A 72,089-nucleotide genomic window follows, 5' to 3' on the forward strand; every position below is an offset into this window, starting at 1 on the left:
ATGCGTCGAAGAAAAGACACAAGTTTATGTCATAAACTGGTATTAAATTTAACAAAGAATGGAATGAAACATGTTGAATTAATCATGAAGTTTTAAAGTAGAAACTATTTAATAGTATTTTATTTTCAATTGTAGACGAGCAATCTTTAAAACTTAATAAAATGCTTGTTTCAATGTTACAATGAACAATCGATTGTATTTCATATTTATATTTTTGCACATTCCAAAGTATAAATTCTTAATTTAAAATGTTAACTTTTATATTTTTAACTACATTTTGGTAGTGTATATATAAAAAAAGTAGACTTTCTAGACGTATTTTATTTTAGTTGGCTAAACATTTCTCATTTTTGTTAGTTTAGTGTAAGTAAAAGTATGAAAATAGTAAAAACTGAAATAAAAATAAATTTTAAAAATGTTTATGTAACTAATACAAATGCACAACTAAACTTTAACCAAAATTATTATAAAGAATAAAAATAAAATGTAATTATGATTTGTGTGATATGACGTTTTATGTTTATTAACATACAAAAATTATATATTTTTAGTTTGTTTTCTTTCTTTTTTATTTATTTTTTAAACTAAACTCATTTTATTTTATCTAGCTGCCAAAGCAATATTTCTCATTTTCATTTAGTTTAAGTTAAAATATGAAAATAACCTCAACTGAAATATAAATTAATAATAAAAAAACTATATAGACTTATAAAAAAACAATAATTAATAAAAACACACAACAAAAGTTATTAAAAGTTGAACTAAATTAAAATAAAACGAAAAATCTGATTGAAAATATCAACAAAAAATAAAATGATGACTGAAGTACAAAAACTGAATTAACTGAAATAAAAAGTAAAATAAAATAAAATTTATTAAAATGCAAAAAAAAAAAAATAATTAAATAGCAAACATAATAAAATGACACTGACTCAATTATTTGTGCATTTGTGTGAGCTTGGCCTCTGATTACAATGTGACTTCATCAGGAAAAGTGCAGCTTGAACATTCTTGTGCTCTTCAGACAAGTCTGGAATGACATGAGGGTGGGTAAATAATTTTCTGTGGTATTTTCGGGAGTCTTCTCCCTCCAAACATATGAGGAGGAGAGCTATTAATAGCATATTACTGGGAAACTCCCAAAGCAAACACAAGGAGAATATCTGGAGAGCCGGAGAGATCTGCTGTTCACCACACACACAGTGACTCATCAGATGCCTTCAGCCTCGCTTAGTTTACACACACACACACACACACACACACACACACACACACACAGATGCAGGTAAACACCCCTGGCTCAGGTAAACCTGTTGACTCACAGCCAGAAAGGAGATATTAGAGAGCTGTTTTGTTTAATAGCTCCTGCATTTTTCAGCAGTCGGCGTTGAGTTACTGCTGGCAGATCGTCTGGCCGAGGAAAGCTGGATAATTATTCTCACGGCTGTAAGTACAAATTGCCCAGAATGACTCTGGCGCTGGTCGCAAACATATGCACGTATCATAAGTGTGAAATCACAAAAACATTTCATTAGCATCATGTTCAGAGCCTGAGATCCAAGACCAACACTGGATGATTCAGGGACTCTGAGAGACAATATTTAACATGTAATAACTTAACCATTAAAAAAAGAAGAAGAAGAAAAGCCTGACTTATGAAATAACGGTCATAAAACAAATTATTCAAAGACTCAAACAGAGCAAAACTATGCTTTATTTTTTTTATTTTTTTTTGTAGATGCTGATATTTATATTGAAAGACGATCAAATAAACATTCTTTAAAAGTCTGATAATCGTATTTGACACACTAAATCATAATTAATATGTACTAAGTGATCATTTTGAGACAAGTCAAAATTCTGAGAAAGTAAAAACTATGAGATATTCAAAATTATGAAAAGTATTAATTATGAGAAGATAAGTAATTATCATAATAATGCAAACCTAGTCATAATTTCCAGATAAAAAGTCATAGTTATTATTAGAATTATTTATTATTTATTTATTGTTGTTTTTTTTTATGGAAGAGTTTATTGTAACTTTAGACAAATGTGACCCTGGAGCACAAAACCAGTCATAAGGGTCAATTTATGGAAATTAAGTTTTCTAAATCATCTAAAGCTGAATAAATGATCTCTCCAGTGATGTGTGGTTTGTCATGATCGGACAATATCTGTCTGAGATACAACTATTAGAAAACCTGGAATCTGAGGGAGTGAAAAACATCTAAATATTGAGAAAATCATCTTTAAAGTTGTTCAAATGAATTCTTAGCAATGTATATAACTAATCAAAAATTAAGTGTTGATATATTTACGGTAGGAAATGTACAAAATATCACAATCTCTCGACAATCCATCAGACGACGGAAGGCATGTGATTTTGATTCCGTTCGTTAGCTGTGTTTGTTATCTAGAGCAGTTGTTTAGTTCCCGAAGGTTGTGTGATCGACTTTAACTTTGCAACAAAAGAGCCTGAAAGGTTAAAGGTGAGTTTGACGGCTCTATAAAGTCTCCAGACAAAAGCTGTGCATTGTGAGCAGTTGTCCTCTAATTGTTTTATTGTGCTCTGGAATGAAGATAATTCACATCTAGAGCAGCTGTTCTCTTTCACATCGAGTGGCGTCAGTAACATTTAACATAAAAATACCATCACAAAAAACATTGTTTTTGACACAAACTGTTGATATTTTATAACCAGTGTTTGTTGTATTTTTGTTCATAGACGTGTTCATACTCTACAAAACTTTAAAGTTGTAAATATAACATTTATTGGTGTATGTTTTACAAGAAAAAAAATAAATTTTTTCAAAATTTCACATTTAATTCTACATTACTTGCTTTTTCTTTCTTTCTTTTCAAAATTTTGCCTCATGTAATGTTTGTACATTTCCTTTTCATACAATTTTTGCCACAAATGTAGTTTTTCCTCAATTTTAGATGATTAAACTGTGTTTTTTCACTTGTTTGCACACTTAAATTGTCAGATTCTTGTTTTATTATACTGACGTTTAAAATTCTGGTAGAGTATAATGAGATTATTTTTAGATCAATACATATTAAATGTCTGTACTAATCCAGACTGAATAAATAATAAACATGGTCGATCAGTAAATGTTTCCTTTTAAAACTAAAGTGCATTAAAGCTCAAGTATTTCAGAGTCATTTACAGAATATAGTATCATAGTTTTTTTGTAAATTAGATATTGTTTTAATATTTTCAGCTTTCAGTTATGGTACTTTTGTGGTTTTTATTTATTTATTTATTTTAATTATTATTTTTTTTATTATTATTATTTTTTTTTTACTTCAGAATGAACTAAAAGGTAATAAGTTGCATTGGAAAAACTATTTATTTCATTTTTTTTATTATTATTATTATTATTTATTTATATATTTATTCTCATAGTATTTGGTTTAGTTTAATTTTTACTCAAATAAAATGTAAAACGACTGCTTTTATCTGTACTTTTACTCCAGAAATTGATCTGTTCAGTTTTTCTCCAGGTGTTTGTGTTCACAGTGAGACTATTAACTACATCATTTGGCTATGATCTTTTGTGTTTATGTGTGTGTGTGTGTGTGTGTGTGTGTGTCAGACTGATGTAGGTGTGTGTGTGTGTGTGTGTGTGTGTGTGTGTGTGTGTGTGTGTGTGTGTGTGTGTGTGTGTGTGTGTGTGTCAGACTGATGTAGGCGTGTGTGTGTGTGTGTGTGTGTGTGTGTGTGTGTCAGACTGATGTAGGTGTGTGTGTGTGTGTGTGTGTGTGTGTGTGTGCTTGGACTCTAGCGTGGTGTCAAGACTGGGCCTGTCTCCTCCTGACAGTGTTGACCAATAATGTGCAGATTAAATATTGATGGTGGCAGATACATGTTTAGTAGCTGGACTAAAGCCGTACACCAGATCTGATCCGATCTGCTCCGGCTGGAATAATGAGCAGCTGTTGAGAGAGGAGCGATGCAGAGCGATTCACAGAGAATTAACCCCGTAAACACACTTCAGCAGAGATACTAAACATGCATGAATATGAGTTAGAACCGAAAGAGTAGGTCACCCAAACATGAACATTTGCTGAAAATGTCCTCACTTTCAGATCGTCAGAGATCAGGATGAGTTTGTTTCTTCATCAGGTTTGTAGAAATGTAGCACTGCATCAATGTCTCATCAATGGATGCTCTGCAGTGAATGGGTGCCGTCAGAATGAGAGTCTGATAAAAACATCACAATAATCCACAGCACTCCAGTCCATCAGTGAACATCTGGAGAAGACAAAACCTGAAACACATCCGAGGACGGTCCTCTCTGGTGGTCCACTGTTGAAACTCAGCGGGGAGTTCGACACCTTTCATGTTCACACAATACACTCAAAAGTGTCTTTTTAATGGAGGTTGATGGGTCAAAACACACACACACACACATACACACACACACACACACACACCCCACTGTGCATCTGAGCTTTTAAACTCTTCAGGCTTCAAAGCATCACACTTTTATCTTGATACTTTTAAACTCAATTGCTATTGAATGCTAGGAACTTGGGTGATGCACTTAAAAAAATGCTATATTAAATGTGCAATATTGCAGTAGAAAGCTTAAAATAGCATTTTCTTGTGAAAAAAAATTAAAAAGTAGTCCAATAATCTTTGTTTCATTGTCAAACGTATGTCAAAGCCAAAATGTCATAATTTGTGTGAAGAAAAATAACCAATTGTTTTGTTAATACAGAAATGGTTTTATTTACTTTTTTCAAAAACAATGATTTTGTCATATTATCATATTTTTAGTTTGTTTGTTTGTTTTTAATAAACATTTTATTACGGATTTTGATTTTCATATGCTAAGATTTAAAGTTTGTGTCAAGAGAAAAAACAATGAAATCTTGAGTGAAATACAGAAATTAAATCGATAAAATATGGAAAAGTTATATTATATTATACCTTTTTTTTATATATATATGATCTTATATTACATTATATCCAACATATATTTTTAAGTGTATTATTAAAATTTCCTTTCCTTTGATCAAAAAGCTAAACTATTGCATAATGCTGTTATTCTAGAATCCAACTGACAAGTGTTTTGTAATTCAGTGCTTGTTTGTGAGGGTTTAGGATGATTAAAGTGGGAAAAGCTGGAAATCAGCTGGATTTCAAACCTGTAAATCCAGTTCTGACTCTCTGAGTTCAGAATAACAAAGGAGCGAACAATGGCTAGCAATTAGTGCTGCATCGTTAGGATCAGAACATGACAGAACAAGTCAGACTGGAAATACAGCAGAATTAAGATCCTCTACATCACAGATGTGCGTCAGGAGACTGAGTGAACAAACACATTCAAGTGTGTCAGTGAGAGACTGAGGTCAGAGCCCCGACCTTTGACCTGCATCTGCTGAAACACAAACACTTCATTCAGGAAGAGATGCACATTCAAGTGCGAAATTTCAGTCAGTTTGAGGTCAATGATAACTGACCATTTCCCTGGACATTGAGAACAGAGCCCTGCATTTCAGCCTCAACTTATTTACACCTCTAGTGCCGGGCTTCGGGCCAATATTCATGTCATATCTCTTTGATACACAATTACAGTTTTTGAGAGAGAGAGAGAGAGAGAGAGAGAGAGAGAGAGAGAGAGTACCATGTTTTTTTTTATTGAAATTATAATAGACTTTAGTTTAGTTTAGTTTAGTTTAGTTTAGTTTAGTTTAGTTTTCAGTTTAGTTTAGTTTAGTTTAGTTTAGTTTAGTTTTCAGTTTAGTTTAGTTTAGTTTAGTTTAGTTTAGTTTAGTTTTCGAATTAGTTTTCAGTTAAGTTCACTTTTCAGTTTAGTTTAGTTTAGTTTTTAGTTTTGTTTATGATTTAGTTTTCAGTTTAGTTTACTTTTAGTTTAGTTTAGTTTAGATTAGTTTATTTTTTAGTTTAGTTTACGTTTCAGTTTAGTTTAGTTTAGTTTAGTTTAGTTTAGTTTTCAGTTCAGTTTAGTTTAGTTTAGTTTAGTTTAGTTTAGTTTAGTTTAGTTTTCAGTTTAGTTTACTTTTAGTTTAGTTTAGTTTAGATTAGTTTATTTTTCAGTTTAGTTTACGTTTCAGTTTAGTTTAGTTTTTAGTTTAGTTTAGTTTAGTTTAGTTTAGTTTAGTTTAGTTTTCAGTTTAGTTTAGTTTAGTTTAGTTTAGTTTAGTTTAGTTTAGTTTTTAGTTTAGTTTATGATTTAGTTTTCAGTTTAGTTTACTTTTAGTTTAGTTTAGTTTAGTTTAGATTAGTTTATTTTTCAGTTTAGTTTACATTTCAGTTTAGTTTAGTTTAGTTTTTAGTTTAGTTTAGTTTAGTTTAGTTTAGTTTAGTTTAGTTTAGTTCAGTTTTCAGTTAAGTTTAGTTTAGTTTAATTTAGTTTAGTTTTTAGTTTAGTTTATGATTTAGTTTTCAGTTTAGTTTACTTTTAGTTTAGTTTAGTTTAGTTTAGTTTATTTTTCAGTTTAGTTTACGTTTCAGTTTAGTTTAGTTTTTAGTTTAGTTTAGTTTAGTTTAGTTTAGTTTAGTTTAGTTTTCAGTTTAGTTTAGTTTAGTTTAGTTTTCAGTTTAGTTTAGTTTAGTTTTCGATTTAGTTTTCAGTTGTTTACTTTTCAGTTAAGTTTACTTTTCAGTTTAGTTTAGTTTTTAGTTTAGTTCATGATTTAGTTTTCAGTTTAGTTTACTATTAGTTTAGTTTAGTTTAGATTAGTTTATTTTTCAGTTTAGTTTACGTTTCAGTTTAGTTTAGTTTTTAGTTTAGTTTAGTTTAGTTTAGTTTAGTTTAGTTTAGTTTTCAGTTTAGTTTAGTTTAGTTTAGTTTAGTTTAGTTTAGTTTTTAGTTTAGTTTATGATTTAGTTTTCAGTTTAGTTTACTTTTAGTTTAGTTTAGTTTAGTTTAGATTAGTTTATTTTTCAGTTTAGTTTACATTTCAGTTTAGTTTAGTTTAGTTTTTAGTTTAGTTTAGTTTAGTTTAGTTTAGTTTAGTTTAGTTTAGTTTAGTTCAGTTTTCAGTTAAGTTTAGTTTAGTTTAGTTTAATTTAGTTTAGTTTTTAGTTTAGTTTATGATTTAGTTTTCAGTTTAGTTTACTTTTAGTTTAGTTTAGTTTAGTTTAGTTTAGTTTATTTTTCAGTTTAGTTTACGTTTCAGTTTAGTTTAGTTTAGTTTAGTTTAGTTTAGTTTTCAGTTTAGTTTAGTTTAGTTTAGTTTTCAGTTTAGTTTAGTTTAGTTTTCGATTTAGTTTTCAGTTGTTTACTTTTCAGTTAAGTTTACTTTTCAGTTTAGTTTAGTTTTTAGTTTAGTTCATGATTTAGTTTTCAGTTTAGTTTACTATTAGTTTAGTTTAGTTTAGATTAGTTTATTTTTCAGTTTAGTTTAGTTTAGTTTAGTTCAGTTCAGTTCAGTTCAGTTCAGTTCAGTTCAGTTTAGTTCAGTTCAGTTCAGTTTAGTTTAGTGTAGTTTAGTTCTCAGTTTAGTTTAGTTTAGTTTAGTTTAGATTAGTTTATTTTTCAGTTTAGTTTAGTTTAGTTTAGTTTAGTTTAGTTTAGTTTAGTTTCGTTTAGTTTAGTTCAGTTCAGTTCAGTTGAGTTGAGTTGAGTTTAGTTCAGTTCAGTTTAGTTTAGTGTAGCTTAGTTCTCAGTTTAGTTTACTATTAGTTTAGTTTAGTTTAGATTAGTTTATTTTTCAGTTTAGTTTAGTTTAGTTTAGTTTAGTTTAGTTTAGTTCAGTTCAGTTCAGTTCAGTTCAGTTCAGTTGAGTTGAGTTTAGTTCAGTTCAGTTTAGTTTAGTGTAGTTTAGTTCTCAGTTTAGTTTACTATTAGTTTAGTTTAGTTTAGATTAGTTTATTTTTCAGTTTAGTTTAGTTTAGTTTAGTTCAGTTCAGTTCAGTTTAGTTTAGTTTAGTTTAGTTAATCATGTTTAATGATTAATGATTGAATTCTGCATTGCTCTGCACTGTGATGTGTTTTAGGGTTGCAGTGCATCAATCCAGACAAAAAGCATCATGTCATTGAGTATTTCTGACATGTTCATAATGTGCTGCTTTGGACTGAACCGATTTGGTGCAGAACACCTGAGACCGGTGTAATCAGTGCTGGTCTGCACGTAATCTCAGAGTGTGTGAAACGGCGTGTGTTTTCCAGACAGTCTCTGCTCTTCTGTCTGGCGCTCTGTTACTTGCACAGATCAGGTGTCATTGCTTTAATAAGAGAGACGGACAGATCTCCAGCCGCTATCTGTCTGTCTGTGTGCTGGTGGCCGCGGTCACAGACCCACATGACCCTCCTCTCGCCCGCTTCAATAATTCACACGCTTCACCTGAGATGACTGACAGCCGCGTGTTTGTCCCGGTCTGATCCGCTCATGACGGCTGTGTTTATGTGTGACCGGCTCAGAGAGGACAGGGTTATTTTACAGTTATTTAAATACTTTTATAATTTTGAATTAACATTTTAGTTTTATATTTCAAATCTTTTTTATATTTTTGATTTAATTTTATACATTTTCTCAAGTGCTTTTATTTATTTATTTTTTTTATTAATCAGGTTTATTTTTTTCTTTATTGATTTTTGTGCTTCAGCTAAAACTTAATTTAGTAATTTGCCAAGGCAACATTTCTTGTTTCATTTTTAGTAAATTTGTTATGTGTCTTTTGAAGTTAAATTTATTTTATTTCAGTTTTATGTGTGTGTATGTGTGTGTGTGTGTGAACAATTATAACCCTGATAGTTAGATCATATGCATCATTTTATAAATCTCAAGTTCTGTTTCTGTTATTTATGTGACTGTTTTTGTTGTGATCAAATTTATCTGTGCTATTCTTTCTAGTAATTAAATGTATGTTAATATTTAATAAAGTAAAGTCAATTGAATGAAACAAGAATATCCATGTGTTTTCTGAACAAAAATGTGAGTGGTGTGTGTAACATTAAAAAAACTCATTTGCATAATTAATATACATTAATATGTTTTTAAAAATGCAATGATGTAAAATGCATGATTAATATTCATAATGTGATAATTGAAACATGCTTCACACATCTACGGCATCTTTTAATAAGCAAACACACCAGATATGTGTGTGTGTGTGTGTGTGTGTGTGTGTGTGTGTGTGTGTGTGTGTGTGATTCTATTTCTGTGATATCTTCACTGAAATCCCTCTTTCACACACAGATCCCAGTGTTTCCACGCTTTCACCGATGATGAGAGTCTAAAGAGAGTCACAGACCGCACAAGGCTGATCTCAGGTCAGTGTGTCTCCTGATGTGCTCGTGCAGTTGCTATGGAGCTCATCCAATTAGAAGAGCCGAAAAACCCTTGACTGGTCTCCAGGCAGGATTCATGTGCTCAGTGTTTTGGTAGGAACTGAGGAACTGTGAGTGAGTGAGTGTGTGTGTGTGTGTGTGTGTGTGTGTGTGTGCGTGTGTGAACCTTTGGTATGATGGGAACCGAAGAACGTGTGTCACAACCACATTAAAACTTCTTGTTTTGTTTTAATGTTGTTCTTTTTTTTTTTTTTTTTTTTTTTTTTTTTGCTGTGCATAAATTTTTTTATGCATTTTATTTCATTGCATTGCATTGGTGTTTTATATTTTATTTTTATTTTTATTTTTATTTTATTTATTTTTTTTTATTATTGCATTGCATTGTTTTGTATTTAACTTTTTATTTTATTTTATTGTTTATTTGCATTTGTATTTTTTTGTTTTTGTATTTTATTTTATAGCATTGCGTTGTTGTTTTTTTGTTTTTATATTTTATTTGAGTTTTATTGTATTTTATTGCATTGTATTGCTTTATTTGTTATAATTTAATTTATTTTTATATTATTTCACTTTTGTATTGTTGTTTTATTTAATATCACTGCATTGTGTTGTATTTTTACACATTTTATTTTATTTTCATTTATTTCATTGCATGTTTTATTTTTTATTTGCAATGTAAAGCCAATAAAGGACGTTGTATCAAATTCATTGAATCCTGACACAGGGTCAAAGGGTTCACAAGCTGTAGAGGAAGTGGAGCATGTGACTGTGCAGCCGAGTGTGTGAGTTCTCTTCTCTCTCTCTCTGTGGTTTCTGATGCAATCATGAATGATGTGTATAGCCTTATCTGACAGCACGACCTGCAAAGAAACCGTGTTTACATATGCTGTCATCCCCCGTCACGCTGGACCAATGATGGAGCTGTTGCCATCACAACAGACGGCTTTATTTCAGTCTGTGGCCTGCTATTGCCATAGAAACAGAGTTAGTTCAGTGAAAAAAGGCCCATGAATGATTCAACATAGTTCCAGCTCAATACTATAAAGGCATGCATACTAATGATGGCTATCTAATGGGTCACACCCGGCATATTACATCAAATCCAGCATTCATGATCCTCCACATCTGTGATATTTCTTATTCATGCTGCTTTATGTTTACATCAACGAATTGGAAGAATCGGCTAAAAACACATCGCTTCCATCTTTATTAGAACCTCTATCTCTAATACACTCTATTCTAATTCTATTCTTAAAAAGCAACCAAAAAAATAAATAAACAAATACTAGCTTCTCTAATCTTTTTGCATTCAATTATACAATTGAGAAAAGCAAGAAAAAAAGGCATCTAACACTAGCTTGATCAATTGTTTTCTATTTCTATCTGTTATTATTTTATTTATTATATAATAAAAACCTTGCTACGTGTACTGCGTTAAGCTAACTGAGACGTGTTATAGCACTTGTGTTTTATCATGGTTGTTTTTGATTGTTTCTCTTGTCCTCATTTGTAAGTCACTTTGGATAAAAGCGTCTGCTAAATGACTAAATGTAAATATTTCAAAGTCTGTTTCTAAATGTGGTTAATTTTGTTAACCACAATGCACTACATTTAATTTTAATTAATTATTTTAACAAAATATGTAGAGGTGTGCACTAACATTATTTGTAGTTTTGTTTTATTTTGTTATTTTTGTATTTTATCGCATTGAATTTCTATTTTATTTTTGCGTTTTTATTCGATTTTTCTATTAATTAGTTTTTGTAGCATTTTATTTTAACACATTTTAAAAAGCATTGCATTGAATTGAATTTTTGCACGTTTCAATGCATTCAATTGCATTTTATTTAATTAATTAAATTGTATTATATTATTTCATGTAGATGTTATTTATAAAAAAAATCTCATTTTTTCTTTTTTTTATGTTCACATTTTAGTTTCTTGCATTTTTTATGGTCTATTATTTGATTTGATTACATTTTAAAATGCATTTTTTTCTTTTCTTTATTTAAACAATAGTGTATGCATGTAATTTACATGTGCGCGCACACACACACACACACACACATATATATATATATATAGATAGATAGATAGATAGATAGATAGATAGATAGATAGATAGATATATATATAGATATGAACTGATATTTAAAACAACAAACTGAATTTTCAAAAAACATATATTCTGTGTGGAGTATTTCAAGATTTTAAATGTGGTCAACTTTGTTGTCCAGTTTTGTTTTAATCTTGGGAAACTTCCTCTTCTATTATCTGTGTTTGATTTGGCTGCTTCAGTCGTGTGTAAAAGCATCATTAAAGATGTAAATGTCTCTGCGTCTCTGGTGATGGTAACCTCTGATCGTTTAAAGCTCATCAGGATCTGATGTAAACACCGAGTGATTGATCAAACACCGCAGCTGATGTAGAGGAGTCCGTCTGTGTTTGTTCAGCTGTCTGCCGCTGTGCTGCTATTTCATCTGATGCTTATGAATTTATGATTGTGAAGAGCCTGATAAGAGTCTGTGACAGATGCACGATCGGTGGCTCCACTGAGACGATCACATGCTCTTATAGCACTTCTACAGTCGCAGTGATACATGAGTGTAATGTCCCTGATGAATGATGACAGATTAGTGCTGAATGAGTCGATCAGCAGTGGTTTAGACCAGAAGATTCGGAGATGTGAGGATGGACTTTCATTTGAGCTGAGAAACATTCTGGAAATCACCTGGAACGTCCTGACGTGTGACTGTGTGTGTGTGTGTGTGTGTGTGTGTGTGTGTGTGTGTGTGTGTGTGTTCTATAGAGATCTGTATCTGTGTCCTGGGCATGAACTTGATCACAGCCTGATGTTTTGGCACGACTTCAGCAAACTCCATGTGAACTCTGGAGTCAAACCCTCTGGTTCAGGAGGAAAGAACAGGAGTAAGATTTCACTATGTGTGTGTGTGTGTGTGTGTGTGTGTGTGTGTGTGTGTGGGTGTGTGTGTGTGTGTGTGTGTGTGTGTGTGTGTGTGTGTGTGTGTGTGTGTGTGTGGAGGACTGCAGTAAAAGAGGTAATGTCATATGGTTCTTGCACAAGTTGTATTTTAGTTCTTTAAATAGCATCTCTGAGTTTGTCGAGTGTAACGATGAGTTCTGCTTAGTCATGAATGCTTAGTTAATGAGACCACAGCCCATAAAATATATAAAACATTTATTATTCATTTATCTAATTTATATGAGAACGATGCAAGCATAAATTATAAATAAATAGATACAGTACTGCTCTAACTTACCATCGCATACGTTTAAGAAAGTTTTATGGAAAATATATATTTTTTACATTTATTTGTTTGCTATGCATTGCTTTTTTAAATTTTATTGCATTTTAATGCACTGCTTGAGTTTAATTTTTATATATATGTATTTATTTATTTTTGTTATTTTATTTTCTATTGGTTTTGTATTTTATTGCATTACTTTACATTTACTGATTTATTTAATGTTGTACTTTTATGTGAATTTATTGACACTCGTCACACAAATGTAGGCCTGCATTTAAGATTTATATATGTATGCATTTATTTCTATTTGTTAATATAATTTGTCTTTTTAAAATCTACGATTAAACACATAAAAGCTTTTTTTTTTTTTTACTGTTGCTTCCAGCTAAAATATACATCCATAATCCATCATTTAAACGCTGCTTGATCTGTGCAGATTTCTCTCCTGATTCAGACCAGAACACTTGTTCACTGGAGGAAGTGTTATAATGATTATAGACTCTATGTGTTGGAGTTAAAATCATCTTAATGCTGGATGTGTTTCAGCTTTTGTCTTCTCCAGATGTTCACTGATGGACTGGAGTGCTGTGGATTATTGGGATGTTTTTATCAGACTCTCATTCTGACGGCACCCATTCACTGCAGAGCATCCACTGCAGAGACACTGATGCAATGCTACATTTATATCTTGGACAGACCAAGATCCTTAGCTTTAAAAAACAATCTCAAAAAGACGTGCACTTGATTTATTTCTGCTCTCCTGTAGACTTCACCACGGCTCTGATGAATCTCTGAACACAGTCACGTCTCGGGCCCCGAGGGCCTCAGCGAGCTCGAGAGCGTGCAGTAATTCATCTGTCAGCCTCTGAAGACACGTGATGATCAGAGATTCCTGCAGCAATCGTCCAAACGGCGACAGAAAGAGAGAGCAGCGCCGCGGGAAAGAGCTGAACTTCAGTCAGTGATAAACAGAAGAAGCAGAAGAGCGCTTCAGACGGGATTCCCACAGAGAGAGAGAGTGTGTGTGTGTGTGTGTGTGTGTGTGTGTGTGTGTGTAAGTGTGTGTGTGTGTAAGTGTGTGTGTGTGTGTGCGTGTGTGTGTGTGTGTGTGTGTGTGTATATGTGTGTGTGTGTGTGTGTGCTGCTCGCTCTCACATCTGAGTCAGTGGCTAAATTTGGCATGAGATAACGAATGGAGTTTACGCAAACGCTCTCACACACACACACACACACACACACTCGCGGTCGCGGTGTGGTATCGGCTCTGCGTGCTGCTGTAGTTAACCCCATCACTGCTGATCAGCTGACAGAGACTGGAGACGGCTCTGGTGAAGAGCATGTGCAGTGATACGAGCGGTTTATCAACACTCTGTTCATTCTGAAATTACTTTATCATATTTATTATGGATTTTATTGCTTTAAAATATTACTTATATACAATAATAATGATAATTATTTACCAATTTTTTATTATATAAAATAAATTAACTAAATAATAACATGCAGTATCAAATTATAATATATGTATAATTTATATGCTTTATTATTTTAGAAGCATGTATATGTATAATATACTATTATTTATATTAACATTATTTTTATTTTTCATTTATTTTAGATATAATTTCCTTTTAAATTATATACAATTATTAATAATTTTATTTGTATAATTTTTTTTGAAAATTAATATAATTAATTTTGAATGATATACATTATTGTATTTAAAAAAAATATATATATATATATATATATATATATATATATATATATAAAGAATATTACTATATTATTATTATTATATGTAATTTATTTGAAAATTACATATAAAATTTATTCATATTTTTCATAATTTATTTCAGTTTTTGAAAATGTATATAATTATATTTAAAAATCATATAAATATTTTTTTACACTACATATATATATGTGTGTGTGTGTGTATTATTAAATCATATATTTTTTATTACAAAAATATATACAACTATTATTACTTTTACATATATATATATTAGTGTACGACAACTATTAGCCTCATCGCAGTGTTTTATTTCTCCTGAGGTTTTGACAGAGTCTGGTTTTACCTCCAGCACAAATATCAATCATAACTAACCGTTTAACCCCAACAGAATGAAAAGAGACGTATGAAGTTTGAGAATCCAGAGCGAATGACTTTCCTGAGTCAGGAAGAGCAGATCTCTGGAGGATTTCAGAAGGCATTGTTCGAGAGTCTCACAGGAAACACATCCCCTTTACACCGCAAATCTGCTAAACACACACTGCATACATACACACACACACACACACACTGCATACACACTGCATACACACACACACACACACACTGCATACATACACACACACACACACAAACACACATCCAATGAAAAGTGCATCTGCTGTTGTCTCTCACAGATTAGTTTAGATCTGTTTAAACGCTGCTTGATCTGTGCAGATTTCTCTCCTGATTCAGACCAGAACACTTTTTCACTGGAGGAAGTGTTATTCTGGATTATAGACTCTATGTGTTTGAGTTAAAATCATCTTAATGCTGGATGTGTTTCAGGTTTTGTCTTCTCCAGATGTTCACTGATGGACTGGAGTGCTGTGGATTATTGTGATGTTTTTATCAGACTCTCATTCTGACGGCACCCATTCACTGCAGAGCATCCATTGATGAGACACTGAACCTGATGAAGAAACAAACTCATCCTGATCTCTGATTATCTGAGACTGAGCACATTTTCAGCACATTGTCATTTTAGGATGAACTGTTGCTTTAATGGCGAGTAAAAACACTGTCCTCCGGCTGCTGTGTGAGTTTGTATTTGGTCTGTTCAAACACAGCTGATGCAGTGGTGTGTCCCGGACGCTTCGGGGCAGCTGGTGGGTGTTGTATCTCCACCCTCGGGGGGTTTGGACTGATCAATACACCCTCGGACAGCTGGGTCACATTCCCTCACACCGCAGCGATTACAGCAGCGCACAGACTCACTGCCAAATGAATACTTCATGAGACTTCAGCATGTGCTCAGAAAGAGAGTTTGCTCAGTGTTTGTTATCAGAATCACGATTACATTGGTCAGGCCAGATAGAAAACCAAACAAACCTGCCTTAACAACCACCAAAACAAACACTCGTCTGGTTTACACAGGCCAAACCACGCCAACGCTCAAATACATATAAAGTTACCTTTACCTGCGCTCCCATGAGTGACGTGTTTTAGCAACAAAACAACTCTGGCGTCACATGTCTGGATTACACACACTACATCACAATCTGATTGTTGGTACGTGCACGAAATATTGACATTGCATGTAAAGTTCCCATGCATTTGGATTAGACCGTTTATGTAATGCATATTTGTCAGTCACACATAAATCAAACAGAAACTCATTTCTCTAATAGTACTAGTAAACTGATTTCATTTTTTTATATATATATATATAGCCAGGTTTATATTTCAGATTGTTTCAATTGCATATAGTTTAACTAATTAAATATTGCTTGTTTCATAGCTAGTCGTATCTTAACCATGTTTCCTTTTCACACTGATTCTAAGCTGTTTCTATCAAATAAATGTTAATAGTTAATTATTAGTAGTATTTACTTATCCATTAATCAATTTGGAGAGCAGAAATCTGACCTGTTTAGTTAATATAACTGAAAAATATAAATACTCTGTAATCCAATAATTATTAATTATATCTAATATAAATTATAAATTGATAAAAAAACATTAATATTTATAGTTATAAATTAATAAATAGAGAAACCTTAAGTTTAATTAAGGATGAGGACATTTTCAGCAATTTTTCATTTTTTTTTTTTTTTCGGGTGAACTGTTCCTTTAAGATTCATTAACTCTTTCAGTCGTTTTTTAACAAACACTTTACAAGAGTGGGTTTTACTGATGTATTTTATGTCATAGAATAAACTTTTGAACCAGTAATTGAATCAAAAACCATTGCAACTTGTTTCACAGTTTCAGTCTACAGATTTACATCATATATTAGAGTTATTTTCATACTGATGAGAAAGAAATCATTATCTATTTCCTACAACAGATAAATGAGAAAACCTTCCTCGTGTCTTTTCACATGACACTTTCAAAGACACGCAGCAGTACTTTACAAGCATCGTTACACTTGTCTTGTGATGGGAAAATAAATGCTATGAAAATATCGTCAGAACATCTACAAGAAAAAACTCTGGTGCATTTCCGCCATTGCAAAGCTGCCGTTTCAACTCTATTACTGTGTATGAGTAGAGTAGAAACCCCCTGTTATGAAGTTGGTTTTCTAAGTAAATCAGCTTGTGGGGTTAGTTCATTCCGGTGTCGTAAAATCACCCAGCCTTTCTGTTGGCCTGAAACATCATGTGATGAATTCACAGCAGAGAAACCACAAACACTACAGCTGGGGGAATTTCCCATCCACGTGTGTGAATACAGCACAGCAGGGCGGGACCAAAACAAACGCTCTGATTGGCCGCGAGTCACATGATTGACAGTCTTAAAGGCACAGGCGCAGAATCATCCTGAATGATAATACACAGTATGCCAGGAGTGCATTAATTCTCAGTAAATCTGAAGTGTTCCATGCAACTATTTGTGCTATTCATCTTTCTAAGATATATTGAGTTTATAGTCTCCACGTTTGATTATGAATTCGGTCAGTAAAGTAATTAAACGGGCCATTTGTGAAAAACGCATGACAATAGCGCTGCACACAAAAGCACAGCAGGACGGTGATCCTGAACACATTCTACAGTTAAATGACCTCAGTTTGTATTTTAACACCGTTTCTCTAAAATAACACCTTCGTGGCAGGTGTTAAATTAAGCAATACTCCGATTCATGAGTAAATTAACTTGTTAATGCTTACTGATGTCTTGTTGAATTCTTCAGTATTGAATTTTGCATTCAAATATTTTTGTATTACAGTAGTATATAATTGATCTCAAGTTTAAAATCCTTTACACTCAAATTAATTTTTCATGTACTTAATTAATTTATTATTATTATTGTTAAGTACCAGCTCAAGCAAGCTAGCAATGAATAAATAAAACATTTATTTATTTATTTATTTATTTATTTATTTATTTATTTATTTATTTATTTATTTATTTATTTATTCATTCATTCTCTCATTCATTCATTCATTTATCAATCAGAAATAGTTCAAATTATCCTATCATCGTGATACACTTGTGCTTGATTTAATCCTAAATTAAACCTATTTTGGCCAAGTTGGGTCTAAAACCATCACGTCATTATAGCCTCTTAATGTAAATGCTCCTGTCCCTTTAAGAGAGAGAGCGAGAGAGCGCGCGCGAAAGAGAGCGTGTGTGTGTGTGTATGTGTGTGTGTGTGTGTGTGTGTATGTGTGTGTGTGTGTGTGTGACATTTCGAGCGCCGTGTGTGTGTGTGTGTGTGCGTGTGCGTGACGTCAGCACGGGGGGAGGGGGGGCGGGGCCGCTGGAACACGGGAGCGAGCTCAGCGTCGCCGACAGCAGAATGAAGCGAGCCGACGAGGAGCGCGCACCGCACGAGCGAGCAGCTGATATTTCTAAACTTCACTTCACTTAAACATATTTTTATTACGCTGGAAAAGATACAAACACACAGGTAAGACGCGTTTACTCATCATGAAGTTCGTCAAAAGGAGGCACGGTGAGGGAAATGCCATAATATTTGTTTTATTGTTAATTTATTCTGTTTTAATATGAGTGTAAATACAGTATCGCGTGTTGTTATTAAATGTGTTTGTGTAGACACTCGTGTTTATTGAGAATATTTACTGTGAGCTGTCATGTTAAAGAGTGTCTTATATAAACCTATAAAAATCACTGAAGATGTTATTGTTGTCTAAACCGGCAAACTGGCGGTGTTTCAAAACCTAGTGAGCTGCCTACATAGACAGCAGCGTTTGGATCTTACTGTTTTAAGTCTCTGAGGAAACTGCTGCTGTCTATGAAGACTCACATTAAGATTTGAGACACAGCCCTTGTAAATCTCAATAGTGCGTTTAGAAAATCACATCTCAAATCTGATTTGCATTAATAATGACTGTGTAAAGTGCTGGAGACAAGTGTCATAAACACTTTATTATCCCTGTCAGTGTGTTTCATGCGTATTCTACGTGATTTCTATTGTCTAAATAACTGTTTATGATAAGATAACAATGCTGTTGTTGAACTACTGAAATGCAATTATGATATGAAGATGAGAACTATAATGATACAAGAGCAATACATGTGGATATTGATGATGGAAAGATGAAGAAGTGAAGACACTGGTTATAGTCACTCATTTCTCATTTCTTTTGGACTGTAGTTTGTTTTTATCAAGAAGTCATGCAGATTTTAAAGCAGGGCAGTTTAGCCAAGCTGTGCTGGATAGTGTGTGAGTGTTTTGTGGTGTTCAGGCTGGTTTGTGTGTGTGTGTGTGTGTGTGTGTGTGTGTGTGTGTGTATGCGTGTGTGTGTGTGTGTGTGTGTGTGTGTGTGTGTGTGTGTGTTCTCACTGGGTCAGTAGTGCTACAGAAGCTCAATGGGAGGCGTCAGCACAAAACAAATCACTCCACCATCACTGCAACCCTTAGACGCCTTCAAGTCAAAATTTATTGGCCAAGTTTGATTGCTCTTATGAAAATAGGTCTTAAATACACCATACAGTACAGGGAAGTACTCTACAGATAAAACACAGCATGCAAAACAATTATGCATTTATTTATGTTTTTATGCATGCATTTATACATGCATTTATTATTATTTTTATTTATGCATTTATACATGTATTTATGTATGTTTTATGCATGCATTTATTTATGCATTTATACATGCATTTATTTATGTTTTTATGCATGCATTTATTTATGTTTTTATGCATGCATTTATTTATGTTTTTATGCATGCATTTATTTATTTTTGCATGCACTGGATATTTGCTCTTTTTATTACATGATATTTACATTATTGAAGAGTAAATATGCATTTCTAAGCTAAATATAGCATTTTCTCAAGTCCAGAAATGCATAGTATGTTTTGTTAGTAGTGGTAGATGTGAAACTATGGTTTGTTGTTGAGAGTCTCTTGTGGGTTAGTTTTGGTAACATTGTTAGAGTTTTTTTTCTTTTCTTTAAGAGTTCAGATAGAGATGAATTAGCAAGGCCAGGGTGATTTTGGACTGATTCCACCTGGCGCTCATGAATGGATTGTAGTTTGTGTGTCAGTGTGTGTGTGTCTGCAGCAGTAGAGGGAGCTGCGTGTTGCTCTGCTTTTTGCAGCGTAATTTTTTCATTGAGGAAATCAGATGCGATAGTTTGCGGTGTGTGACACATGTTTCTGTAACATGAACACACACACACAACACACACACTTCTGAACACCACACTTTCGAATGATGAGACACTCTATGGCCTGAGAGAAAGCTGAGTAATACTCATAAGTGTCATATTGGAAACTTTTGAATATGTAATAGTTTACCAGAAGTGTTTGACAAAGAAGATTGTACTAAGTTGCTAACTGGCTGTAAATAACAAAGAAATTACAGAGTTGACAGAAATAAATAGGGAATTCTGTTTGCTGATGCAGTGTGTGCTGTTGTTAGTGTGACGTGTGTGTGCTCTGCTCTTGTGTTCAGGTGAGGAGCTCGGCTGATGGATGAGGATGAGGATGATGTGCACAGGAAGGGTCTACGGCCCTGGCCTTCCTCCCAGGTTCAGTTAAAGCAGACAGAGACGGCCGGGAGACCCCCTGCATCACCCAGCGTAATGCTGCCCTGCCCAGTGCATGTGGAGCACACACGCTTCTTCTACGGTAAGCCACCGAATCCCTAGATGAGTGTGTGTTCCTGACCTCAGTGGCTTCATTACCTGTGTGTGTAACCAGTCACTTTGCAATGCAAACCAGGCCAGCGTTCACGTGCATCTCTTACTGTAGAATCAGTGCGGGGGGAAGAAGCCACTAAAGCATGATTGAGCAGCTCAACTCGTAGCTGCTTGCAGTTCCGTTTGGTGCCACTAGAGCTCCAGAAATGTTAGATGGTGCCTGGTGTCATCTCCAGTGCTCTGAGCTCTTGTTTTCTGAACAGGTAGCGCAGGATTGTTGCTGCTGGCGCCGCGGAGCCGCTCTCGGTCTCCAGACGTGGTGCTCCGGCCGAGTCTGAGGATGATGGAGCGGGCGGCGCGGGCCGAGCGGAGCGTGGAGACCCTCATCGGACAGAAGCTCCAGCTGATCGGAGATCAGTTCTATCAGGAGCACATGATGGTGAGTCGGCTCGATCCTGTGAGCGTGTTTCTGTGCGCCGGATCATAATCACATCACGTCTTGCTTCAGCACTCGTTCACACAAAAGAGTTTTCAGCGTGTGCTGTTTGTTTCGGCCGCACTGTTTCCTGAATCTGGTCGAGTTGTTTGACCTCAAAGACACCGGAGCGACCCCTCGCTCTCACTTCCTGTTTACTGCGCTCTTTTCCTCCAGTGTGTGTGTGTGTGTGTGTGTGATGACATGGGTATGACACAGGTATTACAAGGAGAGGGTGACTTATGAGGACATAACCCATGTTCCCATTTTTCAAAACACTTATAAATCATACAGAATGAGTTTTTCTGAGAAAGTAAAAATGCACAAAGTTTCCTGTGAGGGTTAGGGTTAGGTGTAGGGTTGGTGTAGGGACATAGAATATACAGTTTCTACAGAATAAAAACCATTACACCTATGGGATGCAAATGTACAAATGATAAAACACAACAAAATTACAAAAACAAAAAAAAAACAGAAATTATAAAAAAAAAATTTTTTATTAAATAATAAAAAAATAATAGTTTCACAATATTATAGTAAACTAAAAACAATAAAAACCTATTTGTTACTAGAAATAAAATGAAAATTAACTGAAATAAAATATATTGCTATTTGATGTATTAAAATAGCTAAAACTGAAATAACAATGTATAAAAATTATACAAACATGTAAAAAAATAAAATAAAAATAATATATATATATATATATATATATATATATATATATATATATATATATATATATATTCTAGTAACATATATATATATACTAATTCAAAATATGAACTATGATAGTTTCTCAATGATACTAAAGTAACACTTTGGGAAAGTATTTTTTTTTTTTTTTTTTTTTTTTTTTTTTGCATGGGGCAAGAGTTTGAGAATCATTTTGCCGGTTGACATCTAGATGAAAAACTAGGACTAAAAGTGAACCACCGCAGGCTGTTGCCATCTGCTCTCCTTTCTTGGCTTCTCTAGCTCATTATCTCTTCTTTTATTCTGTCTTTCTCTTCAGTCTTGATTTATTTCTCGTCTTGGTTGTGTAACTCCAGCTGAGGTTCAGTCTCTGTTAAACGCTCCTGGTTATTTTAGGATTTCATGTTGCTAATTATGTGATTTTCAAGCTCTAAAGCCTCGTTACGTGTTGAGAAAGGTACAAACCGGCTCGTTCCAAACCATAGTGAGGCGTTCTGTGGTCTAAAGCAATGAAACCTCGTAAGTCAATTCACAGCGAGTAGAGTTTGATAAATACTCAATTTGATAAATAAATGGAACTATTCTATTAACTAATAAAATTGTATATAATTTAAAAATAAATAATTTTACTAAATTAAAATAAAATGTCAAAAAATAATAAATGTATAAAGTTTGAAAACAAAATTATATAAAATAACATAAAAAAAAATTCTAATGTAATTTCAAAATAATATAATATATATATATATATAAATATCAGTTTAAAATAATTATTCATTATAAATTTTCAAAAAATTATAATAGTTGTAATAAAATAAATTATATACATTTTAAAAAATTGCATATCATTTAAATAATTTTTTTATGAATTTAAACATATTTTAAAATAAAATAAGTATGTAATACATACGTAATACTACAATATTTATTTTCTAATACATTTTCAAAAAATAATAATTAAATAATTGTAAGACATAAAAAATATATACATTAAAAAAAGTAATAGAATTTTTATATATAATTAAAAAATATACTATAACAAATTTTTAAATAAAATAATACTTGTATATATACACATTTTAATAAATTATATATATATATTGCATTCCAAAAAAATATTGTATTTATTTTATCTTAATTATTAACGTTTTCAAAAAAGAAAAAAGTGAGATGAGCAGGTTGTGAAAAAGTAGTTTCATTATTATGAAGTCTGTTTGACTGAAGTTCAGCTCTTTCCCGCGGCGCTGCTCTCTCTTTCTGTCGCCGTTTGCACGATTGCTGCAGGAATCTCTGATCATCACGTGTCTTCAGAGGCTGACAGATGAATTACTGCACGCTCTCGAGCTCGCTGAGGCCCTCGGGGCCCGAGACGTGACTGTGTTCAGAGATTCATCAGAGCCGTGGTGAAGTCTACAGGAGAGCAGAAATAAATCAAGTGCACGTCTTTTTGAGATTGTTTTTTAAAGCTAAGGATCTTGGTCTGTCCAAGATATAAATGTAGCATTGCATCAGTGTCTCTGCAGTGAATGGGTGCCGTCAGAATGAGAGTCTGATAAAAACATCTCAATAATCCACAGCACTCCAGTCCATCAGTGAACATCTGGAGAAGACAAAACCTGAAACACATCCAGCATTAAGATGATTTTAACTCAAACACATAGAGTCTATAATCCAGAATAACACTTCCTCCAGTGAAACAGTGTTCTGGTCTGAATCAGGAGAGAAATCTGCACAGATCAAGCAGCGATTAAACAGATCTGTGAGAGACAACAGCAGATTTTCATTGGATGTGTATTTGTGTGTGTGTGTGTGTGTATGCAGTGTGTGTGTGTGTATGTATGCAGTGTGTGTTTAGCAGAAATGCGGTGTAAAGGGGATGTGTTTCCTGTGAGACTCTCGAACAATGCCTTCTGAAATCCTCCAGAGATCTGCTCTTCCTGACTCAGGAAAGTCATTCGCTCTGGATTCTCAAACTTCATACGTCTCTTTTCATTCTGTTGGGGTTAAACGGTTAGTTATGATTGATATTTGTGCTGGAGGTAAAACCAGACTCTGTCAAAACCTCAGGAGAAATAAAACACTGCGATGAGGCTAATAGTTGTTGTACACTAATATATATATATGTAAAAGTAATAATAGTTGTATATATTTTTGTAATAAAAAATATATTATTTAATAATACACACACACACATATATATGTAGTGTAAAAAAATATTTATATGATTTTTAAATATAATTATATACATTTTCAAAAACTGAAATAAATTATGAAAAATATTAATAACAAATTTTATATGTAATTTTCAAATAAATTACATATAATAATAATAATAATATAGTAATATTCTTTATGGTTTATATATATATATATATATTTAAAAATACAATAATGTATATCATTCAAAATTAATTATATTAATTTTCAAAAAAAATTTATACAAATTATAGATTTTTATTAATAATTTTTAAAAATTATAATTTTTTATACAATTATTAATAATTGTATATAATTTAAAAGGAAATTATATCTAAAATAAATGAAAAATAAAAATAATTTTAATATAAATAATAGTATATTATACATATACATGCTTCTAAAATAATAAAGCATATAAATGATACATATATTATAATTTGATACTATATGTTATTATTTAGTTAATTTCAGCTGATCAGCAGTGATGGGGTTAACTACAGCAGCACGCAGAGCTGATACCACACCGCGACCGCGAGTGTGTGTGTGTGTGTGTGTGTGTGTGAGAGCGTTTGCGTAAACTCCATTCGTTATCTCATGCCAAATTTAGCCACTGACTCAGATGTGAGAGCGAGCAGCACACGCACGCAAGCGTCCACACACACACACACACACACACACACTCTCTCTCTCTCTCTGTGGGAATCCCGTCTGAAGCGCTCTTCTGCTTCTTCTGTTTATCACTGAATCCTCTGTCAGTGTTGGTGCTTCTTTGATTCCCAGTGTTTCAGTAGATTTACATCTATTCATTTCCATTTAGCATTTTTTATTCAAAGTGACTTACAATTGCTGTATATGTCAGAGGTCAGAGGTCGCACGCCTCTGGAGCAACTAGGGGTTAAGTGTCTTGCTCAGGGACACATTGGTGTCTCACAGTGGATTCGAACCCGGGTCTCTCACACCGAAGGCATGCGTCTTATCGAGTGAATGTGTTTTCTGGAGCACTATCCTGAGTCGCGCCGGTTTCTGCTGCTCGTGTGATTGTGAGTAAGTCTACGGGGGTAAAGTGAGCCGGGCTTATGCAACGCACTGTAATGTTCAATCCTCATATTCCTGACCTTATTCCATAAACATCTCAGAAACCTGGAAAAATATACGTTTTACAAGAAAACTACTTCAAAGTGTCTCGTTTAATTCAATGTGTTACTGTCATTTCTTTGTAATCATGGAAGTAATGCCACAACTTCTGTATTTTGCATTACTTTTATGATTTTTTTTATTTCCATGCATTAAAAAAAATGTATGTGCAAAATACAGTTTAAGGCCAATAAATAATATTTTTGGATTTTGGGATATATATATATATTTTTAAACAGATTCAAAATTGGGCTTTAATATATATATATAAAGGATAAGAAGTAAATATTTAAAAAAGCATATATTCTAAATTTATGTTTTAAAAAGTGTAGCTTAAGGAAATATATTTTTTATTTAATGCAAATGTATTTTTATTTTGTTATTATTATTTTATAATATAAATATATTTAGACTTAAAATAAGTTATAGAATAGTCAAAAAATATGTTACGAAATATAAATAACTAAAACATGAAATTCAAAATTTATTAGAATAATTAGAAAATAATTTGAATAAATAAAATAATTAGATTTTCAATAATAAATGTAGATATATTTTATACATTTCTTCACAAAACTTGTAGTTGTGGAGCGGTTTGGACTGCTAGTGTGTGTTAGCGTGTGTTTTATGGTGTGTGTTATCAGACTTATGTCTCTCTGGAGAGCTGAGCCAGCCAAAATACAGCTGTGTGTGTGTGTGTGTGTGTGTGTGTGTGTGTGTGTGTGCAGTAATCCTATTTAGTGAAATGATCTTCTCTTCCCTCGCTCAATGACAGTTCTAGTATCATCCTCTTAATCTTCCCAAATCCAGTTCCCCTCAGTGCCAGGAAGAGCGAGCGGAGAGCGTGAGAGTCTCCCATCCATCATCTTCCATATCATTCATGATCACGTGTGTCTGATGACATCATGAGAAGAAGTGTGACATCACACTCTGACGGCTTCACCGTCTCTCGGGCCGCAATCAGCTTAAATCAGCCAAACTATGCAAGTAGAAGTAACTAAATGAGGATAAAAAAATGCAAAAACATTTCTTAAATAATGCAAGACACACTTCTGGAGCCAAGAAGTCATTTGTGATTTTTTAATTCTCATCTGAATCGACATTTCACTAAACGCATGTTCAGATTCTGCAGTAGCAAAAATGATATAGATTTTATTCGACAGTTTAATAAACAGTAAGTTAATATTGTGATGCATTTTAGACACAATATCGTCTTTAATTATAGACTTATTGGCCTGTAATTGCATTCTTTTTATTATGAAAAAAAATTTGATGAATAGGATTTAACCCTTAAAAATGATTTAACCCTTTAATATGCTGCAGGTCTGTCCATGAACATGTATATTGAGCAGAGTTTATTCTCTCGTGCTAGAGTTGCGATCGCTGGTTCTTGCGTGTGAGTGTGGATCAGGAACAGACAGCGTTTGTTGTGGAAATACTGCTGCGTTACGCTGTCTGGATCTGACTGTGTTTATTACATCACTGTCCTCACGCGAGACACACGCTCCAGGCTGTGTTACGCCAGTTTCACGAGATGTGACACGACTGGTGTTATTTCAGTGTATGGTCTCATACAGCCCAAAAAAAAAAAAAAAAAAAAAAAAAAAAAAAAAAAAAACATTAAAAATAGCTCAAATGTTTGAGGAAATATAATTGACTAATAACAACTTCTTTGCATAATTTACAATATATTTTTTACATTTGAAATTAATACATAATACATTTTTAAAAACCACATTAGCAATTTATTTTCTCAATTTCTTTGCATAATTTGAAATATATTTTAAAATGTATATGAAAATATGTTTTTTTGCCTTATGATAATATTGTATATTTTAATATCCATGTTCAAAATATATTTTTATTTTTTCTTTGCATAATTAAAAAATTGTTTTTTTTTTTTTTTTTTTGCCACTTGATAATAATTATTAAGTGATTAGTAATTTTGATGAATCCATATTAGCAATAATTTTGCATAATTTGAAATATATTTTAAAATATATTAGAAAATAAAAAAAATCTGCCTAATGATAATATTCCATATTAAATATCCATATTCATCAATATATATATATATATATATTTCTTTTTTTTTAGAATTTGGATTTTATATATATATATATATATATATATATATATATATATATATATATATATATATATTCAAAATATACTGCTAATGCGTTTTAAAATTCATATTAGTAGTATATTTTGCCACATGACATTATAATTTTTTTAAATGTTTTTATTCATATTAGGATTTTTTTTTTTTTTTTGCATAATTTGAAATATAATTTACAATATAAATATAAAAACATAAAAAATATAAATATATGAAAATGTTTTTTTTTTTTTTTTTTTTTGCCACATGATATTTTTTTAACTAAATATTAGCAATATATTTTGGCCATTTTGTGCATAATTTTAAATATATTTGAAATACTGGTTGAATCACTGGCTCAAGAAAATAAGAAATTGTATTATATTTTTTAAGGACCATTAGATGCGACATGACATTATTTTAATGCCAAATAAATAAATGTACCCCCATAAATCTCATTGAACCCAGCAAGTCTCATCACTGCGATGCTGTTGTGTTTCTATTTTGCAGCATCACAGAAACCAAAGGATCCGGGAGCCGCTGTGGAGGCGTGTGGCGATGGCGGTCCACACCATGGTTTTCGGCAGGTGAAACGCCTCTCAAACACAACCTGCCATCCGTGTCCCAGTCCTCTTCACGGAGCGGGACGTTTAACAGCACTGTCTGCAATCTAACACGGGTTTAGAGAGGACAATCTGAGACTGAAACGAAGACGTCTCCGCAGGACGGGGACTGCTCTAACCTCTGTTTTCCATGAAGATGCCATGATGTTCTCCAGGAATATTTTCATAAACATGTCGAGGTATTTTGTACAGGATGCTGTTTGATTTTCTTTGCACTTCCATACGTGTATATATACGACTGACCTCCACGAGTCTTGGGAACGCCTTACTGTCCCACGGCACCCATCCACGGATGATAACGACGGGATTTCTCCTTCAGAAAGCTTCCGAGACGTCCAGCAACTTGACAAATCTCCAAAGAGGCCGTTTCTCTCAGAACAAAGCTTTTTGCACCTCCACCTCCACCTTTTTTATTGCATAATTGTTGCTTTTTTTATCGTTCTTCTTATTTTTTTGGTTTGAATGGTTGTTGGATGAACAGGCGAGGAGGATCTAGACGTCTTCGATGAAGTCAATGATGAGTTGGTGTACTGCTGTTTTTATTTGATTTCATATCAACAGAAATATTACTGGATTGGCTGTGTCGTTTGCTCTAATTTCGTCAAATAGTGATGTTTCTTATTGTCTACGTATGATTTTGTGGAGGAAAACTGTTATCGGGGTATTATTTTATTATATTATTCACCCAATTTTGGAAAACATGAGAATAAATGTTGCAACGATGTTGACTTCAAGTCTCACTCAGGTACTTGAAGGGACAGTTCCCCCAAAAATGGTAATTCTGTCATCATTTTCTCAAGTTGTTACGTGATAATGGAAGTCAATGGGGACCAGAAAGAGTTTGGTTAACAAAATTGCTCAAAATACTTTATTTTATGCTCAACAGTAGAAAAAAAATCATCATTAACTCACCCTTAATTTGTTCCAAACCTGAATGAGTTGCTGGTCCCCATTGACTTCCAAAGTAATTCCATTCAATGTAAGTCAATGGGGACCAACAACTGTTGAGTTTTTAAGCATTCTTCGAAAATCATTATTTACTCACGCATAAGTTGTTCCATGATGGAACCCACTGACTTCTTCAGCATGGAAAATATGCAATGGAAGTCAATGGCTACCATCAACAGTTTGGTTACCAAAATTCTTCAAAATAACTTATTTTGCGTTTAACAGAATAAAGAAAAAAATCTTTCATGTTTTACTCACTTGCACCAATTTGTTCCATGATGGAACCCATTGACTTCCATAGTATGGAATTTAAAAAAATACAATGGAAGTCAATGGCTACCAACAACTGTTTGGTTACCAACAATATTTCTAAAGAATTTATTTTGCATTTAACAGAATAAATAAATAAAAATATTTCATGATTTGCTCACTTGCACCAAGTTATTCCATGATGGAACCCATTGACTTCCATAGTATGGAATAAAAAAATACAATGGAAATTGTTCCATCTTCAGTATGGAAAATATGCAATGGAAGTCAATGGCTACCATCAACAGTTTGGTTACCAAAATTCTTAAAAGTATAAAGAAAAAAATATTTCATGATTTGCTCACTTGCACCAAATTGTTCCATGATGGAACCCATTGACTTCCATAGTATGGAATTTAAAAAAATACAATGTAAGTCAATGGCTACCATCAACAGTTTGGTAACCAAAATTCTTCAAAATAACTTATTTTGCGTTTAACAGAATAAAGAAAAAAATCTTTCATGTTTTATTCACTTGCACCAATTTGTTCCATGATGGAACCCATTGACTTCCATAGTATGGAATAAAAAAAAAATACAATGTAAGTCAATGGCTACCGTCAACAGTTTGGTTACCAACATTCTTCAGATTATCTTCTTTTATGTTCAACAGAAGAAATACACTTGGAATGACGTGAGTAAATGTTGACAGAATTGTCCATTTTGGATGACCTGTCCCTTTAAATCCACTAAATCTAAAACAGCCAATAGATACAAACCAGTTTTGAGATATCATGATGTTTCTGTGCCTATAACATGAACAGATCAACCTTGACTGTTTACACTCACATACAGCAAACATATCAGAAGTCATCACCTGAAACTGTTGAAGATAATCCGAGCAATACTGTGTAAATCTGTGAAGTTTTCTCCTCTCAGGACTCTCGCCGCTTTTGATTTTTCAGTTTTATTTGTACTTTTATACCTGATCCCTAAAGTTACGCTGGTGTACATTTCTTTCTTCCTTTAGTTTTTTATTATTATTATTTAACCACTACTTTGTTCAAGACATAAGGAAGAACGTCTTCTGAAATTTGTTCGGACTGTAATTATTATATTTGAAGACACTGATGCATTCAATGCTGTTCCTCTGATTTGTTATTTAGTTTTTTGTTCATCTTGAAGGAGTGAGGCATATTTTTTGGTAAGATTTTGGATCATATTGATGTTTCCGCCACCTCTGGAATCATGGAGTTCATTAATTTCAAATCTGAGATGATGGTAGAATGATCATATGAAGGAAAATTACTTTTTTAATGAAACCACATCGTTTTACTCTTTGAGAACAATGTTGATAAAAGTCATCATTCATCATTTATTAGAACCATGTCAAATGTTGATTTAAAATCCACTCACATTCAGCTCATATTTCACCTAAAAATCTAAAGGAATAACTTGCTTTTTGCATTTAAACATATTTTTTGGACCTTTTAGTTTAGATTACTACATTTGTAAAGTTCTTTTAAATTTTCTACCACCGTTTAATTTATGCTTTTAATATTTCTAATTGTATTTTAATTTTTCTTGTGTTGCTTGGTCCCTATTTTAGATGGGGATTAATGTAATGCATTGATTATTTTATAATATTTTTTGAAAACCTAAATTTTTCTAAACTATTAGTCATTTTGGAATTATCTCACAATTCCGACTTTTCTTCTTAGAGTCGTAAGTTTATCGCTAGATGGAGTTAGATGGGGAGTAATGCAAGACATTATTTGAATTGTGAGATGCAATTACATTTTTTATTTTATTATTCTGTGGTGGGAAAAATAAACAATTGCAAGATGTATCCTCAGAATTCTGAGAAAAAAAGTACAAAATATGAGTTTATTTCTTGCAAATCTTTTTTTTTTTTTAAATGGGTAGTAATTTGACATTGATTTCTTAAATTATATTTAAAAAATCTAGATTTTCATTATATATATAGTATCAAATTAAATAGAAAACATTCTTAATTGTCATGTAAATGATGCCATTGTCACAATGCAAAGTAATCCAAAATTAGCCAATCTTAAAAATGGTTTTCAGTTTCTGTTGAAAACTTCAAACTTCAGATTTTGAGGTGAAATGTGGCTGTGTTGTAAATGTACTGGGCTGGTTCATCAGTACGGTTCAGGTTCAGGTTCCAGTTCAGGTTCCGGTTCAGGTCCAGGTTCCGGTTCAGGTTCAGGTTGGTTCTCTGAGGCGGAGGCCGCGGCTGCATGATTGTCGAATGTTGCGTGAGCTGAACGTGTGTTTCCTGCAGATTGTGAACGCTGAGCCAGCACCGCAGGTTCTCCTGCCTCATCCAGCCGATCACACATGTGCACTCCTCCACTTTCCTTCATGATGTTTTTAATGTGTTTTCTTTTATTTATTTTGTTTCTCTCTTTTTGTAAATCGGCCTGTTGCTACTGTATACATTTTATTGTGCAATTCTCTTGTTTCTATGCCTCGATACTGATGTTTTGTTGTACATTTCTGGTGTTCGTTGTGTTGCTGCAGCAGGTTTAAGATGCTCTGTGATTTTAATCTGTTGTTTTGGTGTCTCTCAAATCAACAAAGTGCCATCAGATGAACTGAGTATCAGGAAAGACTTTGTGTGTCATCAGCTGATTTTTTGTGAAAACATTTCCAGGTTGTATTTCACTCCAAAATCCACTAGAAAATTCTCCATTATTAATTTTACGATTTTCATAACAGTTAACCACCTTCAAATTCTCATTAGTGTTGTGAAACATTTTATTTTTGGGTTTGTTTGTAATTGTTTTTGGGGTGAAATACGTAGAAGCTTAATTCCGCCACGGGATAAAAAAAAGTATTTGCGACTTTTTATCTCAACATTTTTATTAACTCAAATTGTAAGTTCATATCAACCAGTGTTATTTTTTTTTTTGTGCAATTCTAAGATACATCTCATAATTCTAACTTTTTTTTTCGCAGTTGGTTTATATCTAGCAATTGTTTCACATTTTTCTTTTTTTCACGCAATTATGACTTTTCTGCACAAATCTGAGTTTATAATGTAATTCTGACATTTTTCACGCAGCTCTTACATCATATGTCACAATTCTGACTTTTTTGCATAATTCCAAATTTATGTTGTGATTCTGAATTATTTGTGCAATTTTTACTTTTCTACAGTTTATATCTCACAATGTGGATGTTTTTCACACAATTCTGACTTTATATCTCTTAATTTGACTTTTTCACGCAATTCAAAGTTTATATTTCTTATTCTGACTTTTTTGTGCAATTGATTTATATCTCGCAATTCTGACATTTTTCACACAACTCTAAAATTTTCTGCACAAATCTGAGTTTAAATCTCACACATCTGACTTTTTTTTCTACGCAATTTTGACTTAATATCTTTATATTCTGACTTTTTCACGCAATTCTGAGTTTATGTCTTTGCAGTTCTGACTTTTATGCGCAATTCTGAGTTCAGAGAGATTTGAAGAATTACATCTCAGAATTACGAGATATAAAGTAAAAATACAATGTAAACAAAAAATTCATAGAAAAGTCATAATTGTGGGATAAAATGTCACAGTTATCTTTTTTTATTCCGTCGTAGGACATCTTTTGATTCTGACTTCTCAGAATGACTAGACATTTTTATGTATTTATTTTTTATCCTGTGACGAAAACAAACTTCCATAGAAATTTGACCTGACTGTGTTCCTGATATACTCAATCTTATTTTGTTTGTGTGTGTGTGTGTGTGTGTGTGTGTGCGAAACTAATGATGAATTCTGCGATATCTTAAAGATCTGACTCAGAATCATTGCATGAAATTAAAATGCAGGAGGCTTTGAAGACAAGCGCAGTGGATGCAGGATGTTGTGAAGTGCTTTATCTCTGATCCTGTTTTCTGTTTTACATGCACTGGAAAGTACTTTGTGTTTGATTGAATATCAAGGGTTCTTGTATCCCAGTGTTATTGTCTCTCTAACATATCTCTCTTCTGAAGTTCTTGAGATATCAGGAATATGTTTTTGAATCTCTATATCGTTTTTTTGGCATCTGACAATGTGTTTTTGACTCAAAGGGTAACATGCACACCGTGCTGCCCAGTATTAACCCATGATGATACCAACAGTGTCTTTAAATATGCTTCAATCCTTCATTGTTTTCTTGACATTGACTGTAATTGTTGGGGCTCATTGGTTTGGGTTTCTAAAATGGATTTTCTGAAAGGCAGATGTTTTTAACTTTGAAATTTGATTAAATGTTCCCCAATGAATGATTTCAAACTGCGATCAAGGGCTTTTTAATCTTCAAAACGACTTGAAACATTCCTTGAGAGTCCAAAATGAATTTAATTCTTCGTTTAAGATATTTTACCATCTTAAAATCCATTCTGCAGATCTGACCTCACCATTTTTCCATCCAGGCCTTTATATACCGTATATCCGCCAGCTGATGGCTTCTATTGAAATGATCCCATTGGGAAAGACATTGATTGTCTATCTGAGGTCTTGACGTTCACACACACTCCCTGTTCACCGAGAAACGAGACCCAGCGATGATGTAGCATGTGTGTAAACATTGACTGTGTCTTTGGGACTGTACTGTGCACTTCCTCACAATGGTTTGGTTTCTCTCATGTTTTTAATACAGTATGGAAGTTTTAGGTTTTGTTATTTAGTGCAATATGCTGTACATAAGAGCTTTGCTCTACGAAATACTTTTCTGAATTTTTTTGGGTTGTTTTATTGGTACACTTTTTTTCAATAAAACTATTAAAGACAATTCGTTATTTTCGTTATTGTGTTGATCAGTGTTAGGAAGCACAACTAACTAAATCTAGTAACTCTACTAACTTCAATACTTCTGTATATAGATTTTATTTTATCTTTTTAGAATTTGTGTTGAATGTAAATTTATTACGTAAAATGTTTATGTGTTTTTGTTTCAGATAAATAGTTATCTTTTTAATGGTAAACAACAGCAGATTTCTTTAGAATTTTTAGATTTTTAGTTCTTTTAAATTAGTACTATTTACATTACGTTTACATTATAGTATTTGTTCATATTTTTAGCTTTTATTTTTATATTTTTATTTTATTTAGTAATTTTACTGTAAAAAAAAAAATACACAGTAAAAATATTTCCCAAAGATTATTGGAGTATGTTTAATAAGAAAATACTACTTTATATTATTATACTTCTTGTTTAATTTTAAATTAACAAACTATTGTAATATTCTAAACTGTCAGGTGAGTTACTTCAGTATTATTTTATATGCTACTATAGTATGTATTAATATTTTGAAGTATCTTTTGTTTTTGTTTTTCATTTTAGTTTAAATTTTTGCAGTTTTGTTATGCACATTTACCATTTTTATAAAAGTAACTTTATTACTTCAACTTATTTCAGTTAGTTTCCGAGGCAATATTTTTAATTTTCACTATTTAAAGATAAAAAAAATATATAAAATAATTATATTTTATTTATATTTATTTATTTGAATTACTTAAAAAAAAATAGTTTTAGTCAACAGTAACAAGACTGTGTTAAATTTGGCAGGACATTTCATGGAAAGGCACACTGTAAAAAAAAAAAAAAAGATTATTGAAGTATGTTTTACAAGAAAGTACTCTATCAGTTTTTCTACTTCAAAATTTAATGTTTAATTGAATTTTGTTATTTGCTGTTTCTTTGTATTTAAAAAAAAAGTTTATTTAATTTTTTTTTTTTGTTTCTATACCAATTTTTCTCAGTGTACTTGTGTCTGTGCTTAACTGCTGTTAAACTAGTCTGAGTAATGAGTATGTAGTAGTTTGAGTCCAGCAGCCCGAGTCTGTTTATTGGCGTCATGTCGTGTAGAAGCGTAATGAATTGCTCAGTATTCTGGCTGCTGGAGACTGAAACCAGCCAGGCGTTTGGCAGCGATCCTGCCCACTGTTTGCCTCTCCCAGAGCGAGGTCATTAATTCAGCCGTGCTGCTGCCCACACTAATGACCGCCTGACATCCACATCACGTGACCCGAGCCACTGGCATATTACAGACTGTTTGGAGCCTTGTGCCCAGTTCTACAGCAAACAGGAAGGTTCTTCTGCATTAATGTTGGTTTTCAGAAAGGTCACTTTGCCTTATTTGACGCACAGATGCGGGAGGGAGATGTTTGTAACATTCCTGTCCAATTAAAACACCAATAACACTAAGTGTTTAAGTTCAGTGCATCATCAAAAAAATGTAAATAATTTCTTGAGTATTTAAGAAAATGGTTTTAAATTTAAAACCTTGTGTATCATATTTTATATGCACTTTTCTTAGGCCTTTAAATTACCAATATATTGGTCATTTATATATATATATATATATATATATATAGTAGTCATTATTTTGACTTTTATATCACAATTATAACGTTTTATCTCAAAATTATGACTTAGTATGTCATAATTAATATGTTATCTCATAATTATGACTTTTTGTCTAAATTTTTATTTTCTATTGCATAATTATTACTTTTTATCTCTGAATGTTTAATCTATTTAAATCTCATAGTTGACGTGCCATAAATTTCTCATATTATCTCATAATTATCTCATAATCATACATTTTATCTCAAAATCATGACTGTCATTATTAAAACTTTGTCTCATAATTATGACTGGGTATGTCATAATTTCGTCCTCTTATCTATATGACCCCATAATTATGACTTTTATTGTTATAAGTTTGACTTTCTATCGCATAATTATGACTTCGTATCTCAACATTTTTATTGTCATAATTATGACTTTATCTCATAATTGACTTGCCATGAATTTGACAGTCATTATTGTGACTTTTATATCACAATTATAACGTTTTATCTCACAATTGTAATTTAATGTCATAATATTGACTTTGATCTTATAATTATACATTTATCTCAAAATTATGACTTAGTATGTCATAATTAAAATGTTATCTCATAATTATGACTTTTTGTCTAAACTTGTATTTTCTATTGCATAATTATAATTACTTTTTATCTCTAAATGTTTAATCAATTTAAATCTCATAGTTGACGTGCCATACATTTGACTGTCATTATTTTGACCTTTATATCATAATTATGACTATTTATCTCAAAATTTTGACTGTCATAATTAAAACTTTGTCTCATAATTATGATTTGGTATGTCACAATGTTGTCCTCTTATCTATATGACCACATAATTTATGACTTTATCTCATAATTGACTTGCCATAAATTTAACAATCATTATTTTGACTTTTATATCACAATCATAACGTTTTATCTCAAAATTATGACTTAGTATGTCATAATTAAAATGTAATCTCATAATTATGACTTGTTGTCTAAATTTCTATTTTCTATTGCATAATAATTACTTTTTATCTAAATGTTTAATCAATTTAAATCTCATAATTGACGTGCCATAAATATCTCATATTATCTCATAATTATCTCATAATCATACATTTTATCTCAAAATCATGACTGTCTTAATTAAGACTTTGTCTCATACTTTGTCTCTTTTATGTTATAAGTTTGACTCTCTCTGTTTCATAATTTAGATTTTTTTTAATCTCAAAGTTATGACTATATGCGCCATCAAAGTCTGATGCATCAAGGCAAGGCCTTTTTTCATATGTCAGGCTTTGCATGGTTGAGATTAGACATGCATTTTGTAGCTATGCAAGCATCAGGAGCAGCATATGAAGTTGTCTGGAGTGCGTTTGTTTCATGAAAGAGACGGCCTGACGGAGGGAATTATGGGATTGCACGCCTCAGGCAGCGGCTCTGCTTGGCTCAGCACTTTTCAGTGAGGATGGAGTCTTGGCAGCTCTGCCTCACAAACAATGGCCCCTGTGTTCTCCAGCCGTTCCCTCACAGAAAGAGACAGCCATTCACTCCAGAGTCTATCTCTGAGGTCAGGTGCGGGGTCACCGACAAGTGCGATCTAGTTTACATCTGAGGAGCCAATCAAAACACGCCTCTACCATTAACCCTTTACTGTCTCTGTCATAATTTTCTGTTCTTTGACAAACCACAAAACACATTCACAGCTATAACAGCCAACACATTCACACACACACTAGGAGGCAATTGCTTAATTACTGTCTTTAAAACACTAATTTAGTCAGAAGCTCAAATAGTAGTTTGTGACTTGACTGTAGCGAATAGTGTTTGATCACATCTCACGTAAGTTTTCATCACATGCTCATGCCCTAAAGATGGTCTCCGTGAGTATCTGATGAGTCTTTGACTGCTAATGTGATTCAACTAATTTCTGGTGAAGTGGTCTGTTTCAGTATATGAAACGTAAAGTGTTATGTTTTTGACTGATTTGAACTGGATCGAATTGAGCTTTGTTAAATCATAATTATGAATATCTCATTTTACCTTTTAATTGCAACTTTTATTTCAAAACTCACTTATGTCATAGCTTTGACTTTTTATCTCAGAATTATGACTTAGTATTTCATATTTTACATTTTTTATCTCATAATTGTGACTTATCTCTAAATTATGACTTAGTGGTCTACTTTCACAATCAGGGCTTAGACTAAGGCAGGTTTAGGCCATAGTTTAATTAGGACATTTAAGTGTATTTTATAAACATTCCTTAGAAAAAGAAAAAAGAAAAAAGAACACATTACTGGTGTGCATCTTGAGACTAAACGATTGACACTGATATCTTTTCAAGTTTCTTTTATTTTGAAACAGCTCAGATATGCATTTTACTCTGGAACTAGGCTTAAGCCTTGTCTGTTAAACCACGGGAGTATGTCATAATTTCTATTTATTTCAGAATTATGACTAATGTTGTTGTTTTTTATCTCATGATTATGACTTTTTATCAAAAAAAAAAAAAACTTTTGTCATAATTTCGTCAGTTGCATCTCATAATTATGAGTTTATATCTCATAACTATTACTTTTTCTCATGATTATGAATTAGTATTTCATAATTTTAACTTTTTATCTCAATTGTGACTTGTCTCAAAATTATGACTTTATATCTCATAAATATGAGTTGCTAAACTGTCTCATAATTGTGACTTTATCTCATAGTTTTGACTTTTTTCCTCAAAATTATGACCTTTTATGTCATAGCTGTTTTATTTATTTATTTTTATTTTGTCTCATAATTATGACTTAATATGTCATACTTCTGATTTTTTAAAGCATTTTTGCTTATGTGGCAGAAATATTCTTCCACAGAACATTGACAATAAGAAATAAAACAATGTTGACAGGAATGCTCTCACAACAAATGTCTATGGGTTAAAACACTGTATGGTAAACAATACATGTCATAATTAAAAAATTGTAACCACTTTATGTGTATTGACATGAGAATAATGTGACAGAATAGCATACTTCCCTTACTTTATACCCTGCCACTAGCGTATAAAACTAGTTAATCTGCTAACTTTTACATAGAACAAAACAGACACCAGAAACTTGAATTTTATTGTAGAGTCACTTTAAAAAGCCAAAGCATGCCAGAGGAGTAACAGGAAACCACGTTATTAACTCTGCTGCATCTGTGTGTGTGTGTGTGTGTGTGTGTGTGTGTGTGTGTGTGTCCTATTGCCCGGAGGCTCCATGAGAAGATCCCCATATAAACAGTTTCTGCTCATGCAATATTACGTTTGAGGTGTTGTATCCAAAACAAGTGATCGGCACAGATTTCTGACTCTTGGTTTATTTGAAACGGTCTAAAAGTACCCAAGAGCAGCAGACGTGCTGCCGTCAGCCAAAAACCTGCATCTGAACCAGACCGGTTCAACAGGTTCTGCTCACGTCTCTGATCTCACACACACAGTGAACCTTCAAAACACAAGCACTGAACTCAAGTGACATTTACATGCATGCATTCAGCAGAGGCTTTTATCTTACAGTACACTACATTCGAGATCAGTTCATGCTTTCCCTGGGAATCGAACCAATGACCTTTGCGTTGCTATGCTCTACTGTTTGAGCTATAGAAATAGATTAGTTGAATGACTTTTTAGTGAACAAATTTAAATGTTAAATAAGAAAAAACTTTGCAACAGACAATTTTCTGTCTTTCAAATATGACATTTTATATTAGTTAAATTAATATAAACACCCAAGACTGTTACAATGCAACTACCATAATTGCAGTTTCATTTAAAAGTTTATATAAAACTGCCTTATGTGCAATTTAAATGTTTATATACAACTCAGTTTATATTCGAGTGTTGATAATGACAAAAAAGGGATTTTTAGATAAACTATTTTAACTTAAATGTAAATAATTTTAATTTCAATGTTTTGGTAAAACATTCACCATGTCAGACTTTATGAGCACATCTGTCTTGTGGCAGCACACACACACACACACACACACACAGAGCCAGAGAAAAACAATGAAACAGACACAAGATTTAGTGAACAATACTTTATTTTTTATATTTGTCTGACTCGTCTCTATGAATCCATGTGCATGTTTAACGCTGATGATTATGGGGTTTCATAACTCAAATAGCTCATAACTCATTTCATAACACAACATTTAGTAGTATCAGGTCATTCATGCTTGAGGCAGTGGACGCTCACATATGGAGCACATGCGGCGGTCAGAAGGAGTCAGTGAGTGTTTGCTGAGTTCTGCAAGTCACTCCCTCTCACAGCTGTGACACACACACACACACACACACACATACACACACATACAGAGCCATTATGAACCCACTGACCTCCTCTCCGGGACTCTCATGTTTCAGTGCCTTTAGAGACGGCTTATTTTTATGGAAGCTGCTTTTTACAACAGAAAATAGTACAAAATAAAATTAAATATTGTGCAATTTTGGACTTTTTTCTTGCATTCCTGCAAGAAAAAAAATCTGATAAATGTTGCAATTACATTTTTGTTTTTTATTATGTGGTGGAAACAAAATATCTGAATTGCGAGAAATTCAGTATTGCGAGATGTAAACTTGGAATTGTGAGAAATAATATATATCTCACAATTATGACTTTTTTCTCAAAAGTGCGAGTTAATATCCTGCAATTGTGAGTTTATGTTTTACAGTTGTTACTTATTTTCCCAGAACTTTGAGATATGTATGAACTCGCAATTGCAAAATTAAAAAGTCAAAATTGTGAATTTAAAAGTCGCAGTTACCTATTTACTTTTTTTTTTTTATCCCGTGGCAGAAACAGGCTTCTGTACAGATTTCACCACGCTGCTCTCAGAGCCGATCAGATGTTGGCAGGAGCTGCAGTCAAACCAATCTCTGCAGCTGTAATTAGAGTCAGTTCTGCTGGCGCGTGTCTCAGGATTGGACAGATGAAGCAGACGTGCCCTCAGGCCAGAGCGAGTGTGTGTGTATGTGTGTGTGTGTGTGAGAGAGAGAGAGAGAGAATGAGATAGAGATTCAGTCAGCAGTACAACACTGATAAAACAGACAATTGAAAGTTGTTTCTACACCAATTGTTTTTTTTTAAGTAGGCCTATACACAAAATACACATACACTGTGTATTCTACACTACTTCTACACTTAAAATAGAACACAAATAAAGGGTGGAGAACATGATTGTGTGTTGTAGTTAACAGCAGCAGAAATGTGTTGAATGCATCAGTAAGTTTCAGAATCTGTCGTTTCAAACATTTAATTTAGCTTGTAATCTATTGCTTTAGACAGTCAAGCCTGTTTCCCAGATAGTTAACAAATGAAACTTTTTGTTTTCTTTCCTGTCCTCCCCCGTCTCTCCCTCCTCTCGCTTGGCAGTCGTCCAGAGCTCCTCAAACAATCGCCTGAGCGACTGCAGCCAAGCCCTTATGGCCATAAACAAGATTGTGGAGCCGTTTGTCTCCACCTCCTGCAGGTCCTGACAGCTGTGGTGCAACACAGCGGCTGGCAGCCGTGTGTGTGTGTGTGTGTGTGTGTGATTACTGCGATATGAGCCACTTCTCTTCCACAGATCAGGTTTGAGCCGCTCCATGAATACGCAAAATAAACTAGAGCTGCTCCATTATGGCAGAAATCATAATCACAATTATTGTGGTCAATACTGATATCGCAGTAAATGAAGTGACCCCAACTAAGCAAGCCAGAGGCGACAGCGGCAAGCAACCGAAACTCCATCGGTGAACGAATGAAAAAAAAAAACCTTGGGAGAAACCAGGCTCAGTTGGGGGTCAGTTCTCCTCTGACCAGACGAAACCAGTAGTTCAATTCCAGACTGCAGCAAAGTCAGATTGTGCAGAAGAATCATCTGTTTCCTGTGGTCTTGTCCTGGTGCTCCTCTGAGACAAGGTCTTTACAAGGGATCTGGTCTCTGCTGTCTTTCAGGGATGTAGAGGTCCTTTCTAGGTGCTGATCCACCATCTGAATGAACAGTGATCTCTTCCAACCTCAATACCCATGGCCTGAAGTGCACTTGAGCAAGGCACTGAAGCCCAAGTTGCTCCCCGGGTGCTGGATCTATGGCTGCCCATTTCTCTGGGTGTGTGTTCATGGTGGGTTCACTTCTCACTGCTGTGTATGTGCACTTGGATGGGTTAAATGCAGAGCACCAATTCTGAGTATGGGTTACCATACTTGGCAAATGTCATGATGATATCTCCCAAGGGTAACATGTAAAACGTGAAGAGTAACGGCCCTAGTATTGAGCCTTGAGGTACTCCATTCTGCACTTGTGATTGATATGATACGTCTACTACGAATTGATGGCGGCCATATAAGTATGATTTAAACCATGCTAAAGCACTTCCATTAATGCCAACAAAGTTTTCTAGTCTATGCAAAAGATTGTTGTGGTCAATAGTGGCAAATGCAGCGCTCAGATCCAATAAAACTAATAGAGAGATACAGCCACGATCAGATGATAAGAGCAGATCATTTGTAACTCTAAGGAGAGCAGTCTCAGTACTATGATACGGTCTAAATCCTGACTGGAAATCCTCACAGATACAATTTTTCTATAAGAAGGATTATAATTGTGAGGATACTACCTTTTCTAGTATCTTGGACAGAAAAGGGAGATTCGAGATCGGTCTGTAATTAAGTTGTGTTTTTTTGATGAGAGGCTTAATAACAGCCAGTTTGAAGGTTTTGGGGACATTAATAATAGTCAGAAGAGGATCTATGACTTCTGGAAGCACCTCTTTTAGGAGCTTAGATGGTATAGGGTCTAACATACATGTTGTTGGTTTAGATGATTTAACAAGTTTATACAATTCTTCCTCTCCTATAGTAGAGAATGAGTGGAACTGTTCCTCAGGGGGTCTATAGTGCACTGTCTGATGTGATACTGTAGGTGACGACTGAATGGTTGCAATTTTATCTCTAATAGTATCGATCTTAGAAGTAAAGTAGTTCATAAAGTCATTACTGCTGTGATGTTGGGAAATCTGAACACTTGTTGATGCTTTTTTATTATTTAGCCACTGTATTGAATAAATATCTGGGGTTATCTTTGTTTTCTTCTAAATGAGAAGAAAAGTAATCGGATCTAACAGTTTTTAATGCTTTTCTGTAGGTTAGGTTACTTTCCCACCAAGCAATATGAAATACCTCTAGTTTTGTTTTCCTCCAGCTGCGCTCCATTTTCCAGTCTGCTCTCTTTAGGGTGTGAGTATGCTCATTATACCATGGTGTCAGACTGTTTTCCTTGATCTTCCTTAACCATAAAGGAGCATCTGCATTTAAAATACAGATTGGCAGGGGTGGTGTTGGTGCAGTGGATAAGACACATGATTTTGGCGTGAGAGACCCGGGTTTGAATCCACTGTGAGACACCAATGTGTCTCTGAGCAAGACACTTAACCCCTAGTTGCTCCAGAGGTGTGCGACCTCTGACATATATAGCAATTGTAAGTCACTTTGGATAAAAGTGTCAGCTAAATGAATAAATGTAAATGTGAAATGCTAGAAAAGAGGGAGTCCATCGTTTCTGTTACATTATCAAGTTGTTCTGAGATTTTGGATTTGCTAAGGAATTGGGATACATCAGGAAGATTACTTACAAAGCAGTCTTTTGTGGTAGAAGTGATGGTTCTACCATACTTGTAACAAGAAGTAGAATTATAAGTAGAAAAAAATATCATAAGCACTAGAGGTGTGACGAGACTGGGTTCACAAGAACGAGACAAGATTTTTAGACTTTTCTTCTAAAGAAACCCTCAATGATGAAATATATATGGGAAAATAGTCTTTTATTCAACTGAAAAACACAAAATGCTAAAAAAATTTTATATTAAAATTAACTTTATAAGTTATTAAATTAAGCATCTATTTGAATAAATTATACGCATTAATAAACATGTAAACACTGCAGAAAGTTTTGCCACAAACTCAACTGACAGCCAACCCTTACGAAAAATAACCATGGTTTTATTATAGTAAAACTGTAGTAACCCATGGTTTTTTGGCGTATTGACTGCCATTTGTAAAACCACAGATTTACTACAAATACCATGGTTAAACTATGGTTAATATAGCAAAACCATGGTTAATTTGTGGTTACCATGGTTTAACTTTTTTGGTTTTATTTGTAGTAAAACCATGGTTAATTTTCGTAAGGGATAGGTGCACAAAAATTACAAATAGTATTAATAAATAATAAACAACACAAATAACCATTTAAAGTGGAAGTGAAGCAGCAAGTTTATTATTTGTTAAACTGATTTACACTTTTTTTACCTATATAAAGTTTCCACAAAATTAAATAATGATCTGAAGTATCAGCGCTTGGCTGCATAGTTTCAAAACCATCAACATCAATTCCATGTGACAGTATTAAATATAAAATAAGATTTCAACAAGGACTAGGTCCTGAGACATGTTGTATGTCTATAAATGCTGATCCCAATGCATCTTTTTCATTATCAACAAGGATATTAAAATCACCAACTATTAAAACTTTATCTGCAGCCAGCACTAACTCGTATATAAATTCAGCAAACTCTTTAATAAAGTCTGTATGGTGCCCTGTTGGCCTGTATGAAGTAGCAAGTGCAAACATCACAGGGGATTAATCATTAACACTTGTTTCTCTGGATAATGTTATATAAAGCACCATTACTTCAAACAAGTTATACTTGAAGCCTGTCCTCTGAGAAATACTGAAAACATTGTCATAAATTGAAGCAACACCTCCCCCTTTACCTTTTTGATGTGGCTCATGTTTATAACAGTAATCTTGGGGGGTGGACTCATTTAAATAATGTAATTAACAGGTTTTAGCCAGGTTTCTGTCAAACAGAGCCGATGAGAATGTGTGACATGCTGTTTCTTTTTGCTTCAAATTATTTGAGAAATTTCCCAGCCATTTCCGAGTGAAAATTGTTTCAAACCCGAGAACTACTAAATATTTATGACAAATATTAAAATAATAAATAAAAATGTTGTAGTGCATTGACACAACCTGAAAAATGACTAAATATTTATTTAATATTTAATATTTAAGGTAACACATTACAACAACTTACTGAAAACTGCGAAACAACTTAAATTCAATCTTTTATTAACCTACATTCATCCAGCATGATGCTTTTGTTTTGAAACACCCTTTAGTCCACAGAAGACAAAACTATGTTGAAGGTGAAACCTTTTTTGCAAACTCAAGCTTAAAGTGCAGTGAGTGATAACTAACACAGCTCACATAACAATGAGATCTTTATTCATGTGGTCATTTGAGCAGGTTTAGAATGAATCTGTAACCGGAGCCTATGAGCGTTTAAGAGTTCAGCATGAGCTCCTCGGGCTGATTTGAACACTATTACACAGCAGGCGTTCTCATTGGCTGTGTTGCCATGGTGTTTGTGTTGACTGATGGGTTGTTTTAATACTCATGATGTCATTGCTTTAGTCGTACTATAATCCAATCAAAATATGATGCAAAACATGATTAATATGGATCTTCAAAACATTCACCTGTTTGTTTGAGCAACCCAAAAATTAACCTCTGAGATTTGTTTCTTTGACCAATGACAGACAAGGCACAGGTGACACTATAGGTGTTTGTAAACCTGTTTGAAAGTAAAAGTTTTGCAGTTCTGTCTATTGTATAGAAATGTTCAATGCACATCTTCACTATGTAGGTGTGGAGCTGATATAGTGATCAAACAGCAGAAGCTCTTTTTTGTCAGGCCTCAGAACAACAGATGTGGTCGTGTTGAACCCGTGGCCTCTCCGCACGCCATCATTGAGGTCGTCTGCTGCGAACGCTGGTGGTTTTCATCCGAACTGCTCATCAGGGTTTAGATCAAGGTCTGAAAGGCTGTGGCGACTTGATTCTGTGAAAAGCCTTAGTCAGAAACACAGAAGAAACCGTACATGACCTACAGGGTTCAACAGAACTCTAGACGACCTTTATTTATTCAGTTAAAGGTTCTTAATGGATTTTTATCATACCCTGAATGGCTGAAACATTTAATTTTAATTTGGCATTTTTTTTTATCTTGCATTGTCAACAAACCTCTACAAGAGTTCAAGCCAGATCAGAGCTTTTCTCTTAAATCAATACTTTTTCTAATTTCTGGTTTACTTAATTTACCCAACCTGGCAACCATGCACACATACTCTCTCTGCATTACGGAACAAGTATACATATTTTTAAGTACACAATGGAAATGGAAATTAATTTGGTTAGTTATTAAACAAATGCAAGTAAAACCCTGATTTGGGTCTTTTTAAAATTATATATGAATTATTTCAGTATAATACTGTTGAGAAAAGGGTTAAGGGTTAGCTGTATTTTTCTTATATTTATATAATTTGGCCTGATGTGTTTGCCATAGTGCCCGTAAGTCATCAAGATTTCAGAGATAAAGTTGCATTATGGGTTGATTAAACTGAGGACTGTTGTTGAATTTCACAACCAAATCATTAGAAATATAATCTTCTCAAACACTCATATTGAGTTTGTGAACGTAAGCAGCTACACAAGTTCAATTTCACGTGTCATTGCATTCATTCTGCCACAAGAGGCGCTATACCAGACATTCATGTAAACCGTCTTCCTATACAGTCGGTGTTCTCTTTCATATCAACTAAGTGTGAGAAATGGTTAGATAGTTTTTATTTTCTTGTTGCATACGTGTTTCACCATTGTCAAGTTGTATGGTCCCTTTTACTTTTATGCATTTGGTTGTTTTGCACTTTCTGCACTTACATATACCGCTGTTCTAACTAAAACAAGAATTGTTAGAAATTCCAGTATGCTTCTGGTAATACAGACAAATGTTGACTATCTGTGCGGTTATTATCAGCTACAGTTACAGCCTAAATAAGCACCTTCTACTCATTTATCTGTCGGAAACATTTGTTTTAAACTTAATGCACTTTAAAAATCAAATGAAGTATTTAGTTTAACACTCCAAAGACAAAGCACACATTTATTAACCGAGTTGTCGTATTTTTCTTTTGAAAACATTAAAGTGTTGTTGGGAGAGGAGAGCTGGAGTAGCAAGCGCTGCAAAAGCTTATCCAAAACAAGAGATAAGACTCGCTGTAAATAATTGTAGGAAAGCCAGACGTAAGACTATTGTTTTGGCAACTACTGACCTATCGTAATTCTCAGGCTTTGACGGGATTAGCAGAACTGAGATAAGCTCGTCCACACCAACACTGGTTCAAACAATAACTCATATTATCCGTCCTCCGGAGCGCTGGCATCTTCCCTCGAGGCCCGAGCGAGTCAGATGGCCGAGATTAGCTCTCATTGACATCAATCCATTTAGTGACCTGTGGAACAAAGACTGGGGTTCTAGTTTGCAACATCTGATGGGTTCAGAAGCTTAAAGAGATGATAAGCATGAGTATTTCTGCTGGCAATCAGACCTCTTCAATGTCATGGCAAATACAGAGAAGTTTAAAAGCCAAATACTAATGCTGTTCATGCAAATACTAAAGCCGGTCATACCGTTTCAGCTGTTTAGTCTAAACCAGAGTCATTTCAGGAGCTGAGAAGAATGCAAATGATGTGTCAGTAGCAGTTCACCTTTTGCATACTGATTGCAAACATTTTTAGGTTTCATGAACCGACGCACAGATACACAACTGAGTTGAGAGAAACAATGACATGTTGATTTGCCATCTCTAGATGGCGCAGGCCGATAGTTTCTTACTTAAAATCATATAATGATATCATTATTCATGTGACACAGAAGATTGGTTCTTTTCGTATCAGATTCCAACGAACTTGCTACTCAAACGTTGAAATACTCGGCAAGTGCTCGCTGTAGCAGTTGCACTGCGCTTCAGTAACCCTCCACCTTCCCCAGCTCCACCTGTATAGATCTGCTACAGGGTGATATCATGGATGTTTTATGTGGGGTTTTCTCAAATATGTTATATGTGCTGCAGAGCTGAGGTGGGTTTAGAAAAGGTAAAGAGTAATGAGAAACTATGATTTGTGTCAGATCTGCGTCAAATTCTGTAGCAGCAGCTCTTAAAGAAGCCAAAATAACCCCATAACCCGCTGCTGTGATGACTGTTTATTAAAGAACAAAAGAAAAAAAAGAGCAAATCAATAACTTTTGTAGCTTTAAGAATTTATTTTTATTTATTTTAGAATTTTATGTTTGATAACTTTTAAGTAATATTTTACATTATTTATACATTAATTTGAAGATTGAATGTGAAATTATTGCAATATAAATGTATATTTAAAAACGTTAATATTAGGTGGGATTAATCGTGATTAATTTCAGAAGAAAATGTGCGATTAATTAGTAATTTTTTTCAATTGATTGACAGCACCAATATATTTATATGCATAATTATATTTGGAAAAACATATATGAATTTATGTGCAAACATATGAACAAAATCACACATAAAAAAACCCTTTTAAAAAATTATAGGTTTATAAACCACAATAAATCAGATTTAAGTTGCTAAAAAAGCCTGCACACAATGAGGGTGAAAAAAAAATTGTGAGATAAAAACATAACTTTACTGAGGAATGGTAGATGTTTGGTCACAAGTGCTTCAGTCCTTCTCACGTGTCTAACTTATTGCCTAGATGCATAGATTTAAAAAGTAAATTCATAAATTATGACAATAAAATATGCAAAAAAGGCTAAACAGAGGAAACCTATAGAAATAACATTTTCATCAGCACCTTTATTTCATCAAACTCTGACATTGAGTGTAAATGTGCATTTATTACAAAGACCAATTGTAATTTGTTATGCTTTCAGTGGGTTTGATTCTCATTTCAAACAATAATTGTTTAGAGAAAGTGTGTTCTCTCACTTATTTCACTTGGATTACAGTATAAACTCATCAGTTTACAGTAGAACAATAGAAATGCATTGAAAGTAGTTTGTGTTTGTCAGTGAAACCTGCCAAAAGATGTCATAACTGTCAAACAATCAAATGAACGATTACAATCTGCCAATATCAATCTAAAATCCTAAAGTAAACAATGTTTCTCGATGAAAAGCTAACACTTCAGTGACAACCTGACCTTCTTGGGTGCCTAACTTTAGCCTTAATTCATAAATGAAAAATGTAAATTCATAAATATCGAGAATAACAATGAGCACAAAAAGGCAAAATAATGAGTAAAGTGTCAGTACCACTATTTCATCAGACTCTGACATTAACTTTTATTATCAGGACAAATTCGGGTTTTTTTTGCATGCTTTCACTGGGATTTATTGTAGTTTTAATCAGTAATTGTTTAGAGAAAGTGTTCTTTGATCTAACTTGGATTAATAATTCATCATACTCTGTAAATGGATGTGAAAATGCATTGAAAGTAATTTGTGTTTTGTCAATGAAACCTGCCGAAAGATTTCATAACTGCAACTACAACTCCACAAGCATAATCACAGCAAGACTCTTCAGCTTTAAAGCAGTTTTGGGGTTTCCTGCACTGCAGTGATCGTCACAAACCTCTAGTTTCACTCCGAAGGGTTCCTAATGTGCTTTTTTTGCTGAAAAAGAACACCAACAATGTAAAGAAACTCATTCCCGGTGGAACAGAGCGTCAGTGTTCTCTCAGACTCGGGAACAAAGGCGAGTGACGGTGATTTTCCTGACGCCGGGGGGTAAAATCAGCATGAATGCGGTTGGCTGGCGTCCAGAGGTTTGGGTTAATCATTAGTGTCCACCCAACACTAAACGTCTCTCGTGTGAGACCGACACAATCCCACAACCTCTGCTGACTTTCTCTTTACGGGACGGCTAGGTTGCTGAAACTGTTTTTGTTTTTTCTTTGGACGTGGCTAATTACTCCAGCGTGGATCACAACCAGCAGTGGAGAAACGTGATCTGGTCGGATGCCACACGGGACAAATTTATTTGTTTGTCCAGCAGGGGTTCACGGTTCTCTCAGCGATACTGGCCCGAGGGATTGTGCAAACCGAGACGAGGCAGAGATGTTGTGTTAATAATTCCACAAGGATACGGCACTTTGCAAATCTGTTACTGAGTAAATGTGTTGTGTGTTTGATAAAAACAGGATGAACAGAAACCTAGATGTTGTGCTGGTCATCACTGCAGAAGAAATACAGGTCAGCTAGTTTAAAACAAACAAGTTCAGATTAGCATTGAAGACGTAAACATGAGCGCATAAGAGGTTTCTCTTCTATATCTCAAATACATGCATGTGTCTCTCAATCTGTGCTCAGGTTCGTTCCTGAGATCTCATCTAAGACTCAAGTGAGATTACTAGAGACTTTCACTCAGGAGAAACATCTGAGAAGCGGGGAAGTTCAGCAGAAGTGATTGTGGTTTTCATGTTTGAAGAAGATGTTTCTAAAGCATTTGGACTGTCTGTGTGTTTGGACGTTAGTTTGCCGTGACCTCGTGCTGAACCGCGCACAGACTGGGGTTTTACGATCTACACATCATGGTCGTTCACCCCAAACCAAACTGGGTTGGCAGAGTGGCGTCAAGTGGTTAACAGCACAGAACAAACTACACGAATCCGCTCGTGAACTCTTGAACCCGGAGAAACACACTAAACTTGCGTTAAATGACTCGCTCACTTAACTTTCTCTCTGTCTTCAGAGCATCTGGGTTTCGTCTCAACCTGCATTTTTAGGTAGAAATCCAAGATATGAGTGTCTAATGAATTGTCATGGAGCCTGGAGCAGGTTATATTAACATATTTAGTCACTTGAAATAAAATAAATGTCATTGGACATTTAATAAAATTAAAAAAAAAACGTAAAACTTATTTAATTTTAGTTCCCAAGGTGGCATTTTAAGTACTAAAATAAAAAAATAAAAAAATAATAATATTTATATATATATATATATATATATATATATATATATATATATATATATATATATATATATATATATAATATTTAAATATTAATTCAAAACACTAACTGATAAAAATGACAAAAGTACACAACAAAGCTACTTAAATATTACCTAAAATAAAATAAAAATGTAAAAAATGTAAAAACTAATTCAAAGTATTAAAAAAAACTGTAACAGTGGTTAGTGTCTGGTTGTTTATACACATGCACAAAAGGTCAAAGGTCATCTGGGGTACAGGGGTCAGATTAATATACACTGAGTAGGATAAATAATAATAATATAAAATTCAGCTAGTTTCAGAGAATACATTTCTCATTTTCTTTTAGTTTATCTTGATATATTAAATAAAATGTGCAATAAAATGAAACAAAAATAAAAACTACTATAGACATTTAATCTAAAAAAATAACAAAAAAATACTAAAACTTAACAAATTAAAACGAAAACAGAAACATAAAAATAAAAACTAATTCAAAATATTAATAAAAACTAAAACAGTGGTAAGCAGCTGTTTTTTAGACACATGCTGATAGAGGTCAAAGGTCATCTAGGGGTGCATGGTTCAGATTAATATAGACAGACAGGAATGTGTCAGAGCAAGTTAAATACAATATATTTAAAAAAATGATTTCAGCGAGTTGCTAAGTTTAATTTGATGTACTTAACTAAAACTGAAATCAAATTAATAAAAACTATAAACATAATTAATAAAAATGACAAAAAAAACATTACTTAAATTACATTTTAATTGGATACATAAAAATAAAAACTAATTTGAAATATAACAGCAATTAGCAGCTGATTGTTCAGACACATGCTCACAGAGGTCAAAGGTCATCTTGGCCTACAGGGGACAGATTAGTTTACAGACAGACAGGAATGTGTCAGAGCAAGATAAATAAAATGATGTATTATTTATATTAATATATGTTTGCTTATTACTTAATTTTTATATAACTAATATATAAAAGAAAAATGATCAGTGATGCCAGAAAGTATTTGGACACTTAAAAATGTCTTTTCTCTGTTGTTTGGGTCACTGAATGTAATAAACAGATAGAGATGATCATGTTTCAGACATACTGTAAATGAATGCCCTGCAGTTAAACTATTGTGGTGATTGCTATAACACAAAGGTAGAAGAGCGAATGTTAAACCCCAGAATTAAAGCCAGATAGACTCCCTGAACCCACAGTTAGAAACAAAGTAATAAACTAAAACAGAAAAAAACACGGTTCAGAGGTGGCAGCTGTGTGTCTCTCTCAGCACGAATCTTTTCTGGAGTCCAGCCCGAAACGCAAGAGCCAGAGAGTGAAAACGCTAGAAAAACAATCACTGAATGGAGAAAGCCTGAGTTTGGTGGAGAGCCAAGAGCAACATCTCAACTGCAAAGAGAGAGAGAGAGAGAGAGAGAGAGAGAGAGAGAGAGAGAGAGAGAGACTCAGGGCTGTTTGTAAAGTCAATGTTCACTAAAACTTGTATGGGAGGATGTTTGAGACAAAACATATTGAAAACTTGCGATACACATTGAAACACTTTGTGCATACATGTGAATCACTTGGACATACATGAGAAACACTTTCACATAAATTTGAATCACTTGCACATACATGTGAATCACTTGCACATACATGAGAATCAATTGCACATACATGCAAAATACTTGCACATACATGTGAATCACTTGCACATACATGTGAAACACTTGCACATACATGTGAATCACTTGCACATTAATGTGAAACACTAGCACATACATGTGAAACACTTGCACATACACGTGAATCACTTGCACATACACGTGAATCACTTGCACATACACGCGAAACATTTGCACATACACGTGAATCACTTGCACATACATGCTAAAAACTTGCACATACATGAGAAACACTTGCACATACATGTGAACACTTGTACATACATGTGAAACACTTGCACATACATGTGAAGCACTTGCACATACATGAGAAACACTTGTACATACATGTGAAACACTTGCACATACATGAGAAGCACTTGTACATACATGTGAAACACTTGCACATACATGCAAAACACTTGTACATACATGTGAAACACTTGCACATACATGCGAAACACTTGCACATACATGAGAAGCACTTGCACATACACATGAAACACTTGTACATACATTTAAAACACTTGCACATACATGCAAAACACTTGCACATACATGCAAAACACTTGCACATACATGTGAAACACTTGCACATACATGTGAAACACTTGCACATACATGAGAAACACTTGCACATACACATGAAACACTTGTACATACATTTAAAACACTTGCACATACATGCAAAACACTTGCACATACATGCAAAACACTTGCACATACATGTGAAACACTTGCACATACATGTGAAACACTAGCACATACATGTGAAACACTTGCACATACATTTAAAACACTTGCACATACATGCAAAACACTTGCACATACATGTGAAACACTTGCACATACATGTGAAACACTAGCACATACATGTGAAACACTTGCACATACATGTGAAACACTAGCACATACATGTGAAACACTTGCACATACATGTGAAACACTTGCACATACATGCAAAACACTTGTACATACATGCAAAACACTTGCACATACATTTGAAACACTTGCATATACATGCAAAACACTTGTACATATATGTGAAACACTTGCACATACATGTGAATCACTTGAACATACGTGCAAAACACTTGTACATATATGTGAAACACTTGCACATACATGTGAATCACTTGCATATACATGCAAAACACTTGTACATATATGTGAAACACTTGCACATACATGTGAATCACTTGCACATACATGCAAAACACTTGTACATACATGTGAAACAAGTGTTTAATGTGTATCACAAGTTTTCAATGTGTATTGTAAGTGTTTCAATGGGATTAGTCTCAAACAGCCTCCCATAAACTAGTGCTCGTAGTGTTGTTGTTGGTGTTCGAACAAACCTCTGACATTCAGTACTCAACTCCACACAACATACTATATTCAAATACAAACGTCAATGTTTGCTCATGCACGATCACATTGTGCTGACATGACATGCATTGACTTTTGTTGCATCGTGCATCATTGAGTGCTTTTCTAGGACAAAACCCATAAATAAGTTGCATTGTATACTTCCCATTCCTTCATCCTGAAGTCAATGGGTTTTTTAAATAAACAAGCTGAAGAGAAACAGAGCTGAATCAAGTGAATCGATTGATTTGCTAAATGATTCACCATTTCAAAACACAGCGTTCGGTGTAATGCATTACTACAGTAGGTAACTAATTACTGTAATTAAAAGTGCCCCTATGTTCAAGGTGCCTAATATTGTTTTTATTGAGTCTTCTACAATAGGTTTACATGCATGCAAGGTCAAAAAAGGCTTTAGTTTTCACCTCATTGTCCATTGACTCTCAAACGATTCGTTTGAAGCAGTTCTAAGATTCACTCTTTCTAAACCCCTCCTTTCTGTAAGCCTACTCTGCTCTGATTGGTCAGATTGCATGGCCTGTTGTGATTGGTCTACGTGTCAGAAACGATAAGCCCATTGCCATAGTTGTGTATATTAACGCTCGATAGACAATTTAAACATCTATTATTAATCATACTTACAGGTTGTGATTCAGTGAAGCCAGCTGGTGCAAATAGATTCGATTCTTTCTTTTGGGAGACTTTCCTTATCATGGACTTTCAGCTTTACAAGTTTGCAGATCGTTTACATTCATATACAGCTGCATTAACCACTGCATGAAAGACAATATTGGAAATAGCATTAATAGGGGACCTTTAATTACTTTTCCCTTGAGAGAGTCAAGTAAAGGATTACAATTTTCTGTTAGTTCTGATGAAAATTGCATTAAAATCTGTAGAGACTATAAACAACTTTATATAAATCAATAGTGGACTGCACAATCAAAATGTATCGTTTAATGTTAAAATGCATGTTTTTTATGTCACCTTCTCCCCTTAAATACTTTGGTCAGTTCAAATGCAATGTGAATGCAATGAAAACTCAAGCCAAACATGCATAAAAACACATTTTATGAATAAATTCCAAATGTTTCATTAAAAGTGTAATACATAAATGCAATTAACCAAATATAGCACATTCAATATGATGTGTCTCTCTCTATGATATGTTTTGTTTTATAAAAAAAAATGTTTTATGGAAAGTTTGGTCAATGAGGTGAATAAGAGATTATGAACTAAAACTATTCCCATTTTTATGTATAAATAATATGCATAAATGATTTATACACTGTATAAATAATATTTTGTGTTGAGAAAATTATTAAAGGCCACATAACTTAACTAAATTATCGTCCAGCTGTAATCTGGTAAAAATGACAAAACTAAGGCATATTGAGGTATTATAATCATTAACATCATGCTTTTCTGTAAAGCTGCTTTGAAACTAAAAGCACCGTATAAGTGAATTTGGCTTGACTTGAATTTCATTTCTTTGAGTTTTAATCTCATTTCTGCTTGACTGCATTTAAATTCAAATCGCAATTCTGCATCCTGTTTGTTCTTAGCGAATGCACAGATTGGGATTTGAGATCCTGTTTGTCAGTGTTTCTAAAGATAAACAGCAGGTTGTTATTGTAGTTTTCATGAAAGCATGACGGGGGGCACTGGCCTCGTATTGGTCTCTGATCCGTTCAGCTGTGAGAGACGAGAGGAGTGTGAGATGTTTCACGAGTCATGAATGTCTGAGAGAATATGAACACACACACACACACACGCACGCACGCACACACACACACACACACACACACACACACACACACACACACACACACACACACTCGTTTCTCAGTCTTTAGTCAGAATTAAGTAGTTGTTTTGGGGGGGCATGTATTTGATCCAAAATACAGCATGTAGTATTGTGAAATATATTTATTATTTAAAATAACTGCTTTCTATTTGAATATATTTTGTAATTATTTATTTCAAAGCATCATTCCTCCAGTCTTCAGTGTCACATGATCTTCAGAAATCATTCTGATATGATGATTTACTGCTCAAGAAGCATTATTGTTAATATTTAAAACAGTTGAGTGTCATCTTTTTTTATTTTTTTTGGGGGGGGGGGGGGCAGAAATTATATAAATTAATATTTTTATTTACAAAGGATGCTTTATTTTCATCTAAAGTGATGATAAAGAAATTTATAATGTTACAAAATTTTTGAAAATAAATGCAGTTCTGAACTTTCTGTTTATCAAAAAAAACAGGAAAAAAATAATTATATTAAGCTGTTTTCAACATAATAATAATAATAATAATAATAATAATAATAATAATAATAATAATAATAATAATCAGAAATGTTTCTTGAGCAGTAAATCATCATATTATTCTGATTTCTGAAGATCATGTGACACTGAAGACTGGAGGAATGATGCTGAAAATACAGCGGAGCATCACAGAAATAAATTACACTTTAACACAGATTCACACAGAACACAGATTAATTAAATTGTAATAATATTTCACAATGTGACTGCTTTTTCTGTATTTCTGATCAAATTCTAAAAAGACCTCTTTAAAAAAAACATGAAAAATCTTACTGTTCAAAAACTTTTGACTGGCAGTGTATAATGTAAAATAATAAAATATACATACTGTAAATATATATTTTTATAAATATATATTATATAGGCCTATTTAACATGATAACAGTAATAATTATATGAATATGTATATTTCCTGCTGTTACACATGGTTACTTAATAAATGTGCTGTCCTCTCAATGCTAGAGTCTCTGTGTGTTTTCCTGAGATGATGAGACGCTCTCTGACGCGTTCATCTGATATCAGAGGAGTGAGACTCCAATCTGTGTTTAATGCTGATAAGTGTCTGATATCAGTCTGTCAGCTTTAGTCAGATGTTGTTAAAGACACAAGACTTGTCCGAGATTACCAGTGTCTGTATTTACATCCGTTTTCTCGTGAGAGATGCTGCTTTATTTCTTCCCATAAATAACACTGGAACATTATTAAAGTTGCAGGTGCATACGGTGAAATTTTAGCATAATTTAATTAAAATGTTGAAATAATTTTATTTTTAATATTTTCTGTTTTTATTAAAATTTTATGTAAAGTTTTAGTGTTTTTATTTATTTATTAATTAAATTATTTTATTTATTTATTTTAGTACATCAGTACATCATTTAGTACATATTTATTTATTTTAGTACAAAATATGAAAAGCTGAAATATTTTTTTTTTACTATTTTAGCTAAAATTTATTTTATTTCAAGTAATAAAAATATATTTTTTAAAGGTCAAGTTTAGTTAATAACTCTGGTTTCATTCTAAATTTACACAATTTTTAAAAAAATGTTTTATTACATGTATATGTATAATATCTGAATACAAAAATGTATTAATTCATTTCAGTCGAGTCAGAAGAGTGCAATATTAATATTAATGTTTAATTTTAAAGTTAAATGTTCAGCTTTTGAAGCGACTTGTTTTGCTCATGAATTAATGTCACTCAAACAGTAAAATATTGCACTACTGTTATATATATAGACACATTTAATTATATAAAGTTATGAAAATATATATTTTTAATTTTAAATAAAACTAAGATCGCTGTATATTTTGCAAGACAGTAATATTTCAGTCTTTCTAAAACACATTTAATTCAGTAATTTAATAGAGATGACCAAATAATATTTATTAAAAAGAATAAATTAATTAATTTCACAAATGCAAGAAAAATGAACACTATGCAGGCTGGCAATAGCTCTGCTGACATTAGAAATAAGCATTACTTATGAAAATTTTACTTGTATAACTTAAGATTTTTTTTATTAAAGCTACCATGCATTTTTTTTTTTTTTTAATTCAGTATTCATTTCTGAGTGAAAGAAGTTTTTCTAGTTTTTCATATGCCAGGCGATGCATTAACTGATTAAATGCAGTGAATAAAAACATCTTCCAGATCTAATTGCATGCACTGCAATAGAAAGTGCATTACTTTACATACACTCCTGCTTTAGTACAAACTGAGAGATGAATCTGAATGATTTTCTGTGGTATGTGATTCTGTCAAAACCTTTCAAATAAACATTATACACATAAACAACATTAACTAATCTTTTTGTAACTGTAGGTGCTGTTTCAGTCTGTTAGGTTCATAGATAATTGTGTTTACGTCCATGTAATGTGATAAAGCAACAGGGTAAGATACGAGAGTCAGAGTTTCCTGTTGAAGCTTTGACCCGCCGTGACCTCGGAGCCGTTTGTGCTGATGCCAGCAGATTTAGAAACACCAACCCATCCTTAAACACACAGACACAGATCGCCCGCTCTGGTTTAACCAACCAACCGTCAGACTAACTGTTCCCCGCCCCGCCCACTCTGACCTCCTTCATGTGCAGAGAACACAATCCCAGAATGCACTGCAGCGGACACAGAGACACTAAATGAGCTGATGTTAGGATTATATTTCAGACAAAGTCATTATAGTAGAGATAGAAATATAGTAAAGGATCAGTATTGATGTGTGTGTGTGTGTGTGTGTGTAAGTTAAAACATAAAGTGCAGATCTTGTAAAAATGGAAAATGAATAAATTCAATAAAAACTAAAGATTTTTTATCAGTGTTTCACAATATAAATTCACAACAAAAAAGTGGATGCAAAATATGTGTGGATTTATATTTTATTTTATATAGCAAAAATAGTACAGAAATTAAAAAACAAAGTTAATGTTAAAATATTAGAACTATTTTGTATTTTAATGGTTAATAATAATGTAAAATATTTTTCTATGTGATATTAAATATTAAATTATTTATCAAACTAAATAAATATTAAATATAACTGAATTCAGCTCAACTTTTTTTTTTACTAAAGTGCTTCACAATTTAAAATAACTAACATAAAATTAAGAACAAAATATTCATATATGTATATTTTATTCAATATAAGTAGATACAAATAGCACAGAAAATACAAGCAATAAAGAAAAGAAAAAGAAAGTACAAGCAATAGAACAAAACTTTTTTGCCTCACATTATACAATAAATGTTATGCTGTAAAAAAAAAAAATAGCAGAAATAATAAAGAATAGAAAGTAAATAGAGCTCCATGTTTCTTTCTGATTAGTGAAGAGAGAATAAATATTGAATGTGTGTGTGGTGAGGAGAATAGCACGCACACACACACATCAGGGTGGGACTGTTAGGATGAGACGCACGCACCCAACAAAAACAACTGAACAACACACGAGAACAAAGCTTTATGGAAGATACAATGTTACAAATCTCAAGAGCTCGTAGGTTTGAATCTGAGAACTGATACAATAAACATTCCTCCTTGTGTTTTGAAATGTACACTCTCAGTCCTAAAATAATAAATGTGACCTTGGAGCACAAAAGCAGTCTTGAGTCTCTGGGGTATATGTGTACCAATAGCCATTAGTAAATGACTAGAAAAATATTGATGGGGTGGCGAGAAGGAGGCAGGACTTTTTGAGGGGTGGCAACATATGACAGACGTATATATACTGAATTTAGTCACAGTTATCACAGTTTGATGATAAATATATGTGCACACTACAAAAGGACACAGGCTATCATTTACAAACTTAATCTCATGCAATCAATGTCTTGCATTTGAAACAGTTCATATAAGGAATAAGTGACCATACCCCATAAGCACCACACACTCACTAATGCATACAGTATGCATCCACATGTCATTAAGAGCATTATAAAAGATTCAGTGTTATCAATATGTCAATTTATTATAAGAAACACAAGACTTTAACAGCTAATGATATTTCCATCTGGGGAGACTCAACTGATTTTCTACAGTTTAGTGTTAATCATCATCTAACTCAACCAGTCAAGAGCTACATTTAGCCTTCGATGTTATATGAATATGGTCCTGAAGCATAGCTTTTATTAGCTGACAATAATAATAAACAAATAAACATTATAGGCACAAATACAAATTTACTTTTAAAAACTGTTTTGAAAACAACTGTTATTGTTTTGGCAAGCTTAAATTAAAACTCTATCTACTAAAACTTGTGTGATATTCCTTTAAAATAATGCTTTTTTTAAGTATATTTTGCTAAGCAGTTTCTTACAGAATTTCTTTGAGTTAGACCAAACTTTTATTTTGGTGGGTTGTAACCAGAGTTTCTGTGTTTTTTAATTAACTATTATTATTAGCTAATAAGAAGTATAGCATACTCTACTGTGCAATAGTACTATATTTCTGTTTGAGTTTCTTCAAGTTATACCGAGATTTTATTTTGACAGGTTGTCGTAAAGACATTGCCGTTTCTGTCAGTCTGTGAATACGATAAAAATGAATGACGATAGTTTTATCAAATGAAATGGTGAAATCCTCTCATAGCGCGCTGACGTGCACATGCTCTTCCTTTGTGTTTACGCTCCATTTTTTGTGCGTTTTTCTAAGATAAAGCCTGCCTCTGGATGTTTGGTCATGTGGTGGTGTCATTTTCACTACGCGATCGCATGATTCGTACATTCATAAGACCGTCAATTAATTCGCAGTTGCACGTCAGTGTGTGTGTGTGTGTGTGTGTATGTGTGTGTGTAGTAGAGCACACATTCCCAGAGACGTGTAGAACAACACTTTCAGGGCCGCTGCTGGCCAAACAGGTACCTTAAGCAGGATTTATTGTTGTGCCCCCCTTCCTCAAATATGGTGATGGAAAAAACCCTACTATGGGGGTGAAAAAAAAACTTTAATCAAATAAAAAGCAAAATGAATAAATTGTATTATTTACAAATCACAATTGTAGCTCTCCACATTTACCTGTGGCTATAACTTTATTATGACTCTAATTTATTTTATAGTCTCAAGCATTCAGAAATCATGCAAAAGGAAACTAAGCAGTTTTGCTATGATAAAACCATGGTTTACTTTTGTAAGGGTTGTGATATGCACGTTTTTTGTTGAATAAATTATTTTGTTATTTGTAATAACATGTACATAAATTGTTTATTTTGTATTTGCCTACATTATGTATTTTAACAGTGTTATTATTAACCAATCACTATTGCCTCATTATTATTTTTTATATAATGCATTTTAAGTCATTTTAAAGGCTATTGATGGCTTGAGTCTGTTTTTATAGCAACAACAACAACAACAAAATATTACAGTATATTAATACTTTGTAAATTATTATTTGCAATAACAAAACCATGGTTAATTTTCAGTTACCACGGCTACAAGAACAATGATTTGTGCTGTTATTGTTAAAACCATGGATAATTTTCGTAAGAGAACCTGAAAAAAAAAAAACTTTCACAGGAATGTGCCTGAAAGTGATAAACGGGCCTCGTTTTTACCTTAATGATTAAGATTAATCTAGATTAAAATGGATCATTCGAATTCTGCAGAAGGCATTCAGAATATGTGTGTTACCCAAATAAAATTGACAAACAGTAAGTCTTCGAGAAGTGGTTTATCAAGCTAGATGGTGCACTGTTTCCAAAATGCATCACAAACTGCTTGAAAAAGCTGTAAACTAATTCCACATTGCACAAGGTGCAAACAACCGTACGCCTGTTTCACACATACTCCGTCTGCAGTGCAGCCATGCACCCATGTTACGCACCCATGTTAACGGATTCCAGTTGCATTCCAGGAGCATCGCGTCTGCAGCAGTGCAGCGATCGTTTACGTACAGAAAACTAAAAACTAAATCATTAAATGTAAAAAAGTACTGGATAGTCTTCGATGTAAAAATGAAATAAACAATCAAACCTACATTTATTCAGACAACTTCAACATTTCTCGCATTATTACAGTTTTGCTATATATAAAATATATATATATATGGTGTCAGAATAACTTTTGGTTTGACTGTTAAAACTACAAAGTAATTCAGTCAAGAGCAGTGAGTGATTTTCATTTTCATTTTCTTGGATTAACATTACAGCAGCCAGTAGCTAAATTAGGCGCGGTCCCTTTAAGAGACGATGAACACTTGATCAAAAAACTTGAAAATGCTTATTTTTAGCGTCTCGAGACGCCTTTCTCTGCGTGAGCCCTGAACACCGCGAGTTTTGAATTGACTCTTTCGCATCTTTTTGTTTGTTCAAACTGCGATTTGTATTTGAACTTTGAGGAGAACTTCGCAGAAGAGAGCTCGGTTCGGTGTCGCTGTCCGTTGATACGCAGCTCTCTCTTGCGTGCGCACCTAACACGGCACGCGCTAATCTGTTCAGCTTTTCCGTGTCTTGTGTTTGGATGCTTTAATGTTTAAATCGAAAAGCGGTACGGCTTAATAACACGTGAAAAAGATTAGCTTTCGTGACGACGCGCAACAGTGGTCCGTCAACTGTCCTGAGCATCTTTTTAGGCTGGCCTCAGTCAGTCAGTTATATAAAATATCAAGGTGAAAGTCATCATAGCTTGCTTAGTATAGACCCAGCTCCCAACCCAACTTTGAGAATAGATTATCGGCGATATTTCTTTTATTTCTTTTATTTTATTTTATTTTATTTCTTTTATTTTCTTTTTAATTTCGCCCGATAAGAGTCTCGCGTTAACGCAGCACGTTAACGCCGATAACGGCCCACCACTAATGGGCATTGTAGCTGACACCTAAATGAACACATTACAATTGTTTTATGACTGCAAGTCTTTCTCCTCAAATGCTATTGAGCTTTAAATTAGTGTTTGAGCCCATGTGAAAGAGTAGCCTAATTTACATATTATTTACAGATTATTTTAATAAATATCAAACATTCAGTGCAATTGTGCATTATAGCTGACACCTACATGAAGAATTACAGTTGGTTTTATGACTGTAAGTCATTCTCCTCAAATGCTACTGTTAGAAAAGTGTATACCAATATCGCATGTAACTTTAGAGACGGTCCCTAAATTTGAGACTCGTCCAACTTCAAGCCAACTTTATGTCTGGTTTTTTTTTCTTACTTTTAGTTTTCTTTTCTCTTCGCTGGATTGGATTCATCCATCAATTATGAACATTCAGCCACAAACATGAGGTGCAAGCGGTCGCGAGCGCGGATGGGAGAATGGAGGAAGTTTTTTTTGTGGAGCGGGATGGTACCCCCTCTGGGAGTTGGTGCCCTAGGCAGATTGAGTCAGTTCAGGAGTTCGGAGCGGGATCGCGAATCATTTGAGTCAGTTTGGGAGTCCGGAGCGGGATCGCGAATCATTTGAGTCAGTTATGGGGATCGCGAATCATTTGAGTCAGTTTGGGAGTCCGGAGCGGGATCGCGAATTATTTGAGTCAGTTATGGGGATCGCGAATCATTTGAGTCAGTTTGGGAGTCCGGAGCGGGATCGCGAATCATTTGAGTCAGTTATGGGGATCGCGAATCATTTGAGTCAGTTTGGGAGTCCGGAGCGGGATCGCGAATCATTTGAGTCAGTTATGGGGATTGCGAATCATTTGAGTCAGTTCGGGACTTCGGAGCGGGATCGCGAATCATTTGAGTCAGTTTGGGAGTCCGGAGCGGGATCGCGAATCATTTGAGTCAGTTATGGGGATCGCGAATCATTTGAGTCAGTTCGGGAGTTCGGAGCGAGATTGCGAATCATTTGAGTCAGTTCGGGAGTTCGGAGCGAGATTGCGAATCATTTGAGTCAGTTTGGGAGTCCGGAGCGGGATCGCGAATCATTTGAGTCAGTTATGGGGATCGCGAATCATTTGAGTCAGTTCGGGAGTTCGGAGCGAGATTACGAATCATTTGAGTCAGTTTGGGAGTCCGGAGCGGGATCGCGAATCATTTGAGTCAGTTATGGGGATCGCGAATCATTTGAGTCAGTTCGGGAGTTCGGAGCGAGATTGCGAATCATTTGAGTCAGTTTGGGAGTCCGGAGCGGGATCGCGAATCATTTGAGTCAGTTATGGGGATCGCGAATCATTTGAGTCAGTTTGGGAGTCCGGAGCGGGATCGCGAATCATTTGAGTCAGTTATGGGGATCGCGAATCATTTGAGTCAGTTCGGGAGTTCGGAGCGAGATTGCGAATCATTTGAGTCAGTTCGGGAGTTCGGAGCGAGATTGCGAATCATTTGAGTTAGTTTGGGAGTCCGGAGCGGGATCGCGAATCATTTGAGTCAGTTCGGGAGTCCGGAGCGGGATCGCGAATCATTTGAGTCAGTTATGGGGATCGCGAATCATTTGAGTCAGTTCGGGAGTCCGGAGCGGGATCGCGAATCATTTGAGTCAGTTATGGGGATCGCGAATCATTTGAGTCAGTTCGGGAGTTCGGAGCGGGATGGCGAATCATTTGAGTCAGTTCGCTCTTAAATTTTCAAATTGGCCATAACCTTTAATTCGTTGCTGCCAACTGGGGTGGCAGCAGGGGTGGCAAAGCTTTCTTTTAGGGTGGCATTAATATTTAGATGTTTATGCTCTCAGATTCCAGATTTTCAAATAGTTGTATCTCAGACAAATATTGTCCTCCAAACAAATCACACATCAATCGAGAGATGATTTAAATAATGCATAAATCTCAATTTCGAGATATTGACCCTTATGACTGGTTTTGTGCTTCAGGGTCACAACAAAAAATTTACTTGCATTATTATTTTTTTTTATTTTTTAGTAGAACATAAATGCAGAGATAAACATTTTTATAAAAAAAAAGAATGAATAAAAAATAAATACATAAGTCTGTGATTATATAGCAATTTTCTGACCAACGAAAAGTATGCAATAATAATTAAATCAATAAATTACTTTTAATAGAGTTTGAATTATATTGTGAATAGCAAACTTCTGACTAATGGAAAATCATGAATAAATTAATAAAATGGTTTGAGTATAAACTATTTGCATAAATAAATTACTAAAATAAATAAATGATTTAGTTTGAGTATGAATAAATAAATAAATAGTTTTGTGCATAAATTATTTGAGTGTATATATATTATGTCCAATTAATAAAGTAATTATTTATTTATTTATTTAGTTAATTATGGTTTGATTTTAAATTATGCAAGTAGCAATATTCTGTCCAATGAAAAGTATGCATAAATAAATAAATATTGATTTGAGTTTAAATTACATTGTGCGAGTATCAATATTCTGACCAAAGAAATCTTTACTGGCCTTTGGTTCAAGTGGAACTAAACCCTTCGGTGTGTGTGTTTATGGTCTAGCTCTCGTCCGTCAGACCTGAATAAACATTAACCTGGTCATAAAGAGAAACTTATAGAACCAGAGTTGTGTCGGAAGTGATTTAGATGTCAGTCAAGTCTGACGTGTGGATGTGATGCATCAGTGGAGTCAAGAGCGAGAGCGAGAGGGAAATCTGGGGCTGTTTCTGTTGGCAGAGATTCAGGAAATCTGATCCGAGATCTGGGATGGGCTTGAACAATAACACAAGCCCTGCGAGGTCATTTCAGGACACTCACACACACAATACGTCCGCTCGCTCTTTGTCTTGTGTGTGGGCACGCTGTCCTCAGACCTGATGTGAACTGCTTTAAAGAGCATCTGTGGAGGCCTCTCTACATTTTCCATCATCTACTGTTAAGACTGAATACAAACAATGTGTCAGTTGTGACATATAACATGAGTTATAAGATGATTTTAAAGAGATAGTAAGTGTATTTTTGGGGCCCGAGCACCGATGGTGTGAGGACCCTCTTGGAATTGCTCAGTTTCTTATTATTATTCTTCCGCATCTTCTTCTTCTCCAAAGTTAATTGCATTTTTTGAGGGCCTAACCATGCTCCAAAACTCATGAAATTTTACATCTGATATAGGTTTCAGAATTGTAACTATAATACCTGTAAAACACCAATACCTACAAAAAACTCTCCTGGTTCAAAATCCGAAACCCAACAGGAAGTCAGTTATTTAGCATTTCCTCTATTTTTGGGCAGTTTTTGTCATTTTCAGGCCTCGTACTTTAATGAAATCCTCCTCCAGTTTTAATCGGATCATTGTGTAATCATAAGGCCTTTGCGATGCTAAATCGAGAAGATCTTGAGTTTCCGTTTAAGGGCGTGTACGTGATGGCCCTGACAACTCATAGTGCCACCTGCTGGCAACAGGAAGTGTCATGTTTAACACTGTAATGGACTCCTAGGAGCATATTAAAAACAAGTGTTAAAAAAGGCTGGAAACATGCTAGAAGCATACTAAAACATGTCAGCAGCACTTAGCTAAGTGCTAAAGCATGCTATTAATGCAGTGAAATAGGATGTTGCTGTAATTTGGGCATGCAGTGTCCAATCTGCCCCACATTTTACAAGTTCTGTCCTGACCACATCTACATGCCCGTATTCGGTTATAACCATAGCGCCCCCTGTTGGCAACAGGAAGTGACATGTTACACTTCCTGTTGGGAAGTCGTGGCCTAGTGGTTAGAGAGTTTGACTTCTAACCCTAGGGTTGTGGGTTCGAAGGGCTGCCCAATGCTCTGGGTGTGTGTTCACAGCGTGTGTTTGTTCACTGCTGTGTGTGTGCACTTTGGATGGGTTAAATGCAGAGCATGAATTGTGAGTTTGGCTGAATGTCACTTCACTAACTTAAACATGCAATGTCTGGTCTTCCCCAAACTTCACATGTTTAATAAGAGTCCTGGCCTGAACACATCTTAAGGCCAATATTCAGTTATAATCATAGCAGCAAGAAGTTTGACACATATAAATGACTTTGACATATTCCTCCTATATTTACCACTTTAAATGTATATTTTCCTCCGTTTGCTGTTTTCCTAAAGCCATTCATCGCTGCTTGCAACTTTAATTTTGACTGCATTTGTTGTTGTTTCAAGCATAAAAACTCTTGTTTTTTTTGTTTGTTTGTTTTTTATGACACAAAAACTAATGCAATGCAAAAATGCAAAACTATTTTACTTTTCTAGTAAATGTTAATGCATGCTTGCATAAATAAATTAATAAATTAATGGGCGTAAAACAATTTTCAAAGGAAAACAAATGCATGCATGCTTTAAATAATGAATGAGGAATAAATAAATAATATTTGAATCAATCCAAATCAAGTATTATATTGAAGATGGTATAATTTTGATATTTGTGATAATTTTGATTAAAACCAAGTCAATTTGCATCTCAATAAATGCCTGCATTAATAAATAAAATAATTAATATGTGTGATGCCTGTATGTTGTTACACTAGATTATTGAAATAACTAACTTAGCAAAACACAACACAGAAGAAAACTCACTACATGTGGACATACATTTAAAGATATGTCATATCTTTGTTATTTTTAATCATTTAATAAAAACTAAGACTTTTGTCTATCACAAATGAAGATATTTTAGATGAAATCCGAGAGCTTTCTGACCCTGCATGGGAACTGACATGTTGAAGGCCCAGAAAGGTACAGTAGTAGGGACATTGTTTAAATAGTCCATGTGACATCAGTGGTTCGACCGTAATGTTATGAAGCTAGGGTAATACTACGCAAAGAAAACAAAAACAACTTATTCCAACAATGTTTCTCTTCTGTGTCAGTCGACGCTGGTTCGCGAGAGTATCACGCGTGTGTGCGCTGCGCCTTGTTTACGAGCAGAGGAAAGCACATGCAGAAACGTGGTAGTTCTCTTCCTGTCTATGGAGGATCAGAAAGCTCTCGGATTTCATCAAAAATATCTTAATTAGTGTTCGAAGAGGAACAAAGGTCTTACAGGTTTGGAACATCATGAAGGTCAGTAATTGATAGAATTAAAAAGTGTATATATTTGTAATGGAAAATGTTTTTTTTTTTCAGTAACAGCTAGGTCAGAAACATCTGAAACAAGTGAATACATGCATAAAACAGTCCTTTGAGATATAAAATAGCAACTTCTGAGCAATAACAAGTGACTCCAGCCCTTCAGTCTCATACAGCAGAGACCACACACACAGACACACACACACACAGACACACACACTCTCTCTCACTGCTGTATTTGCTGGAAATGAAGCTCATATTCAGTAAGAATAACAAACTGAGATGCTCGGAGTCATTAATGAGCTTCAGCACATAAAACCACATAGTGAGGCATAAAGCGAGGAGAGTACAAACACAAACACACACACACACACACACACACACACACAGATGTACAGCATATGTGAGTCAGTCAGTATAGAACATGAACATCCCACCATAAACAAGTACAAACACACACACACACACTCATCATTAGTATTAGGGAACAAAAATGCTTTTCCAGAAATACAATAGAGGTTTGCAAATTAAGTCATATGTACTTTAGCAATACAGATCGAATACAGATTGAAATAACAGTGTCAGTGTTGTAAAATTAACCAATTCTAAAATGAATTAGATTTTCTGCTGTAAAGCAGCTCTACAGAAGACAACAGAGTCATAATGCAGTGCAAGATTTGTTGAATCTGACCACAACAAGTGATTTCTGGCCAAGAAAAGCAGATATCTGAAATATATTTGTATTTTTTTATATATATGCTTGCTTGCTTTTTCTTTTTCTTTTTATAACTGCACTGCCTTAATGTTATGATTCTTTCTACTTTGAATAAAAAAGTAAATAAAAATATCAGAAACAAAAAGCTACAAAAGATAATCTAAACTACAGAATCAATCCATACATATACACATATACACAGATTGTTAACACTTAATTAATGTAGCACATTGATGTCTTCATTTATCCTACAGCTAAACAAGCACAGTTGAGCATCTGTTCAGCTTTATTTCTACACATGCAGAGTTTTCCTGCATTATTTTCTCCGCAGGTGCTGAGTCACACACAAGACAGCCAGCAAAGAGAGTTCAACAAAGACTTCCTGTCTGTGCAGGAAACTGTCTGAGGGCGAGCCCACCTGCTAAACCACATCACCTCAAAGGGAAATTTCTCAGTAATTCATCTGCATGAGCTGAAGATGATTTTATCAAGAAGCACCAATGCAAAACTCTTGCCACGTTTGCATGTGTTTAAATGAAAATGAAAGCATCGCCTTCTGATGGCATCTGCAAAAAAAAATGGAGAATAGAATCCAAAGATATTCATGCAACACTGCAAGAACCATGACTTCTACCACAAAAGACTGCTTTTTAAGTTATCTTCCTGATGTATCCAAATTCCTTAGCATATCCAAAACCTCAGAACAACTTGATGATGTAACAGAAACTATGGACTCTCTCTCTTTCCAGCACTTTAAATACAGTTGCTCCTTTACGCTTAAGGAAGGTTAAGGAAAACAGTTTGACACCATGGTATAATGAGCATACTCGCACCCTAAAGAGAGCAGCCCGAAAAATGGAGCGCAGCTGGAGGAAAACAAAACTAGAGGTATTTCATATTGCTTGGCGGGAAAGTAGCATATCCTACAGAAAAGCATTAAAATCTGCTAGATCTGATTACTTTTCTTCTCTTTTAGAAGAAAACAAACATAACCCCAGGTATTTATTCAATACAGTGGCTAAATTAACGAAAAATAAAGCCTCAACAAGTGTTGACATTTCCCAACACCACAACAGTAATGACTTTATGAACTACTTTACTTCTAAAATCGATACTATTAGAGATAAAATTGCAACCATTCAGCCGTCAGCTACAGTATCACATCAGACAGTGCACTATAGACCCCCTGAGGAACAGTTCCACTCATTCTCTACTATAGGAGAGGGAGAATTGTATAAACTTGTTAAATCATCTAAACCAACAACATGTATGTTAGACCCTATACCATCTAAGCTCCTAAAAGAGGTGCTTCCAGAAGTCATAGGTCCTCTTCTGACTATTATTAATTCCTCATTGTCATTAGGATATGTCCCCAAAACCTTCAAACTGGCTGTTATTAAGCCTCTCATAAAAAAACCACAACTTGACCCCAAAGAACTAGTTAATTATAGACCAATCTCGAATCTCCCTTTTCAGTCCAAGATACTAGAAAAGGTGGTATCCTCACAATTATATTCCTTCTTAGAGAAAAATTGTATCTGTGAGGATTTCCAGTCAGGATTTAGACCGTATCATAGTACTGAGACTGCTCTCCTTAGAGTTACAAATGATCTGCTCTTATCATCTGATCATGGGTGTGTCTCTCTATTAGTTTTATTGGATCTTAGTGCTGCGTTTGACAGAATTGACCACAACATTCTTTTGCATAGACTTGAACACTTTGTTGGCATCAGTGGAAGTGCATTAGCATGGTTTAAATCGTACTTATATGACCGCCATCAGTTCGTAGCAGTGAATGAAGAGGTATCACATCGATCACAAGTGCAGTATGGAGTACCTCAAGGCTCAGTACTAGGGCTGCTACTCTTCACGCTTTATATGTTACCCTTGGGAGATATCATCAGGAAACATGGTGTTAGCTTTCACTCTTATGCTGATGATACTCAGCTCGATATTTCCTCGCAGCCCGGTGAAACACACCAATTTGACAAACTAATGGAATGCATAGTCGATATAAAAAACTGGATGACGAGTAATTTCTTACTGCTGAATTCTGAAAAAACCGAGGTGTTAATTATAGGACATAAAAACTCTGATGGCTGCTCTGTCAATTCTTCGTCATCAGTTAGGAACCTAGGTGTGCTATTTGATCACAATCTTTCCTTAGAAAGCCACGTTTCTAGCATTTGTAAAACTGCATTTTTCCATCTTAAAAATATATCTAAATTACAGCCTATGCTTTTAATGTCAAATGCAGAAATGTTAATCCATGCATTTATGACTTCAAGGTTAAATTATTGTAATGCTTTATTGGGTGGTTGTTCTGCACGCTTGGTAAACAAACTACAGCTAGTCCAAAATGCAGCAGCAAGAGTTCTTACTAGAACCAGGAAGTATGACCATATTAGCCCGGTCCTGTCAACACTGCACTGGCTCACTATCAAACATCGTATAGATTTTAAAATATTGCTTATTACTTATAAAGCCCTGAATGGTTTAGCACCTCAGTATTTGAATGAGCTCCTTTTACATTATACTCCTCTACGTCCGCTACGTTCTCAAAACTCAGGCAATTTGATAATACCTAGAATATCAAAATCAACTGCGGGCGGCAGATCCTTTTCCTATTTGGCACCTAAACTCTGGAATAACCTACCTAACATTGTTCGGGAGGCAGACACACTCTTGCAGTTTAGTAGCCACCAGATCCAGTCTGTGTCCAGATCAGAGGGTCACTGCAGTCACCCGGATCCAGTACGTATCCAGACCAGATGGTGGATCAGCACCTAGAAAGGACCTCTACATCCCTGAAAGACAGCGGAGACCAGGACAACTAGAGCCCAGATACAGATCCCCTGTAAAGACCTTGTCTCAGAGGACCACCAGGACAAGACCACAGGAAACAGATGATTCTTCTGCACAATCTGACTTTGCTGCAGCCTGGAATTGAACTACTGGTTTTGTCTGGTCAGAGGAGAACTGACCCCCCAACTGAGCCTGGTTTCTCCCAAGGTTTTTTTCTCCATTCTGTCACCGATGGAGTTTCGGTTCCTTGCCGCTGTCGTCTCTGGCTTGCTTAGTTGGGGTCACTTCATCTACAGTGATATCATTGACTTGATTGCAAATAAATGCACAGACACTATTTAAACTGAACAGAGATGACATAACTGAATTCAATGATGAACTGCCTTTAACTATTATTTTGCATTATTGAGACACTGTTTTCCAAATGAATGTTGTTCAGTGCTTTGACGCAATGTATTTTGTTTAAAGCACTATATAAATAAAGGTGACTTTGACTTTGACTTTTGGCAATGAATCAATGTGAAAATTAGAAAATAAGGGTTTTGCTGGAGCATTTGTGTTTCAAGCTAGACTACTATTATATTGTGAAAGAGGTTCTCAAACATTTTGACTTGAAGGCCCTCAACTGTCTAACATCATATTTGAAGACCTATATAATATAATATTAGTGGAATTATAACTTTATTATAATCAGAAATATAGCCTGTCAATATACAGTAGGTACATTAATTCATCAAAATTAATTTCAAGAACTGTTTTCTTCAACAAAAACAGCTACTGAAGGAAATAAAGAAGCATGATTTCAGTTTACATTCTGATTATACTTGTTGTTATCTGTTTTTATAGCATTTTAATTTAGATTTGTATGAACTGAGATGAAAACAGTGTTTTATTGTTTAAATTCCATTAATCAAAAAGCACGTCTAACTATTTGAATTCATAAAATTTTAACAACTTATTATTATTACTTACAATTATATATATATATATATATATATATATTTTTTTTTTTTTATTAAACCATTCTATTTTTTAGCAAACAGTGTGCTGCACAAAAGAAGTTTACTGTTAAAATTAAAACATGAAAGAAAATTATTACTTTGAGAAGTACATTTTATTGCGCCGTTACAGTTATGTATTTCTGTCATAATTTCTTCAAGTCAAACCTTTTTTTTTTTTTTTTTTTTTTTGAGGTTGTAGTGAAGATCTTTGAGTTTCTGTGTGTGTCCGCCAAGAGTTTTTTTTTTTTTCAACTAAACAGTGAAATGCTGATGAAGTGATGATGATGATGATGATGATGATGAAGTTCTTGTCCTTATACAGTGCGATACAGACTTCAGAATGTGTATGAGGGCAAACTGAGACACACACAACATGCCGACTTCACATTTACACAGCTGTACTTTAATATTCACATGTGTCTTGAGGGGTGAAAGCTGAGAAGACGTGTGGCGGAAGAGAGCGAATAAAGCGGATGAAAGCCGATCGCTGGATCAGCAGAGTTACAGGTAGAAAGAAAATCAGACAAAGAGACGGACAGAGAAAGGAAGCGTGTGAGATCCAGCGCAGGTGAGCGTGTACAGTATGTATTTCAGCCGTTGCTCAGTTTGATGTATTAATCTGCTGACAGGTCTGCTGAGAGATCTGCGTCGTCCTCTTCGTCTTCTGTGCTTCTTCGCCTCGGGCCGGGCGAGATCAGCTTTATTCTGCTTCCCTCTGACAGATGCTTTCATCTGCTGCCCAAAGGCTTGATCCTCACAACACACAAATGCAGAACTAGTCTGAACTATCA

The 72,089-nt window shown here is 34.1% G+C and overlaps 1 protein-coding gene across 1 annotated transcript; it reads left to right on the plus strand.

The window, feature by feature from the left end:
- Window positions 1-18,021: 18,021 nt before the first annotated feature.
- On the plus strand, window positions 18,022-33,588 carry LOC127933146 (bcl-2-modifying factor). The gene is made up of 4 exons (XM_052529896.1): window positions 18,022-18,164; window positions 20,180-20,355; window positions 20,630-20,805; window positions 27,482-33,588. The coding sequence occupies exons 2-4, from the start codon at window positions 20,196-20,198 to the stop codon at window positions 27,560-27,562; spliced, it is 417 nt and encodes a 138-aa protein (XP_052385856.1). The 5' UTR covers window positions 18,022-18,164; window positions 20,180-20,195; the 3' UTR covers window positions 27,563-33,588.
- The last annotated feature ends 38,501 nt before the right edge of the window (window positions 33,589-72,089 follow it).

This window comes from Carassius gibelio, chromosome A17 (assembly GCF_023724105.1).
Source record: "Carassius gibelio isolate Cgi1373 ecotype wild population from Czech Republic chromosome A17, carGib1.2-hapl.c, whole genome shotgun sequence".
Classification (NCBI taxonomy): Eukaryota; Metazoa; Chordata; class Actinopteri; order Cypriniformes; family Cyprinidae; genus Carassius; species Carassius gibelio.

What these genes read in the sequence shown, in the direction of transcription:
- LOC127933146 (XM_052529896.1), top strand. Translation starts at nt 20,196, where the DNA reads ATGGATGAGGATGAGGATGATGTGCACAGGAAGGGTCTACGGCCCTGG. An exon ending in GCACACACGCTTCTTCTACG is followed by an intron (nt 20,356 to 20,629) that starts GTAAGCCACCGA and finishes TTTTCTGAACAG; the next exon opens with GTAGCGCAGGATTGTTGCTG. An exon ending in TCTATCAGGAGCACATGATG is followed by an intron (nt 20,806 to 27,481) that starts GTGAGTCGGCTC and finishes TCTATTTTGCAG; the next exon opens with CATCACAGAAACCAAAGGAT.